Below are 72,089 nucleotides of genomic sequence, written 5' to 3'. Positions count from 1 at the left end.
GTGGTAGTCAGAGTAAATTGGAGTTAACTGAAACCAATCTACAAATTGTATTTATTTCAAAACAAACGCTAAAAAATTAACACAGTTAATAATCGTAAGGTACCCTATATTTTAAGTAGTATTCTAATTTTTTTTAATCGGTGAATTCCACAATATTATGGAGACCAATGTAGATTTATAAATTTTCCAATTTTCTATAGTCCCAATTCTAGTCTCATATATAGTGACAATTCTAGTCTAATCTATAGTGCCAATTCTAGTCTAATATATAGTAATTCTAGTCTAATCTATAGTACCAATTCTAGTATAATATATAGTCTCAATTCTAGTCTAATTTATAGTGACAATTCTAGTCTAATCTGTAGTGCCAATTCTAGTATAATATATAATAATTCTAGTCTAATCTATAGTACCAATTCTAGTCTAATCTATAGTGCCAATTCTAGTCTAATATATAGTAATTCTAGTCTAATCTATAGTCCCAATTCTAGTCTCATATATAGTGACAATTCTAGTCTAATCTATAGTGCCAATTCTAGTCTAATCTATAGTGCCAATTCTAGTCTAATATATAGTAATTCTAGTCTAATCTATAGTACCAATTCTAGTATAATATATAGTCCCAATTCTAGTCCAATTTATAGTGCCAATTCTAGTCTAATCTATAGTGCCAATTCTAGTCTAATCTATAGTACCAATTCTAATCTAATCTATAGTGCCGATTCTAGTCTAATATATAGTCCCAATTCTAGTCTAATCTATAGTGCCAATTCTAGTCTAATCTATAGTCCCAATTCTAGTCTAATTTATAGTGCCAATTCTAGTCTAATCTATAGTGCCCATTCTAGTATAATATATAGTCCCAATTCTAGTCTAATCTATAGTGCCAATTCTAGTCTAATCTATAGTCCCAATTCTAGTCTAATCTATAGTGCCAATTCTCGTCTAATATTTAGTCCCAATTCTAGTCTAATCTATAGTGCCTATTCTAGTCTAATCTTTAGTCCCTATTCTAGTCTAATATATAGTGCCAATTCTAGTGTTATATATATAGTCCCAATTCTAGTATAATGTATAGTCCCAATTCTAGTCCAATTTAAAGTCCAAGTTCAAGCCTATTTAAAAATCCTAGAAGATAAAAACACTGAGCGTTCTAATTGTTAAGTGACCCACCATTTAGATAGGGACATGCCAAATTCACAACGATACCCTTGAAACCTTAAGTTGATCAATCAAGGCTAATCTATTCATATTTGATCAGCCAAAGAGTACCGTTGAGAATAGGACATGCTATAAAAGGTGGGTCACTTCAAATTACGTTTACAGTCCCTTTAAATCTTAATCCTTGTGTCTAAATAACTTCTAAGTAAAGTAATTAGTCATATAAAAAGTTTCTTGAATTCAACACCGGTAGAATATAACTTGAAGATAATAGCTTACATAACAGTTTGTTGCTAATAATATTTAGAGATCAAACGATAACGGGATGCTTAAAAAATTTTTTTTAAAACAAAATCTTTGAAAAATGAAATAATGAAATAAAATAAAAAGGTTTAAAAAAAAGTGTCAAAGCCTAATGTAGTTCAACTACGTCTCCTGAACCAGACCAAGTGAAGTGTCTAAGCCTAATGTAGTTCAACTACGTCTCTTGAACCAGATCAAGTGAAGTTACTAAGCCTAATGTAGTTCAACTACGTCTCCTGAACCAGACCAAGTGAAGTGTCTAAGCCTAATGTAGTTCAACTACGTCTCTTGAACCAGACCAAGTAAAGTGTCTAAGCCTAATGTAGTTCAACTACGTCTCTTGAACCAGACCAAAAGTGTCTAAGCCTAATGTAGTTCAACTACGTCTCTTGAACCAGACCAAGTGAAGTGTCTAAGTCTAATGTAGTTCAACTACGTCTCGCTATTCATGACAATCAGTCCACTGGATTTTAAGTTTGGATACATTTTTGTAGTTCAACTACGTCTCGCTATTCATGACAATCAGTCCACTGGATTTTAAGTTTGGATACATTTTATTTAAAACCAGTGCTTAGGGACCAATTAATTTTATTGCGGATCCGGATCCTGGATCCGCACTGGAAAAAATTGGATCCGGATCCGGATCCAGGTCATTTCTTTAAGATTTACAGAATTTTTTTAACAAAAAATAATTTTCAATTATTTTGTTTTATTTTTTTTTCGCTTCATTTTATCCTAAAACTTGATGGACCATTCAGAAATGAGGAATTGTTTATAATCTCTCTTTTTTCCAAAAAATGCATTTGGGGTTTAGGAGTAAAAGTTTTTTTTGCAGTTTTAGGTTGTTACCCATTGGATCCGGATGTCCGCATATTTTTGCGGATCCGGATCTGGACCCAGGAAGCCAAAATCTTGCGGATCCAAGGGATCCGGATCCTAAGCACTGTTTAAAACACTTTTATCCTTTATTCACAGGAATAACTTGTATGGAAAACACTGATTGACTTTGATGTTATAAATTGAATAAAAGGATTTATAAATATTAAAAAAGGGGAGAATTTACAGAATAAACAATGGTCAATGGCTTCGCTATGACAAAGTAAAATTATTGCGAAAAAAACGTCAAAATTCACGAGAAAAAAAATAATACAATTTTGTTCGCTTCAAATTACTGAAAAATCAAAGTTAACTCTAGATCCTATTAAGGTTCATAAAACAACATGTTTTTCAAACACTAAATTTTAAGTTTCGCTCATAAATAATCTGGTTTAAGGGTGGTGGATGAGGGGTGGGGGGGGGTCACCAAGAAAAATAATTTTTTGAAAAATTGCGAGAAAAAATGAGAAAACAACAAAAAAGTAACCCGAACCTGTTCTTTTAAAACTCTGACAGCGTCGAGCAAAAAAGCTCGATGGTGAGCTGAAAGGACACCGATCGCATCGAGATCGGCCGGCCCTATCTTTTTTACTGTCTCGAGATCGTCATAGCCATTGTCGATGAATCCATGACTATATTGACCGAGCTGAAGAAATTCAAGCCATTCCACAACTATATTAGGGACATCGGATCCGTCCAAGGGGCTATTTAGGGACACAAGGGACTGTAGGGCCATAGCCATACTTTAAATCACTGGACTGCTATGAACCTCGTAATAAGCAAACCATCACTTTTAACTATATTTAATTACTCTGAAAATGTGTGCTCTCACTTTGGAAGTTGATGGTAAACTAATGAAAGATTGAGACTAGCTGGCGCGGTCCGCCCGGACACATTGGGTTCAGGCAGAGCGGGCCATGAATGGGTTCCGGACCGGTCCGACCAGCAGACGAACATGCGCGGGATCTTGGTGGACAACAGGTGAGAGTTGGGGAAATGGGTGGTTTTCAGGGAGGGGGGGGGGGAAGGAGGGTCTACCTATACAGTATACTTTCAGGGATTTAGATATTCACAAAAAATGTCATCAACTTATCTGTTGTCTGGACGTGAGAAACAAATGAAGAAAAACTTGAATAATAACTATTGTGAGAAAATGATCTTGAAAGATGGAGAAAAATGTTTTGTAAATCCATCAAACTACTACCTGGACCCACAATAGACCAACAAACAGGAGGGGGGAGTAGATAGATAGATAGATAGATAGTAGGATAGATGGATTGATAGATAGATAGAAAAAATAATTTAGGCTAATTCAGCATAGAAAGATAGATAGATAAATATGTAGATAGATTAATAGATAGATAGATAGATAGATAGATAGATAGATAGATAGATAGATAGATAGATAGATAGATAGATAGATAGATAGATAGATAGATAGATAGGTGGATAGATATAGACAAATATATAGATATATATTAGATATGTAACAAATGCCTTACTCCAATAGTTCTTTAAGTATGTATCAATCCAGATACAACTCTCTCCAACTCTATACTCTCTACCAGGAACTTATACGTCTGACCGTAATAAAACAGAGTTTATATCCAACTGAATATATTTTGTGTATACAGGTAAATATGAAACTGACCGTTAGTTCTGTTCCGAGATTAACGAAGCGTCGAACATAGGTGTATATACAAGACACATGAATTAGGGTTTTTACTATATCTATTACAGATATATAGATAATAGATAGAAAAATAACCCAAAATTATGGGATGGGGGCATGGTTAAGTTGACATTCTGAATATGCCCTTGGGCCTGGGCTATATGTTAGGGACCTGACATGGTCCAGAGGATTGTTTATGGTCGGTCTAAATTACAGCTATATTTTCCTTAATTTGTATAAGCAACCTTTGGGAAGTTAAGATTATTACAGGAAAAAAAGGAGACTATAGGGCTGTGCTTTATTTTACTAAGCAGATTCATTTAAATATATTTATGTAGCCCTCACAGGTTTTTGAAAAATCTTTGATAAAAATGTTGTTTTGCCTTCTGGAGTAAATAAGTGATATTTAAGAATTAGACCTTATTATCAGACAAATGAAAAAATCTATATAATCACAACAGGCCAATTAGGTTGTTGATAATTTCGGGGTATTTGATATCTTTTTGAGGCTGAAAGATTGACAAATAAAAAAGTCCAATTATAATTTTTTACTGGATAATTGGAAAAATCGATAAAATCACAACAGGCCAATTAGGTTGTTATTAATTTCGGGGTATTTGATATCTTTTAGAGGCTGAAAGATTGACAAAAAAGTCCAATTAAAGAACTTTTTACTGGATAATTCTAAAAATCAATAGAATCTGCAGAAATAACGATGATTGAATGCTTTATATCTTCTCTCTTATAAGAGTAGAAGTATTATTATAGGTGTTAGTATTAGTATTAGTATTAGTATTAGTATTATTATTAGTATTAGTATTAGTATTAGTATTATTATAAGTATTAGTATTAATTTTATTGAATTATTGTTATTCTTTTTGTTGTTTTAATTTAATTAACTTTCAAAATAAATATCTTAAAGTAAAAATCTTCCTTTGTCAAAAATGAGTTATGAACTGTCCAATTATCAGTTTCGTTTGGCTGAAATTCTACAATTACAGAAAATGATATTACTATATTATTATATATTATCTCATACATATATATATAAGAACCAAACCTGCAATGTAAAATGGTCTGATTCTCTATCCCATGGTTTTCAAGCAACAAATGGAGTAAGACAGGGAGCTCGGTTAGTTCTCCGATATTATTCTGATTTGATAAAACAGTTGAGATTATCTACGATTGGTTGTCAAATACAAGGTATATACCTTGGAATATGGGTTTATGCTGATGACATAATTCTTCTGTCCCCAAGTAGAAATGGGTTACAGGAAATGACAAATATATTTGAGAAATTTGCACTAAATCGTAAACTGAAGTTTAGTACAAACGTGAACATCAAATCCAAGACTAAATGTGTTATTTTCAATAAATCTAATATTGATAGTAATAATGTATGTCCGATTCACACTGTGGATATAGCAAATTCCTCGTAGCAATATGTTGTGAGATAGAGGACGACATTTAATTCATTCAATGTCGGAGATGCTATATCAATTAAACTACTGACAATCTGAACTAATGTTGAATTCCTTTTTTTTACGTCACCATATCGGTAATAAAAAAGCATTTAACATGCTTTTAATTTTTTCAGGTTATTCAAATTAGGTTAGTATTGATCATTAATTCAATCCTCATACACAGAAAAGTCTAACATTATCAAATTTAATCAAACAAAAAATTAATAATTTATTTTTAAACATTATAAATTAAAGCTGTTTAAATGAGTTACTGCCTTTATGCAAATGATGATAATTATTTTGAACTGATACGTCTTAAAAAAAAATCTAAATAATATTTGGCTTTCCAAAAATACAGGGTTGGTAAAAAAATAAGATAAGTGTTGTTTTACAACACTAAATTTTTTAGGAGAATTTATATTTCAGAAAAAAAATGAAATCAATGCTAACCTAACATTTTAAGCAATCAAAATTCAGTTTATAAGAATTATCATCATTTACCCCAAACAGTTTTTTTGACTGGTTTGAACATTCTTTGTCCTTAATGTTGTACATGGATTTCTCCATCCTCTTGGCCAGTTCCTGATGCATTGCCTCAACGTTTTGATCCTAGGCCATACTAAGACCAAATCCTGTCTTGCTTATATACTCTGGTATATGGTCAACCAGAATATGTACCTTGTTGAAAAAAACTGAGCTTAATGTTTGGATTCTCTTGTAGTTTGGTCCAAATCATCTTAAACTCAATGATTTTCTTCTGCCACCCAACTTTTGGATATTTTCCACAAACAAGTGCTCTTAACTCCTGAAGTACGCATTTGTTAGACTCATTTTTGGAAATTTATTCATATTATAGATTGGGGGAGGGGGGGGGGGTATTCTTTTCTTTTAGCTTTCATTTGAGACTTTGAATTTGCTGACTTACTCACATTTCAGAGAAAGATTTAATATAAACATGTTTTACCTTGATCTTTTCTAAAACTGAAACTAAATCCAGGTATTCAGGAGGTACAGTTTCATACAGAAGAGAGAGATTATTCAAAATCCGCCGAACAGTGTTTCAATCAAAACCATGGTCATTGTACGGATCCCTTACATAGCCCAATGACTTGAAAACTGTTGCCACTGAAGGAACCAAATCTGCAAGCTTTTAAAAAACTTGGTTTGGTGGACCTGAATCAATGATATGAAGACCAGGTGGTGCCACATGATCTAGAAGAAGGGCATCATCTTCAAGCTTTAAAATCGGACCAAACTCAACATTTTTGTAAAATTTCAGCTTTTTTTCTGTCAGAATCAGTTTCTTCTTTCCATTTGGTTTGATTTTCTTTCAGGGACTTTACTGACCTAGGGGATCCCTTTATCCATTTTCCAGTTTCTCTATCCTTATTACACTCTCCAAAAACACAAGGAAACTTGCAGGAATTGGTTTGAAGTCCAGAAAGAATGCTATTCATTTTACAATCATTTTTCAACTTGAGTTTTTTCAAAGAACATTGCCACATTTGAATAGTTTTCAGCACAACCTATCACAAATCCTTTTTTTGCCCCTGTAGACATGAAGGATTGTTTTGTTTCTTCATTTTTGTTCACACAATTCAGTGTCATGATCAATTTGCCTTTTCCATTGTCTATACCAACTACCATTTCACAGTCCTTCTTTTCAATACTTCTCAAATCACAAATAAAGTTTACTAATCCAGTAATATCTTCACAATAAACAAAACTAGTTTTAAACTTGTCACCATCTTTATTTATAAATTCAATTCCTTCGGTGTTAATATATTGGTCTAGACTTCTTTTCCTGTTCCTGAGCTTTTCCTTTATTTTTGGGGTTATTATGTTTCTTCCAAATTCTTTTCTCATTCTTTCCAAAATTGCTAAAATTTGCCGGTCAGTGAGATTTCCAGCCTTAACCATGTGAAGAACTTCACTCTCTGAAAACTGAACAGTCTGAGTTTGGGAAGCTTCCCTCTTTTTGTGTATGGTTTTTAAATGGTGCGAAAGAGTAAATGTCATATTGCAAAGAGAACAAACTACTTTTTCCGCATTTTCATTGTGTTTCACCTTGATGTGTTCATTCAAACTTCTGGAACTTGAATATTCTTTTTCACATTTCTGACACTTGAAAGTTTTAACAGCATGGCTTTTCTTGTGTTTTATCAGACTTGCATGGATAAATTCTTTGTTGCACGCAAACATCACACGGATATAATTTCTTTTTGGGGACGGTGACCTCATTGTTATTTTCAAAAATGCATAATGAGCACCAAACTTGAGCTTTTATTGGTGTTTCTTTTTAATGTAAAAGGAAGTGATCTTCTTGTTTTATATCTATTATCACACTGAGTGCAGTCAAACATTTGTTTGTTTTCATTGTGCTGGTCTTTATTGTGAGAATAAAGAGATTCAGGCATAGAGAATAGAATATATATTAGAGGGGAATTTACTAGAAAAAAGTGTAAAACGGTCATTTTGTTGTACTGTTTCCATACTGCAGGTGTACTTCACATATTTATGCCATATAACCTTTTGGGCCCTGGAATATCATTTTATAGAAAATCTCAAATTATTGTTAAAAGAAAACCAAAATGAAATAGGCTGGTTTCATAATTGACCAATGATCATTTCACTTAGACTCTATGCCTTTCACTTTACAAACGATGATTTTCCGTTATAACTTTTGCCGGAATGGCAAAAAAAGATTATTGGTTTGGTAAAATTTTGGAGGGGAAGAAAGGAGATAGGGGGGAATGATGTAGATGAAGTTGATATGTTTGAAGGTGGGGGTGGTAGCTATCTATCTATAACCATTCATCTAACTTTCTCTCTCTTCTCTGCTATCTGGTTGTTTAATGAGCACTATGATTTATTGTTTATAATCCACGATCACATAGGTAGAACAAACTCGCTTAAAGTAAGCCAATTGCGAGAGGCTTAGTGGGATTTCTTAGCAACACTACATGATGGTGTGTGTTCTTTTTACTGGTCTGGCTTGTACTACTTAAAATCCTGGTTCGATTTCTGGGTAAAAATAGCAAATGACAATTTACAAGATAAACAAACATAGATCTAAATTGAATGATGAATTGATAAATTGATACATCATTAAATTAATAATTCTTGTTTTGGGATATAACCACCCCTAAACCAAGCCAACCATTTAAAACCACGCAGGTAGAGAAAAGATAGAAATCCAAGCACTAGATACAACTGGTGTATATAAAGGTTTTCTAAAAAGGCATTCATGAAACAATAATACATCATTAAATCATAATATTTTGTTTGCTAGTTGTCATTTGTCATGTAAAAAAGTCGGCAATAATATAAAACGTTTCTTTCTGATTTTATAAGTAAATTCCCAAACTGTAAGGATCCCAAATGAATGTTAACCAATGTTGGGATTGGAAGGATTGGGATTAGAATGAGGACTAGGAAGTTGGAATAGGTTGGACAGGGATAAATTGGGATTAGATAAAATAGGTTGGGAATTGGGATGGACATCAACTAAAGAAGAAGTTGGGTTTGGGATTCAATGAATGTGAGGATGTGAAAGGGTTGGTATATCGGGAGTTGGAGTAATTGGGAAGATTGAGTAATGAATAGATGTTCTAGGGGGACCACAGTATTGGAAAGAGAATCAGCAAGATATAGAAGTTCAGAACAGAGATACAGATATAATAAAATACGTGTAAAAGAATATGGAGAATATGTAGTTTAGTGGATACAAATGTTAATAATGGGTGAAGACGACATTTTGGAAGGAATTAGTGGATTACTGTTAAGTTGGGATAAGAGAGAGAAAAGAGTATAAAAATCATCATTAGAATCATTCAATACTCTGAAACAAACTATAAATCAAATGATGTTTTTTATTTACCTAATTCATTTTAAAGTTTATTTAACAGTTTAAAAAATTCGAAATTGAAATGAATAGTTTAGGGAACATACTGTATTAATGTACTCTACTGCATATAATTTGTGAACATTTACATGATTTGTAAACTCTGAACTCCCTTTCAGGCGGAAAGGGACTGAAAAAATTAATACCGAGAAATTCTTTAAATTCCCCTCTAATATATATTCTATTCGCTATGGATTCAGGCGATGCAAACTTTTTCTTGCACAGACTGCATGTCGGGCCAGATTTTTCACCTAGAAAAAATGCATGAAATCACATAAACAAATTCTCTAGAATTTGGTACTGAAATTTCCCAACAAATTCTATGATAACAGGTTCTTTGAATTGCAGGGAATTGCTTTCTGGAAAATTATCAAAAAATGTTAAATCTTAACTCTTCTACAAAACGAACACAAAATTCTTTTTTAGATTTTAGGTTAAAAATTGATTATTTACCATTTTCACACACATCTTCATGTTTGTCTTGCTGAATAGGATATCGAAATTTCCTTTCACACCCTTCAAATTTGCACTTAAACATTTTTTTCTAAATGATAATAAGCCAAGTTGAAACTTGTATGCTATAGGCAAAAACACAAATTCAGTAAGTGAACAGCTGACTTAAGTAAAATTGAGAGTTAGTCCATTCGACCATTAGTTCAATTGATATAGCAACATGATAATAGCATCTCATGTTTCAGTAAATTAAATGATACTTGAACAAAGTCAAGATTTATCATTGGTGTAATAAAGTACATTTGTACTTGTAAATATTGACACTTTGCGTTCAAATGTACATTTTGTAAACATATTTGCTTCGAAAAATATTTTTCTGAGTTATATAACAAAAATCTAAACAACTCTTAAGAAGTTAATCTTAAATGTCGTCTTTTATCTTACAACATATGCTTCAACAGTAGGAATTCAACTATATTCTAAATGGTGTCCCATTACCATATGTAGATGAATTTAAACATCTTGGAAATCTATTTCAATTTGATAATTCTATGTCCAGAGATTGTAATTTGAAATGTGCAAAGTTTATATCATTAATTTACTCTTTGAATCAAGCATTTCATTTTTCTGAACCTACAATGGTTGTTAAGCTTTATAACATATATGCATCTAGTCTATATGGTTCCAAGTTATGGGATTTGTTTAGTGTTAACACTGTAAAATTGTATACTTCTTGGAATACTGCTATTTGTATTTTAATTAGTTTGCCACTACAAACTCATAGGTACAGGGTGTCCCACGAAACATGACAGTTGGTGAATAGTTTAGAATGTCTTCTTCCATAATTTGTTAAGTTGTTTGATACAACTTAGACAATACAAATATTATATGGGAGTCATGTTATGGTAAAATTGGCTTGAAAGTAAAATAAATTTCGGAAAAAGATATTTTTAACTTAATAAAACTGCAAAAAGCCTTTAATATCTAATAAAGTATATGGAAGACGATTTTCATAACTATTTACCAACTGTCATGTTTCGTGGGACACCCTGTATTTTATTGAACAAATTCATTTAAAAACTATGTTGTCCAGCCAATTTGTATCATTTTGCGAATCTATGTGTAAAAGTCCCAAGCTCAGCATCTGACTATTGTTTAATTTATGCAAAAATGACCAAAGAACAAAATTATGTAAGAATTTATCTAATATTGCAAATGAAACCTATGTAGATAAATGTCCTTGAACAGGTCTCTAGTTAAGTCAAACATGATTTACGCGAATCCGGCTAAAATGCATGAATAATCCCAATGTTAAAAGATTTAGAAGAATTTAATTATGATGAATAGCTGTAATTATTGACGATATATGTAAAAACTAACTAAGTTTTTTTTTATCTTATTGTTTTCGACTATATATTAATTCAATATTTTATATGTTATATATCTCATTCCTCGTTGATTTTAAATTGTACCATTATAATTGTGTACGAATAAATAGAATAAATTAAAGGTCTCTCCAAAACTAACCTTTAAAACATCATTAGATTTTGTAAATATTCTCTCTTTTTAGAAGAGATCAATTCGTCCAATTATTATAAGTGTTTACTGCAGCAGTTTTTTTTATATCTTACATCATTGCTCACACATCATTGGTCAATATTAACACCTCATGTTGGAATTGATCATTGTTTACACCTCATGTTGAAGTTGGTCATTGTTAACACCTCATGTTGGAGTTTGTCATGTTTACACCTCATGTTGAAGTTGGTCATTGTTAACACCTCATGTTGGAGTTGGTCATTGTTTAAACCTCATGTTGGAGTTGGTCATTGCTAAAAACTTACACCTCATGTTGGAGTTGGTCATTGTCAACACATCATATTTGAGTTTGTCAAATTGTTAACACCTCGTGTTGTTCATTTCACCTCATTCTGGAGTTGGTCACAATGTTAACACTTACTGTTGGGGTTGGTCACATTGTTAATACCTCATTTTGGAGTTTGTCAAATTGTTAACACTTACTGTTGGAGTTGGTCATTCTTAACACCTCATGTTGGAGTTGGTCACATTGTTAACACCTCATGTTGGAGTTGGTCACATTGTTAGTACCTCAAGATAAAGTTGGTGTTTATTTACATCTCATGACTTCTATTTCAACTTTTAATTGAGGCTTTATCCGTGAGCATCTTCTCTTTGTACAGTATAAAACAAAAACAAAAAAAGTTTGCGGATTTTGAAATATTTGTTCGCGCATTTAATTTTTTTTACAAAAATAAAGAATTTAAAACACTTTTTAACAGCTTATGTTAGGTTTAGTCATTGTTAATACATCATGTGGGAGTTGGGCATTGTTTACACCTTGTGTTAGAGTTGGTCATTGTTTACACCTCATTTTGGTGTTGGTCACATTGTTTAAACCTCATGTTGGAGTTGGTCACATTGTTTACGCCTCATGTTGGAGTTGTTCACATTTTTTACACCTCATGTTGGAGTTGGTCACATTGTTTACACCTCATGTTGGAGTTGGTCATTGTTTACACCTCATATTGGAGTTGGTCATTGTTTACACCTCATGCTGGAGTTGGTCATTGTTTACACCTCATGTTGGAGTTGGTCATTGTCAACACCTCATGTTGGAGTTGGTCACATTGTTTACACCTCATATTGGAGTTGGTCATTGTTTACACCTCATATTGGAGTTGGTCATTGTTTACACCTCATGTTGGAGTTGGTCATTGTTTAAACCTCATGTTGGAGTTGGTCATTGCTAAAAACTTGTGTTGGAGTTGGTCATTGTTAGCACCTCATATTGGAGTTGGTCATTGTTTATACCTCATGTTGGAGTTGGTCATTGTTAACACCTCATGTTGGAGTTAGTCATGTTTACATCATTGGAGTTGGTCATTGTTTACACCATATGTTAGAATTGTGTAAACAATTTATACCGATGGTTTCAGTCAGCAAAAAAAAATTTTTGGATTGTTTTTTTGATTTTTTAACTATCATTTGTTTTACTGAAAGAATAATTTTTCGTGTAAACTACAGAAAAAAACTGTTTTATTGATCAAACAATTTTTCTGAACCAACGATTTTACTGAATGAGCGTTTTTAGTGAGAGAATGAACAAGATAGATGGAAAATGAAGATAATATTGAAAACGAACAAATGGGTAGTTCTAAGTAGGGTTTCCATTCGCAAAACTTTTGCGCAATTTTTGCGGAACAAAACGCAAAATTGTTCTTTCTTTGTGCAACAATTTGCGCAATCATTCGCAAAAGTCATTTCGCGCAAAATTGCCCTATTCCGCTTTTGCGAAACTCAATTTTTGCGCAATTCCGCAATTTCGTAAAAATCAAACGTGTGTGTGTGTTTCTTAGTATAGTATATGAATAAAAATCAATAAAGCAATGCACTGAGTTTCTCAAATATTCAACGCGTCGGTTTTTCTTACAATATATTTATATACAAAAGATACAAACTTTAAATCGAACGATACTAATACAAACGAGATATTGTGAATCTAATCAGATCTATCAAACAGGAGACATTTTACATTTTCATTTTCATCGTCTCACTTATACAAATTAAATATTGTTAATCAAATAGGATTCGTCAGATAGGGGAATTCTTCAAGGGAACCTTAATTCAAGGGAGCTGAATCACAACTGTCTTTTTTCCCTCTATTTCGCTCCACCCTTAGTTCGCATTCTACCCCACGCCCTGTGAGCTGGCCGGCCAGCTCCCCAGCTCCCGGGCTTGGAGATAACGGATTTCTCCGCGTGGCTTGGGTTAAATATAGAGACCAAACATAAACAAGAAAACCCGTTAAATATCAGTAAAAGGTGGGGGGGGAGGCAAAATGGGGTTGAGTGCGAACGAAGGGTGAAAATAACTGACAAACAAAATGCTATTTACAGTCGCAGGAAAGATCAAAACATCATTTTCCTGCTACATTAGAACTCAATTCTGGAAAAATCTTGTTTTGGAATGTCTTCCTATTGGTCACTTTTACATAATTGACCAATGACAGTTAAGAAGAGTTCAAATCTCACCGGCGCACACCTTATATATTAGTGCTGAGGCCTGGCGGCGAAGCTGGGTGGATTCTTCAGGCTGGTTACTTTCTTGCATTATTTTAAATAAGATTAAAAAGATTTCTTGATTAAAAAAAATTTAAGAATCTAATTCATACTTGATTAGGCAAAGCTTTGAAGGGTCACTTGAAATTATTTAATAGGATTAAAATATTGCCATGTTTCACAATCTCTAATGTCTATTTTATTAATTTTGGTCCCTTAATTTAAACTTTTTGTAACTGGAAGTAACAAATTGAGTGTATAGTATAATCATTATCATACTCGTATGTTAATATTTTTTTCTGTATGGAATAAATCTTCAGTTGTTTAATTCTAAGCTTAGAATATCAATTTTTGACAATTTGCCTAAAAAGTTACATTTTGCGTAAAACATTTCCGGTTTTGCGCAAATAGCGCAAAAAAAAGTGCAAACCGCGCAAAACTCATTGCGTTTCATGCGCAAAAATAGCGCAAAAGTTCGCAAAAAAAATTTGCACAAAAATAGCGCAAGTTTTGCGCAAAAGATTTAGCCATTTCGTGGAAACCCTAGTTCTGAGTTCACAAATAATGAATCAACATAATGACAACTATCTGAGGACACCTAACTCAAGGGCTTTATCCAATTCTGAAGCAGTCTGAAAAGTGATGAGGCTTTATATACTTTTAGTCACAACACCATTACAGTTTGTTCCAATTTAACAGCGTATTTCCTTTCATCTAAACACTAAAATCTCAGCAATTTCTTTGCTTTATGAGATTATCAATTCTCAGAAAGATTTCTCCTGACTGATATTACCATGGATCCATAAACTCCAACTCTGATGTCAAAGAACCTCACAAAAAGCACAACGAAAATCTGCGCATGTTCCAACAACTGAAAACATTCGCTGTTATTGTACAATGCAAAATTTGCACCCTATAAGAAAATAAAAGGTAAAAGGTATCAAACAAATTTACATTTTAAAGCTATCGTTCTTTGTTCGGGTTTACATTTATCTCCTCTCAGGTTAAAAAAAATATTTTTTGACTTTAAATAGTTTTGTTTTCATGGTTGACTTTCAGTTGGCATTAGATGTTTTGTGTACATGCAGATTTTTCTGAATCCATGGTGATATTAGAGTGAGTCCCTCCAACCTTGCTCTGCCAGCTAGCCTCCCCACATCAAATAAAAAGCGAAGCAGTGTTCTCTTTGTGATAATCTGTTCTCCGACATTTGTACGGTTCAAACCTCAACAGAGCTATCGTATATTATTTATGAGAAGACTAGATGGTTGAATAGTCACTTATATATTTTGTTAATAGGGATACGAAATACAAATGGTCTCAGCCATTAAACAGATTTACTTACCAAAAATTAGATAGAAATTATGATGAAATGACCTTTTTCTTCCAAGAATGCCAACTATCAAGTTCATTTCATCCACTTTTTTATTCAAGATTCACAAGAAATTTCAGAAAGTAAAAATTACTACAAACCTCTGGGTTAGATTTTGTTATCTCTGGTTTTTTATTAAATTTAATCCTCATTTTCAATTCAAAATATCCCTGGACTACTGTGGGAAGTAGGTAAGATGAATTTGTGATTTTTTTAGTTTTTAGCCAAATGCCCACTGGGGTTTTTTTGCATCGTTATTATAGTTGCATGGAATCTGACGTTTTAATGTCAGAGAAATCATTTTAGACATCGAAAAAAATATTTCAAAAGATTACATGTTGAAGATTTCATTTTCTTGGAAATTCCATGCTGAATTCGAATTAGAAAACAATTTTGCCAATCCAAAATAATATGTTTATTGTATTTTAAAATGTATTTTAGAAAATATATTTTTCTGTGAAGTCAATATTTTGCAAAGAAAAACTGGTTTTAATGGGGATAAGATTTGATTAACTTATTAAGGAAGCGATTTTTTATTTTGATCAAAATATGACAAATTATGATTATGTCTTTTTTGTATCTCGAACCTTTAATGGATGGATATTTGTCCAAAAACCTGTTTTAGGCCTAAATATAGATAATTAAGGACAATATTTTTTCTCTGAAACTTATTCAGATTTGAATTTTATGTAAAAATTAGCTTAAAGCAATTAAGATTTTGAAAAATCTTTAAAAATCAACTTGAAGGGGGTCCGGTGGCAATGGGGTGGGGGGGGGTGTATGCACCTTTTGAGTAATGATTATACAGTTAACCCTAAACAGGCTGAAGGGGGAAGGGGAATTTGATGCCCCCCCTCCTCTAGTTTTTTTCCCTTGGCACTGCTATTTCGTTGTGTTCCCTTTAATTCCTATCCCCAGGAATGACGCCCAGTCCTAGGTGTACCAAGATGTTAGGTACTTGCCTCAAGTGGCAACTTCCTAAGGGTATTTTCCCAAATGGCAACTTCCCAAATGTGCAATTTCCCAAGCGGCAAATTCCAAAGTTTGCCCCAACCTGTTCTAGCCACGGCGCTTGGCTCCTTAGCCCATCCTAGCCGAAGCGCTTGGCCCCCATTGTAGCCTGTGGCGCCTCAAAGGCCTAACCTAACCTTTGGAAAGTTGGTTCTTGGGAAATTGCTCATTTGGGAAGTTGAAACTTGGGAAAAATCCTTTGGGAAAGTGCCTAACAAAGTGTACCAATATGGATTTTAATTTAGTGATAACTTTAGCATCATCTCACATAGATTTCACTGGAAGGGGTCATTCCTTCACCGCACCGTCCCAGTTTGCTTTACTGAATCTGTAAATGTACTTTAATTCTCTAGCTGGGTAAAAGTCGGTATCATGTGCCTTGTGCAACTATATGGTAATTGAAAATCTGATCAAGCTGATGAAATATGCATAAAGTCATAATTATTGAACTATAAATTAAAGCAATCTTACTGAAAACAATACTAATAGTAATGCTTTGCACAGTATTTACAGTTTATAGTTTTTATTTTAGATCAAAATGATTATTCACAGATGGAAATTTATTTTTTTTGTCCCTTAAAAGGTTCGTTAACCCATATAAAAATAAATATTGCTACCATATTTGGGATTGGGAACATTTTTCAAGGATCACAGGTAAAAGGTGTAAAGGATACCATTGTAAATATGAAATGGTCTTAAAGTCACTTGAAATTATACTTTTAGCGCCTGTAACACCTTGTTAGACAAAAACTGGTTTAGTTAATCCAATAAGAAATAATACCACATACTACAAATAAGTCCTTTAAACTCTTTGATTCGTTTGCAAGAACAGTTTTTTTCTGACTGATATTTTGTCAATTAAAAAGTGGTAAATTCAGGGGCATAGTGGGGGGGCCTGTACCCCTGTGCACCCCCTAGACATGCACCCCTTAGAGCCAAAGGTAGGCTCCAATATATAAACTACTAATATATTCGGATTTTTTTTTCTTTCTTTCAAATTGACAATGTCACAATTCAAGGGCGTATACAGAAATAAATGTAGGGGGGGGGCAAGATTTGTGCGAAGCGCAAAAAATTTTTTTTGCCCCCCCCTAGGAGCTCTTAGGGGGGGGCAAAATTCGAACTGTAAATTCATAACACTTGGCTTCTTGGATATCAGGCATAAGTATAAGATACTTAAAAGGCACACATACAGTCCAAATAATTACCTTCTAAGCATTGTTTCTAAAAAATCGACATTTTATTATACTTTTATAGGTATATTTAGTATTTAAACTAGAGATAGTAAAAGACATTTTTGAAAATAAAAACTTAACTTAAACTTAAATTCTATGAGATGAAAAGAAGTACAAAGGTCCAGAAAATAATTATGACTTGTAAAAGTTTCTGTTGTGAAAAAAAAGTAGGAGTACAATTGCTGCAATCTAAGAATGAATGATAACTCAAGGCTTATAATTAACAGTATTTGATTCATGATAATTAATTATCAGCAATTCACAGATACCAGTCACAACGGCAACTTTTAACAGACTCACATCACTACTAAACAAGACTAGCATATAATGTTAAGTGTGTGAGCTGTACAAATGTATGCAGACTGTGTGTTCTCTGAACCCAACTAAACTCTGTGTACTCTGTGAACTTAAAAGTTAAAATTAGGTTAGGTTGGTTAGGTTAACTTGGTTACAGCATGAGCACTGCACTGTAATTATATATATTTTAAAATTTTGATTTTTTATAATAATCATGAAAAGCATTTGTGTTTGTGTTCTTCACTCTTCAGTTAAGATTTGAAAAGTGTGAAAGGCTTGCAGAATTCTAGGGGGGGGCTACGCCCCCCCCCTTTACAAGTCTAGGGGGGGGCACTGCCCCCCATGCCCCCCCCCCTGTATACGCCCTTGTCACAATTTGTCCATTTTATGATACTTCCTCGAATCCTTTCTTGTACCTTAATCTTATTTACAATATTTTTTTTTTTTTTGCTGGGTTTCATTTAAAATCCATTTCATTCTCTCAGAGCAAGATATTTGAAGCAGAGTTTTACTAAGCTATAAATAATACTGTCCCCTATGACCCACTATGCTTCTGGGTAAATTACTTTTTCTGTTGTTGTGATACAAAATACATAAATTCCGTACATATGCTATGGTATAGCAACAAGTTTCTGCTGTACTTTTATTTTAGCAGAAACTGTAGAAGTACTGTGCCAGTGTACAATCTACATTAGTCCTGTTTTAATAATCCTATTTTAGTTCTCTCTAACAAAATGAACTCCTCAAATCAATCCAGTCAAGAAGACAATGATGTTTGCAGTCTTGAAAGGTAAAAAGATCACAGATAGGGTTGCTAATCAATTTTAAAAATGAGTGAAAAACAATCGCCTTTTGTTTAATGTTTTGATTTTTCAAAACAAACCATATCATAGTTTTTAGAAAAAATGTAGTCTTTCAAAGGAAAAAAACAAGATTAATTCAATCTTCATTTTGTATCCAGAAAAGGGTATACAATTCAACTAATGGAGTGTCCTTTATACATAATTATAATTTGCCAATCAGAAGCTGGGAAATTTTAAATTTTGATTGCCATTCAATGAGAGAACTCTCATTGGAGGGAAACTTAAAGCTAAGAAAAAGAGCAGATTATGCAGGAAATTAGGAGTGTCCACATTGGATATTCTGATTTAGCACATGCAATTGGGATTAAGGGTATCCAATTCTGAAGTTCATCTTTCATAAAAGTGAGCCATTCCCAATCACAGAGTATACAAAATAGTTTCCAATATTTTCTCATCAAGTTTGTTCCAAAATAACCTATGTGAACCTTTCCATTCATTAAACCCAAATGTTTGAAGAAATCTCCCCCTAAATGCAATGCAGTGCTTAGTGTGACATGCTGAAAAAAATTTAATTTCCAAAAGTTTTTAATAGTTTTACATTCTTAAAAGCATCTATAAAGGATCTGTAAGACCTTTACAGATCCACATTCATCTGGAAAAAATTGGAAACCCTAGTCTACAATAGTAATAATATTAAATAATTTACAAATTCTGTAATTCTGTCCTTTAGCTTTACCCCGGATCCTGTTATGGCATTGGCTTTCCTCATCCCTTCCCTCTTTTCAAACCTGTCAGCAGGTGTTATCAGACTCTACAGGAATTCTATTCCATTCGCCAAGATGAACATTATCTTTATCATCAACTACTACATAGTGGAGATGTTCAATTTGTATTTATCTCTAGCTGTAAGTTTTTACTATTAACTTTGAAAATTGTAAACAAGAAACTTAATGATTAATTGAAAATGCATGCTCAATCATTTTATGTTACTGAAATGAGATCGGTTTTTCAAAAGAAAGAAGTATGATATTGATTTTTTTGTAGGCTCTCAGTGGCATATGGGCATCAATCATCTGTAAACTACCACTGTTTCTTGGAACTATGGCGATGAAAAGTATATATTGGGTCGGATTAAACATAGTAGGACTGAATATAGTCCAGGCTGTCCTCAGGATGCTTATGGTTCTCAAGGTTATTTATTACAAAATTGTTTTGTCATAATTAAATAAAATCTTTCTCTTCCAGGTATGACAGTGTCTTAATTATCAAATGATCAAGATTTAGTTATATTTCAGTTTGACCGAATGATGGAACTAGAACCAGAGCAAACATCTAAACAACTGTTACTGGCAGTCCAACTTATCTACATACCCACAACTATCATCAGCACAGTAGAAGATCTCAAAACAGGTGTAAAATAGTGACATTTTGGATGTTACCTTGTTCTTCTTCTGGTAAAAATGTTTAGGACGTTAATTCTAATTTCATTCTTTGAAATCAAAATTCATTGTTTAGGGTTCATTTCTTCTTTTGTTGGATACCTTGTTGGATCAATACCATCCTCTGGCCATGATATTGCCTTGTACTTAAACGCTGTAAACATCATGATTGCACTAACTGGCACAGTATTTGCCTATAGCTTCAACACTCAGTATCTAAAGAGAAAGCATGCCCTGATAATTCGTCATGAGATTGCTCCTCCTGAAAAGAATCTGATCAGCCTAAAGAAACTGATTGTTGGAGCACTTGCATTTGCACTGCTTATTCTGGCTTTGATCAGAATTCAAACTCTAGTCCCTCCATGTAGCAGACAAACAACCCAGCCCTTGTTAGCATGCTACATTGTAGTAGGTGTTCAGCTCTTTTTTTCCAGGAATGAGATTGCATGGAACCACTTTAAGCAAGTTCTTAGAATTAAAAGAGATAATCTTGAATTTTCATCTTTTAATTTAAGACAAATGTTTGGAAGAGGGAACAAGGTCTCTATAGTTGCTTAAACTGACAGCAAGGATAATTTCAAAGGGCCCTTCATGCAAATATGAAAAAGTTCTATTTACAAGTTTACCAATATGTTTGATCTATAATGAAGAAGATTTCCATATTCTTGTTTCGTTTAACTATATTGTCACATTAATTATCAAATTAAGGTTTCATCATTTAAATTCAGTCATTGCAGCATTGCCAATGCCATCTTTTCATGGAGGGCCACTTGAAATTACAATTAAAGTCCCTATAAGGTGGAAGAAACTGATTATAATGAACAAATGTCATGGGATCTCAACTTTCAACCAATCTCTACTTATTATACTTCAAGAACTAAAAGACTATTATTGAGGACAAACTAGAAACTAGAAAGATTGACTAATCAACAATAATCTGTTCACATACTTGATATTGTAGACTTTCCACCTTTAAAATGCTTGTTTAAATACTAGTTTTTACTTCAACGTATGATTCATGTCCACTTGCTTTAAGCTTGACACCATTTCAATTTTGTAAATAATCAAAAATTATTTCTTTTTGAATATTTGTTCAAGTAATAAACTTTTTTTTTAAAAATTACCAGCAAATATGGAATAAACCAACAGCAATTCAACTAAAGGACCTGGAAATTTAATTTTAGACAAGATATGGATTTTGTAGTTAAAGTTGAAAAATCTGGGGACTTAAATGTGTTGTGATATAGTTTGTTAAATAAACTAAAATTACTGAAAAACTGCATAAAAGTTTATGTAAATTATCATCAAAAATATATGTAAAGTTATTTTGTTAGGAAACTGCATAAAAGTTTATGTAAATTAGCATCAAAAATATATGTAAAGTTATTTTGTTTCAATTCTAAAATAGAATAAACTAAAATTACTGGAAATTGCATAAAAGTGTATGTAAATTATCATCAAAAATAAATGTAAAGTTATTTTGTTTGAAAACGGCATTCAAGTTTATGTAAATTATCATCAAAAATATATGTTAAGTTATTTTGTTTGGAAACGGCATTAAAGTTTATGTAAATTATCATCAAAAATATATGTAAAGTTATTTTGTTTGGAAACTGCATATAAAAGTTTATGTAAATTATCATCAAAAATATATGTAAAGCTATTTTGTTTCCATTCTAAAATAAAATAAACTAAAATTACTGGAAATTGCATAAAAGTGTTTGTAAATTATCATCAAAAATATATGTAAAGCTATTTTGTTTGGAAACGGCATTAAAGTTTATGTAAATTATCAATAAAAATATATGTAAAGTTATTTTGTTTGGAAACTGCATAACAGTTTATGTAAATTATCATCAAAAATATATGTAAAGTTATTTTGTTTCAATTCTAAAATAGAATAAACTAAAATTACTGGAAATTGCATAAAAGTGTATGTAAATTATCATCAAAAATATATGTAAAGTTATTTTGTTTGGAAACGGCATTAAAGTTTATGTAAATTATCATAAAAAATATATGTGTAGTTATTTTGTTTGAAAACGGCATTAAAGTTTATGTAAATTATCATCAAAAATATATGTAAATTTATTTTGGTTGGAAACAGCATTAAAGTTTATGTAAATTATCATCAAAAATATATGTAAAGTTATTTTGTTTGGGAACGGCATTAAAGTTTATGTAAATTATCATCAAAAATTTATGTAAAGTTATTTTGTTTGGAAACGGCATTAAAGTGTATGTAAATTATTATCAAAAATATATGTAAAGTTATTTTGTTTCAATTCTAATGTCGTTCGAAGAGTAAGTTATAACTAATAATAGTTGTTCAACATTTAGGCGGAAGGTCCTTCCATTCAATCCCTGACAAGAATTTAATTTTTTATGTGAAGTTGAAAATTCTTAGGATCCATAAAATTGTGTTGTGACAAAGTTTGTAAAATAAACAAAAATTACTGGAAACTGCTTAAAGTTTATGTAAATTATCATCAAAAATATATGTAAAGTTGTTTTGTTTCAATTCTAAAATAAAATAAACTAAAATTACTGGAAACTGCATAAAAGTTTCTTTTACTTGATGTTTGGAATCCGCTGGAGTAATGGACTGATAAGGTACAGATTGAAAAAATGTTTTTCAAACCATAGAAGAGTTAGCAGATCTCGATTATCAGAGCGAATTTAACAATACTACAAAACAGATATGGGCAGAGATTTCAAATACAGGGATATACAGAATATCTCTTCCAATTAAGTTCGAAAAAATTTGTAGGTCTCCGAATTCACCAAACTCACGCATTCTATCTAACCAGTCTTCAATGGGTTCATCTTTATTAATCCAGATTATTCTCTCTGTTTCAAGTTCTTCTAGAAGGTTGAGGACTACAGCAGATCTAACAGATTTATGACAGTTATAAGGTGTACCTGGATCTAGTCGAAAAAGTTGATCAGCTAAACTGGGAAACATACAGTTTCCATCAGGAGTTATTGGTTGAGTTAATGAGAAAAAAATCCTGTTTTTGATAATCTCTGTTCAGCCTTTTTCCATCCTTCTTGAATTTGTAATAGTCCACCGGATTGCTGCCCAGACTTAGATAAATCAGATATAACAATCGGGACTATTACCCTTATTTGAACTATCCTTGTTTGGTGATACATCTATATTTAGATAAATTTACTTAGAATTGCAGCAGCAACCGAAGTTGCAGTTATTGCAACTGATAATTCTGACAAACTAGATCCACTATCTTCCATTAACCTTCGTTTTCTCAATATATCTCCTGTTTCAATATTTTCTCTTAATGTTTCGATTATTTGTGGGTTTTCAATATTACAAATACTTTGCCTATCTCCAGGAACAGGAATCTGCCTTTTGTGTTTTCGTTTCCAGGTTTCTTTTTGTGTGGATTTTTACCCCATCGATAATAATGGTTTTAGTTCCATCCTGCGCAATTTTAGAGAACTCATGTCCAGGAAGACTTGGTCAAGTTTTTACAATATAATGAAAGCTCTTAATATGGTTGCTGAATAATTACTGGAGTAAACAATGTGTATAAAGAAAAAGTGTATACTGCATGGTGACCGCCAACTTGTATATATAAGAATTTTTTTAATTTTTCAAATGTTATTTATTTATCTATTCACAAATATTTGTAAACAATATCTTCCATTTCATTTAATACATTTAAAAAATTTATGTCTTATCTTTAATCATAATCTTAATAGTTTTAATTTTAGAATAGTAGCGAATTTAGCCTTGGTTGCGTTTTTATAGGCTAGAGTTTTTATAGATACTCCGTTTCTCCTTGATCCTCTTGATTTCTCCTAGTTTCTTTCATGGTTTCTCATGATTTCTTTGCTGGTTTCTCATGGTTTCCTTCTGGTTTCTCCTAGTTTCTCTCCTGGTTTTTCCTGGGTTTTCCTGGTTTCTCCCAGTTTCTCTCGTGGTTTCTCCTGGTTTCTCCTGGTTTCTCCCAGTTTCTCTCCTGGTTTCTTGTAGTTTCTCCTGGTTTCTCCTGGTTTCTCCTGGTTTCTCCTGGTTTTTCTTGGTTCTTCTTGGTTTTCCTCTTGGTTTCCTCCTGGTTTCCTCCGGTTTCCACCTGGTTTCTTCATGGTGTCCTTTTTACAATGGTTTGCAACTGTTTACAACTGGATTTCTCCTAGGTTCTCTGCTCTTTTCTCCTGTTTTCTCCTGGGTTACTCCTGGTTTCACCTTTGTTTCACCTTGTTTCTCCTGGTTTCTCCTGGTTTCTCCTGGTTACTGCTGGTTACTCCTGGTTTTCCTGGTTTTCCTGGTTTCTCCTGTTTTCTCTTGGGTTCTCCTGGTTTCTCCTGTTTTCTCCTTGTTTCTCCTGGTTTATTCTGGTATCTCCTAGTTTCTCTTGAGTTCTCCTGGTTTTTCCTGTTTCTCTTGGTTTCTTCTTGTTTCTCTTATGGTTTCTCATGGTTTCTCTGCTGGTTTCTCTAATGGTTTCTCATGATTTACTCCCGTTTACAACTGGATTTCTCCTTGTTTCTCCTGTTTTCTTGTGGCATGCCCCCCCCCCCTTTATATAAATTGATGTATCTTTTTTTGTTTTGTTTGTAGGTTGGTCACTTGAATCCCAGAGTTTTACACATGTATTTTGAAAAGTAATAAACTGAACTGCCTGTGTTTTGGGAAAAAATAAAAATTTTAAAATTAGCTGTTTTTCATTGTTCGAATGTTATTAATTATATTTATGAATAAAACCCTCAAACTGGCTCATTTGGGCTGTTCCGAGCCTACCGTTTAGGCCGTGCTCCTGTGAACTACAACTCACAGGAGCCCAGCCCTTGTGCGCGCCTACGCACAGGAGCAGGCCCCCTGTGCGGTACAACTCACATACAGTCATGGTATGTGAGAAAAACCGAACAAAGTTATTCAGGGCCATCACCGTGTGTGCAAAGTAGCGCACACAGGTTGGATTGTGTGTGAGATCTACTAACAAGATGTGAGATACTTTTCACAGAATTTACTCTCCAACTAACATGAAGTTAAATAACAGTATGTGCGATAGATTGCAACGGTATGAACTATTTTCCTCTATGAGTTTCTAGCAGTGTAAAATATGATAATTTTACTCATTCTACATATTTGTCATATTTTCATCAAGATTATAAATTGAAATTAATCTATGAGAATGTTCCATATAAAATATTTTGATTAAATATTACAATTGATGCATAATGATAAACATCTTAGACAGGATTTAAGTTTTAAAAGCCGGTGATGATATAAAAAAGATCAATGTTCTAAAAAGTGATGACGGATTGTAGAGAGCATGAAGAATGGAAGAAGAAGAATCCAAACTGGAAGCCTTTTTCCTGTTATAATTGTGGCCAACCTGGACATATTTCTCCGAAATGCAAAGGAGAGAGACGGAGCAATGGAGGAAGAGGCAATAGAGATTATTGAGCGACCTGGACTTTGCGATTGAGTTGTATCATGTAAAGTATCTTGTAAGACATAACCTGATATTATTGAGCAACCTGGAGTTTGCGATTGAGTTGTATTATGTAAAGTATCTTGTAAGACAGAAACCTGAGATTATTGAGCGACCTGGAGTTTGCGATTGAGTTGTATCATGTAAAGTATCTTGTAAGATAGATACCTGAGATTATTGAGCAACCTTGAGTTTGTAATTGAGTTGAATCTTGAAACATAGATACCTGAGAATATGGAAGTATATGCCTGGATTGGTACCGTATTACAGAACTGAATAGATCTATGCCTCATGTATTAACGAGAGGGATTGAGTTGTATCATGTAAAAGAACACATGTGCATCTTGTTTCTTAAAAATCTGTTAATAAAAAGTGGGTGTGGCCATAGCGCTCCGCCCACTTTATCAGATTTGTATATAAATATCTATTTAAGATTTAAAATCTCAAAAAAAATTAAGCCTTTTGAAAAGAAACGAAGGCAATCAGAGCAATTCTAATATTTAAGAAATTTGAACAACCCTGAAGGATTTTTGAAAGAGGTGAATATTATAAGTTAAAGGGTATCATGGAGGAGTAATGGGTAGCAAAGTTTTTTCAAAAAAAATTTCTCTGATTTAGTTTAAGTTCACACGGGTTCTCACACATTTTCGATGGGCATTAAGATTCTAGCTCCCATTTTGAGCATTGCTTTGAGGTACAACTTTAAAATTTAGCAGGTAGGAAGGTAGGTACACACTCCAAGAATTAGAAACTAAATTGTCGAAGCTGTAAGTCAAAAACTTTTAAAGTTATTAGCGACAGAAGTTGAGGAGCTAGAATATACCAAAGCCTGTAGGAATTTGTTTATGTTAACCACAATAAAACTAAATGTCGTCTTAAACGGTAGATTCATCCTCAAAAAATAGGGTAATGTTCGTCCATGCGCAACAACCTCCCTACTGAACTTCTGACCTACTAACTTTCGGACCTACTGCAATATAGAACCTACTTCAGCTGTTTATTTTTGAAATAATTTGAGGGTTAGGTTAGGTTAAGACAATTTCTGAGCCGATCGCTGCAGCTAGACCAGGCTATGGGGCCTCGAGAACCTCGGCTATGATAGGCTACTGGGCTGGGCGCTGCGGCCACAAGTCCATCTAGCAGCTGTAAAACCACGTGCTAGTAGGTCGTGTGTGTAGTATAGCAGATTTGTTGTAGGTCAGAAGTGGAGTATAGCGGATTTGCGTAGATCGAAAGATACACCATCAAAGATAGACGTTCTTGGGACTACAGACTGAGACAGAGTGTCGAGTTTCAAATGATCCTCGATTTAAAAAGTGGCGTGTCCGATTCACATTGGTATCTTTTAAATCTTTATTTGAGAAACAATAAAGAAAATATGTGTTTTGTGTACAAACAATTCTTTGGTTTAATATAGTGATACCTATATCTTGGTTATATGATACCTACTATGTAGGAAACTGTAATCCGTAGGATTTTTGTCTGCTACAGGGTGTCCCACGAAACGTTTATTTTGTGAAAAAATCTTTTTCTCAAGTATATTTTACTTTTAAATGAACTTTACTACAGTGATAACCAGAAAACTCTGGAATAGGAAATCGACTTTTAGACTCAATGTATTTCATTAAATAGTCCAATGAACACGAGGCAGAGCATGTGTCCAATGTAAACAGACCCATTTCACTTAATAAGCTCCACCTTGAGTCTAAAAGTCGTCTTCCTATTCCTGAGTTTTGTTGGTCTTACTTTAGAACACTTAATAGGCAGTTGTTGACAGATAACAGCAACACACTAGATAAACTTGAACAATAGGCCCGTCGGAATTCTGGTGGGGGATATTTATTTTCCCCGGACAATTCTTTCCCGGTTGGCCGCAAATACACACAACAGAGTAACCCCCGTCTCAAGGAAATCGATAACAAAAGCTTAATTTCCTAAAAAATAACATAAATTACAGGTCATGGTTACTTGTACAATGTTATAATGAACATTAATAATAGAAAAAATCTTACGATTTATTTAGGTATGATAGAGGGGAAACTTATTGTTGATCAGTATTGAAATACGTTTTTAAACTTCTGAAAAAAATTACAGTTGAATATTTAACGAAATTCACAAATGCTTTATATGAAAATATTCTTGCTTATCTTTAATGATTTCACAATAAACGAAAATGTTTTAAGCTCCGTGGGACGGAGTACAAAGAGAATGCGGGCTGAAATTATTTGGTTTGGTTTTCTCCGAGAGGAGATTTAAGTTGAAGACGACATTACCCAGAGGTCTTAATGTTAATGGTTAACAGCAGTATATTTCAGAGACAGATTACTTCATAGACGAATTATCTTTCTATCAAAATGAATTTTTGAGTGCCGTTGTGACTTTTTAGCATCCAGAACAAGCTGTACAACATAAATTGGATCATTTTAGGCAAAACAGGACAGTACACCAAATGATTCAGGAAGATTATTGTGTCTTTACAATGTCTATGATTTTTTAATCTATAAAATGTCTTTCAATGATGGATTATACTTCCTCTGCATTCCTGTAGGACTGTCACGCAAATCTGCCCCCTTTAGTAAGAGTAAATTCAACCTATATAAAGCATAAAGTCTGACTGCGTCAACTTTGTTGTACCGGCTAGTTCTGTCCATAGAGCTAGGTACAGTAAATCTGGGACCAGAAAGGTTGACCCGGCTCGGAAATTCAAATGTTCTACGGCTGCCCGTGCGGTAAGATAAAAGCATTCTCTTCAAGATAATGTAGAAAATCATATTTAATTGACTTTTCCTCATTCAATATATGGGTTCTTAATGGAAAACATGAAAAGCCCCGGGTGCAGAAAATGACCAGTTCAAATCTGGGAATGAGTTCATTGCATCTTATTCCATCATAAATATAAAACATAAGTACACTGTAAAATTGTATATTTTTATATAAAATAGTACTTTTTATAACGTCTAATATATCTTTTTACAAACAAATACAAATGCTTTTTTAAAAAGAAAAAACTGTTGAGGATCATGCCCGAGTTACACCGGTACAACTTTTACTGGTTTTTAACTTGTAGTTTTGTTGTTGTGTTCAATTCTAACAATTTTCCTACATTGTCTCTGTGGCAGAAATCTGCATAATCACTATTATAAAAAATCCACAAATGATCAGTTTTCATAATCATAAACTTTAATATATAATTCAGACTGTTGAATTCCCAATTATTTTTCCATTTTTCATCACAGTAGGATTAATTAGAATAGTAAATTTAATTCAACTTTTTTATTTGATTTCAATGAAAGATTTCGAAATAAATTTAAAGGTTAAAGGTTAAGGTAAAATAAAAGGGGGGTATAGGCTGAAGCCTTAAAATTTTTGGGAGTTAATCGTGACAAAATATGTGATGGTATTAAAATCAAAGTTAAAATAGATCATATTCAACAAATACGAATCGGAAAATAACGATAACCCAGAGGCGCCTAGAAATTTTAAATACGCTCCTATAATAATTTGAATGTTATAAATCTAATTTTTAGGTTACCTTAAAAAGTATACATTGTACTTTTGTTGACAATTTTTTTAACTGCAAGGGTGTCTTTTATAGGGCTGGGCAAGTTCAAACTTTTTTAAGCTGTTTTGTTAACGGTTATTTCCAACCGTTTTAAAAATAACATCTCAGGTAGCCGTTAGTTTTAGAGGGTAAGAAGGAAACTTAGCGGTATTTTAAAAAGTTTCCGTTAGTTAACGATCTGAATTTTATTAAAAGCGTTAACGGAAAATTTTCAACAACCATTAATGGCTCTAGCTGTTAATGGTACCGTTATTACATAATTAATGGTTCATGAAACCGTTAATGGTTGTGAACACAGAAGACGACATTTTAAAACATCATAGCAGGTAAAAATGTGTTTTTACAAGTTTCACGCCATTTTCAGCAGATAAAAACAAAAAAGTCTTTTTCGTTTTGTTTATAACCGTTATTTTTTTCAAAAACAACTTATCCGTTTCGTTAACAATTTAGAAATTAATAGTTTTTGTCGTTAGTTAACAAGCTCTTCTGTTAATTTTCGAAGACCTCCATTTCGTTATAATGAAACTTTGCCCAGCACTAGAGTCTGCTCCCAATATTTCAAGGATTTTAGTAGGCAGAGACACCTAGCTACCAAAAAATTGTCATAATTGTATAATTGAATAATTGTTTAACGTATAATTTTAAAGGTAACCTAAAAATGTAAGATTGTAACATTCAAATGTTTAGAAGAGCATACCTAAGATTTCTAGGCACTGCTGGGGAATCGCAATTATCAGATGTGTTCCGTATTTACTGAATATGATCAGAGCTGAAAACTTTAGAATGGTGGATATTGAGATTAATACTTGATCCTCTCTTTTTCTTCATATCGAGACTAACCTAATCTTGAACTTGTATCCTGAAAAGTGTATAAAATTCAACCAATCGGAGTCGCGTATATGAAGCCGATAAATTTGAAATTTTGCGCGCCATTTAAGATTATATACAGAAACGGGAGTGACTCTCTAAATTAAAAAAACCGGTTTTTGATTTTTCTCTACTATATTCTAGAAATTCGGTTTAAGAAGAAAATCAAAAGTGTGTCCATTGGATACTCAGATTTAGTAATTGGAATTAAAGATATCTCATTCTAAAGTTATCAGATCTGTTTAAACTTTGATTCCAATACCATGTCACGTAAATATGACTTTTGGTATAACCTGAACACAGTTTTATATCGAGTAGACAGGGACATCATATAAAACTAATATTGGTCACGAACTCCTAAAATTAATTAGGATTTAGCCTATATACCCTTTCATTGTACTTTAACAGTCCCTTGACTTGTAAATAAAAAACAAAACATTTTTTTTACACAGCAAAAACATAAAAATTAGAGAACCTAATTTTCATTTTATCATTTTGTTTTACATCACATAATTCAATTTCTTTTAACAATTTCTATTTATTTAAAAAACAAAATTATTCTGTGCCTTGGCTTTCTTGCAATAACTTTCTATAGATAACATTTAGAGCAGTCAGAAGGGCTGGGGCCGGTCATTAACTTTTTTCCTATCCGTTATTACATTAGAGTTAATTGAAATTTATGTTACGGATTAGTGATTTATGTAACCATTTGTTTTTAACTTATTCTATTCGTCTATTGACATGAGCATCCTTTATTTTTCAAAACATTGTCAATGAAACATTGATCACCTCAAGCAGTTAATGGGATATCCAGTTCGTTAAAGGGATGTAAGGAAAATGTCAATTGACCCTCCATGAAAAGATGGCATTTGATGCTTGATTCAAAATTGAAACCTTGGTCCTTTTCCTGATCAATAATGTGGAAAAGCTTGAAACGTGTGTTTAGTTCCGGTATTTCCTTTATGCTTTTCTCAGGTAAAAATGCAAGTCACTTAGAACCAACTATTGAAATGATCAGTTTTCAAAATTAAAAATATTGATATCTAATTCATACTTAAGCTTACAGTCCCTTTAATCAGAAAAAAAGCTATCCATGCTGCGATAACGTCGCCCAGCGCTATAAATGCCATCTTTGATCTCTAAGATTGAAAACTCTAATGCTTGATTTTATTTCTGAGCGTGTGTTGAGTGTGTGATTGCTGAAGAAGAGCCAAGGCAAGGGTTAGTCAGACCAACACAGGTTGCCGCGGGATATTCTAAACAAAGGTCGTCATACTACTGCCACGTGGTCAAAACAGCTGAATTTCGTTTAGATATAAATCAATGGGATCTGTTTTATAAATTAAAAGGTTGTCTGCAGGCTTTCGAGAGGCCTCTCAAAATTATGTAAGTTCAAAGTTGTGGTTAAATTATTATTTGGAAACAAATCTTCTAATCAATTGTAAATGAATATTTATCTTTTTTTAAGTCAAAGGTTAAAGCCAAAATTAATTTTTTTCAAGAAAACTTCATTTTAGATCAAAAAGTCAAAATGTTTTAAAAGTGAAAATAGCTTAAGGGAAGTAACAAACTTTTAATCAATTTCCAAGAGATCTAATTATTAAATGAAATTGATCACCTGTAGATGTTTATCAGGTGTGTTGAATGTAATGGCGGTCATATCAAGTTTAAAAGCTGGAGAAACACTAGCACCACATGTACAGTCCAATCCTAGAACCCAACTGTACTGCCCTATCCTAAACATGTACCTAGTTTACAGTGTACAACTATAAGAATAGAAAAAAAATCAGGGGGCAGGGTTTGTTTACATTTTAACGTACACCAACCTGAATTTGCAGTACTGACAGTACAGTTTACAAGATAATGTATTCCTAATACACAAACCTGGATCTGCAGTACTGACAGTACAGTTTACCAGATAATGTATTCCTAATACACTAACCTGGATCTGCAGTGCTTACAGTACAGTTTACAAGATAATGTATTCCTAATACACAAACCTGGATTTGCAGTACTGACAGTACAGTTTACAAGATAATGTATTCCTAATACACTAACCTGGATTTGCAGTACTGACAGTACAGTTTACAAGATAATGTATTCCTAATACATTAACCTGACAGTACAGTTTACAAGATAATGTACTTCTATTAAACTCTAACCTGGAATTGCAATACTGACAGTACAGTTTACCAGATAATGTACTTCTAATACTTTCACACATCCAATCCAGGGGGGATACGTAAACAGACTTAGAGCAGTACTTTCCCCTTCATAGCAGAACAATCAGGAGGTTTAAAATTTTGAAAAGCGGGGGATGAAGGAGGGGTCATCTCAGTTAATAAATGGGGGAAGGTGTATCTAAAACAAAAAATATTAATAACGAATTGTTTTCCTTTTTTCTTTAGATAAAGGGTTATACCAGTGAGGGTTCTCCCCTGAAAGGTTCTCAATAAATCAATCAATTAACAAGTTAAGTAATATAATCAATAAAAAGGTTTATCAATAAATCAATTATTCAAATCAACTATCTAAGTAAAAAAAAACAATAAACAATAAACAAAAACGAGTTCTCAATTAATCAATTATTTAAATGATAATAAACATTAATTTGATAATAATAAAAATAACAATAATAATAATAATAATAATAATGATAATACTAATTATAATAATAATAATAATAATAATAATAATAATAACAATAATAATAATAATAATAATAATAATAATAATAATAATAATAATAATAATACCTGGTAAATGAGGTAATTGATGTAAACTTGTTGCAAGAGGTTTTCTAAATCATAAATAATGTTTTTGTTTTTGTAAAACCTATATCTTTGCAACCTTATGATGTAAACCTTTGATATTTCGAACTTGCATTATTTGATCTAACAGAATTCAAAGTTTGAAATATTCAAGGTCTACGACATTGGGTTGCAACGATATTGAATTTAGAAAATCAAAGTTTGTGGCTTTCAAAACCTGAACTTACATCACCCCTACAGAGTCATATGTTTTTTTATATGAAATATAGTGAGATCAATTTAAAATACCTAAATTTATTTATATACATTTTTACTCACTGATTTAGAGGCTGGGGGAGAATTAAACATTTAAGAATATGATGTTGATTTCGTTGATTTTGTAAAAAAAAATATTTTACAACCAGAGCTGGGAACTTTAGAAGGTGAATATCAGGATTAATGGTTAATCTTTTTGCTAATCTCGAGACTAACATAATCTCGAGATTAAATATTTAAATCAACAAATTGAATTCTAGGAACGCCAGATTTGTTCGCTTTCTTGACTGGAAGGGCCTTCATTCAATTTCTCACCCATTTATTTATTAATTCATTAAAATTGGTTAAAAAAGGAATCTCAAACGTATTATTAAAAATATTTCTTCACCGATTAATCTACAAAATGGCCGACGACAAATGCTTGATTTGTTCAAATCGCGGATTTCTCTCATGGGATAGAATTTGTTTTCAAGACTGTCATTGGTCAATACAATTTACGAACTATATTTCTGCACTCTCATTGGAGAAAACAATGAACGGATATCCAAAGAAAGAGAAAAAGAGTGGATTAAGGACTATAATTAAAAGTTTCTACAGTGGATATTCGGATCAAGTAGTTGGGATTAAAGGATCCATTCTAAAGTTCCCAGCTCAGAAAGAACTGAAAAAATGTTTTCAGAGAAGAAATGTTAAAGATGAAAAATCTGCAAAAACTGTAAAGCACCTGCACTGTTTGCAAGCATAAAGCACTGAGGGGTCATCTCGAATATCTTGTCACAAAAAAGTTGTTTTTCAAATTGCAAAAATAAACATGAAAACAATCAAATATGTTTAACAACTTTTAAAAATGCTGTTTTAACAACTGTTTTAACTATTGCCTTTTATTTACAATGATATATCTTTTACTACATGTATAAATTATCAAATTTGTCTCAATGCGACACTAAAAGCATAATTTTACATCTTAAAAATCCGCAAAATGAAAACAACTTTTTCCTGGATTTTCTAGAATAGGTAGGAGCACTTCTCGGGATAAGATCTTTACAATTCAAGAAAATATTAATTTACACATTTATTGAGAAATAACTATTATAAAATCTGATTAATTGATTAATAACAATTTTAAAATTTAATTCTAAAAAATCTAAATTAAATTAGTTTTGCACCCCTAACCATATCTTTATTTCAAAAAAAAAAATAAATAAAAAATGTTTCTTCATTCCTTTGCTTTTCTCATTTGTTCACTTACTATGTGCGTTCTATACATTTTATACCTAAAAATATAAAAATATGATGGTTCAGAGCAGAAAACTTGGTATTTCTGAATATCAAAATCAACGTTTGATCTCCTCTTTTTGTTAATCTTTCGTTTGAATCTAGGGAAGTATCTAAAATGTCGATTTTAGAAAACAAACAGCCAATCCAAAAAGAGGGGAAAAGAGCAGATTAACTTTTAGAGTAATTTGTTTTTTAACTTGGGATGGATTTCTAGGATATCCGATGAATTTATCTAAAATTCTTCAATAAAAAAGTTTTACGATGAGTTAAGGGATACCAAAACAGAAGTCTCAGATTGAAATGTTTGAATTTTGAATGTATAAGTCTAAAATTGATTCGAAATCATCTGAAAAATTTCAAACACAAATTAAAAATAGAAAAAGTAAAACTAACATCTAAAATTACCTAACACTGTTCGTATCTATTTTATATTTCAAGAATTCCCAGAGACGTAGTTGGGCCTTAAACCCAGGGTTAGGGTTCACCAGGCTTCTTTTAGACCTATGAAAACACAAGGGTCTGTAAGCATAATCTCAATTGTTGCATGTCGGATTCACAATATACACCACATTATTGAGCAAATAGCATTGTTTTTCTATTTTTAAAAGTGTTAAATTCTTACAATTTCCTTAATTGTGTCTGCAGTGTAAATGTTAATGTGTAAAGGGAGCAAATAATAATCTCTCAAATGTAAAAACAAAAATTTCATCGTTATGTTTTCAAATACTCTTACATATAGGAAATGTTTGAAAACATATTTCATGTTTACATTTTAAACCACAATTTTACTCTTCTAAATGAACCCAATCCCCCCCCCCAAAAAAAAAAATTTATTATATTTTTGGAAGAATTAAAAAAGAAAATTCCCGCAAAATTATTAAGAAATACTAATTATTATCATTTTTTTTAAACTTTCAGTTCTCTAATTAATTGAATTAGAAAATAAATAACAATGTACAAAAAGTTATTTTGTTTGTTCTGATCTTTTGCCACGATGTACTAAATGTAATTTTTGATAAATTATATATTCTGGAAGAATGTGATATTACATTCTATAAGTACAACAAAAAATGCATCGAATACAAGATCATGTATAAAAGGAGCAAGGGGGATTGGGTCAAATAGTAAATCTTATTTTTACCTAACAAATTCAAGTGCCTGGTCAAAACCAATCCTAAAATATGTATTTGTTTTAAATATTAAGCTTTTACCTGTACCTGTACCTGTACCTGTACCTGTACCTGTACCTGTACCTGTACCTGTGCCTGTACCTGTACATGAACTTGTACCTGTACCTGTACCTGTACTTGTACCTCTTCCTGTACCTGTACTCGTACCTGTACTTCTGCATGATGAATGCGCAAATTATGCTTGCTGATCTAGATTTTCCATAGAAGCAATGAACCAAAACATTTCCTGTCTGCATGCCCTCTTCAATAAACTAAAGTAGAAATAATACATTTCCTCCTTGCCTGTCCTCCTTAATCAACTAAGAATAGACAAAATGTTAAGCAATATATTTCCTGCCTACATGTCCTCCTTAATTAATTAAAACTAGACCCAATGAACCAATATATTTCCTGCCTACATGTCCTCCTTAATTAATTAAAACTAGACACAATGAACCAATATATTTCCTGTCTGCATGTCCTCTTTAATAAACTGAAACTAGACACAATGAACCAATATATTTCCTGCCTGCATGTCCTCCTTAATTAATTAAAACTAGACACAATGAACCAATATATTTCCTGTCTGCATGTCCTCTTTAATAAACTGAAACTAGACACAATGAACCAATATATTTCCTGCCTGCATGTCCTCTTTAATAAACTGAAACTAGACAAAATGAACCAATATAGTTCCTGTCAGCATGTCCTCTTTAATAAACTGAAACTAGACACAATAAACCAGACAGATCCAACCCTCTTCAATTTACTGAACGCAAAACTATACACCCATTGTTTTTGTTAAACTGATTGATAAATTAATTATCAAATTGTTTTGGTTTATACCTAATTTGAATACTATGGTAAAAACTAAATTATTGAGATAACAATTGAAAAGTATTGAAATCATCTGATGGTGGAGAAAAAGAAAACTCCCTGAAGGTTTTAAAACGGAAAACATCTATAAATAAAAAGATAAATAAATAAATAAATAAATCTAAGTAAAATCACCTTAATAGCTCGTGAAAAGTGAGAAAACAGATCTTCACTTGGGATATCTGTAACCTAGAGGGAAATAAATTGAATTTCAATTTCACCTTTTTACAACAATGAATTATTAAAAGGGCTGTAAACATAATTTCAATGGGATCCACAACAGTACCCTTGAAAGCTGAGACAGTCTAGGCTTTTCAGCCAAATTCCAACATTAGACGCCCCGCCCCGACTTTGATTTGTCTTTTTTTGGATGTTTTCTTTCTCATCTTTATTCATGTACACAACCAATTATAAAATTGTAATTATTCAGTGAGAACCAGAAAACTGCCGAAAAGGAAGACGACATTAGCAAAACTTCAGTGTACTTGATGTTACAAAGCAAATCATTTTACTGGTTAGTTATTATATCACTTATAAAGTGATATGGGTCTGTTTAATCTTTAGTCTAAAGGTCGTCTTCGTATTTCAGAATTTTCTGGTTCTCGCTGCATAATGTAAAGACTGCCGAGATACAGCATAAGCATTAAGCATGCTTTTTTCACAAAAGAAATTTAGAAATGGTTTGTTAATTTTTTTATGAATGATTATGAATGATTTATCAAAAATCATAACTTTAGCCTAAAAGTCGTCTTCCTATTTCAGTTTTCTGGTTTTGACTATACCTGTATATGTATATAGGATATTCTGGGTAGCAAGGAACTTATTTTTCTAGGCAGGGGGATAATAATAATAATAATAATAATAATAATAATAATAATAATAATAATAATAATAATAATAATAATAATAATAATAAGTGTATAAAATTCAACCAATCGGAGTCGCGTATATGAAGCCGATAAATTTGAAATTTTGCGCGCCATTTAAGATTATATACAGAAACGGGAGTTAATAATAATAATAATAATAATAATAATAATAATAATAATAATAATAATAATAATATAAATAATGCAATTATAGAATGTTATTAATAATAATCTTGAATAAGATAATTCAAATCTAAGACTAAACAAAAACATGTTCTCTATAAGTTTTTGCATCAATAATTGATAATTAATTAATAATAATTAATAATTCCAATTACGCAATAAGTGGCCGGAAGGCACCATAAATTTGATCAAATTTCAAAATTAACTTACGGTGACTATATGAGTAATATCATGGGATTGAAGAGTTAAAACATCCGTAGCGGCATCAATATTTCCTAAATTTCAAGTTGAATAGAGAAAACATCAGCATTACATAATCTTGAGCTCTCATTGGTCGAGAGCAGATTTGTTGTCGCTTTTGATTGTTAACGATATCCAATAGGAAGCAACTTAATCCTTTGGACAACAAAAGAACCGGATGTGTGGTATCTAGCGATTAATGCTCATAATGCAGAAGTTCCGACCTTTGTTCATATAATTACATTGAAAATTGACAATCAGAGCTGGTAACTTTAGAATGGTGGATATCGAGAGTAATGCTTAATCGTCTCTTTTTCTTGATCTCGAGACTAACTTAATCTTGTACTTGTATCCTGAAAAGTGTATAACATTCAACCGAATTTTGCGCGCCATTTAAGGTTAATATACAGAAACGGGAAGGAGTCTTAATTTTAAAAAACCGGTTTTTGATTTTTCTGTTCTATATCCAAAAAAAGAGTGGATTAAGCATGACAACAAAAGTGTCCACATTGGATATACGGATTAAGCAGTCGGGATTAATGGTATCCCATTCTAAAGATCCCAGCTCAGTGCAAATAAAAATCATAATCAAAATATTCAAAGTTGCATTTTCAACAAAGAACAAATACTTGGTATGGGATACTACAATCATATGTAGTTACTGTCTTTACTTCAAAATATTTTTAAAATTTAAAATATTTACTTTTTAAAACTGTTGAATTTTATTTTTGAATCGGATTATTTTATTAAAAAATAGAAGCATTGCTGACATTCACAATTGCTCATGAGTTTGAGATTTTAAACTTAAAATAACCGAGGCCAAATCTTTTGTCTTAAATCCCTGGGCCAGCTGCCTTCCTTGTTAACACCTAAACCTGAGCCACAGAATGATTACTTATCTATTTCAGATAAGATTCCATCAATGACAGACTCGATATCAAAATGGTCATTATCCATGATGTCTGCAGCGGTTTAGAGTTGTCAATTGTAATTGTTAATTTTCCGCATCTCTCATTGGCAAATTAAAGTTTTTAATTGGATATTTAAGGGAGTGTTCTCTAAAAACGAAATTACTAAAAAATTGTTAGAAACGACTCTTACCAAAGAATGAGCATAAATAATTGTCGATGCATTCGTATATAGTTGATATTTCATACTATTTTTTATTTTTTATTTTTACAATGCACTTAAAACGTCGATTATTTGGACGCCAGGTGTCTCTGCAGAGACTCTTGATACTCTGAATGATTCCACGTGGCCAATTAAATTTTTTTAATCGGATATTAAGTTTAGTCGGTGAACCCAGTAACAACGAAAGTTATGTTATCAGATTTTCCAAAAATTCAGTCAGCTCATTTATTCATCTTTTCAACTCTTTTAATCCAGAAAATTTCACACACAAACATTTTTAATGCTTATTTCTTTCATTTTTTCTTTCTTTCTTTCTGTCAGCATGGTGTCCACTGGCCCACCATGCAAAAATGGCATTGCCCGATTCACAATTTTACGCTTGAAACCTAAGTTTGATCAATAATATGGAGAATATTGACGGGCCGAGCCGGGTCAACCTTTCCGGTCCCAGTTTGTACTGTAGCCAAGGTACTAATGCAAGGAAAGTTAATTGCGGTCGTGTATACTCTGCGTCCATATTGAAACCAGTTCTCTCTGGGCGGACTTTGTAAACAAGAATAGATGCATCAGTCTTCGTTTAGTGTCCGAGGAGGTTAAAAGCATTTAATTTTAACAATTTTGAAAATTCACATAATAGTTTCCTATGACCAGAATATTTCATAGATTAATTTTTGTGTAAATGGAATTCATGTCAGGCTGTGCCATCCGTCTTGTGTTCACTTAAGTACAAAAAATGTGTATACCTCTGAAATAACTTGCATTATAACCTTGACTGTACCTAGCTCTATGGAAAAGACTAGGCGGTGCAACAAGGTTGACGCTGTCAGACCTTATGCTTCATATAGGGTGAATTTACTTTTACTAAAGGGGCAGAGGTGCGTGACGTTTTCCTAGGTTTAAAAGTGTTAATCTCTGATAATTCCTCCTGTAGAGAACCCACAAACCTTTCAAGGATACCGTTGTGAATCGGGCATTGCCATTTTTACACGGAGGGTAACTTGAAATTACGCTTAGAGTCTCTTTAGCTAAAGTGATAACAAGTGGAAGAAAAGCCGTTTCTTTTTGAAGTCTTGCAATTTGAAACTAGAGATTTTGCCTTTTGTAAAAAGTAACAATTCAAAATTTCAAAATCTTTAGCTATATGTTAAGATGATTTTATTCAGTTTATATTAGCTATGAAAATATGAAACTGATTGAAAATATAATATAAAATAAAATATAATTACCCAAATGTAAATGTTCTTCAATTAGATCTATTCTTGATCTGAAACAAATTGCATATATCAAGCAGTTTAAAATATAAAACTTAAAATGTTAAAATTTAAAAAATCATATAAGATGTATCAATGCGTAGGGCTGGGCACGTTCCAAATTTTTCTAGCCGTTTTGTTGACGGTTAGTTCCAACCGTTAAAAAAGAAAAATTTCAGTAAGCCGTTAATTTTAAAAGTAAAAGAACGTAACGTTTATTTCGTTAACGGCATTTTCCAGTTTTTAATTACCGTTAGTTAACGATCTCAATTTTATTAGCGGCGTTAACAGAAAATGTTTAGCAAATGTTAACGACTAATAGCTGTTAATGGTACCGTTATTACAAAAATTTCGTTAACGGTCAACGACACGGCCGTTAACAGTATATTACAGTATTAACGGCGTTAACGACAAAAAATGTTATTTTATGCCCCTGGCTAGTGCCGCCCCTGGCCGTAAACGGTTTATAAACACAGAAGATGACATCGTTTTTAGCTTTTTAGGTAATATTTCTAACCGTAAATTTTTTTTAAAAACGGCTAATCCTTTTCGTTAATGATTTAAACAGTTTTTGCCGTTCTTTAACCCCCTCTTCCGTTGATTTTCGAAAACCTCGATTCGTTAACGGAACTTTGCCCAGCCCTTGCGTATAAGATGTCGCGGGGAAAATGTTATAAACCTTGAAGCAAATAAAAGTGAGAAAAATTCTAAAATAATGTTTAAAAGATAAATTGGAAGACTTAAAAAGTAATTTTAAGCAATCTATATCTTTTCATAAAGAAGCTATTAATTATTATTATTGGTACAATTTATATGAAAATAAAGCAACATTTCAATTGAATAAAAAGTATAAAAAATATGTACTTACTTTGTAGGTTTAGCAGTCTCCAGTGTGCTCAGGATATCAGTTGAGTGACGCATATGTGCGTAAATGGTCCTAAACAATCATATGAGTGACGGATATGTGCGTAAATATTCCGAAGTATTAATATATGTGATGCATATATGTGCGTAAATGTTCCTAAAATATCAGATGAGTGACGCATATGTGCGTAAATGTTCATAAAATATTGAGTATGTGACGCAATTGGGTGTAAATATATTTCTGAAATATTGAATATGTGACGCAAATGAGCGTAAGTATTCCTAAAATATTGAGTATGTGACGCAAATGGGCGTAAACATATTTCTAAAATATTGAATATGTGACGCAAAGGAGAGTAAATATTCCTAAAATATTGAGTATTTCATGCAAATGTGTGTAAAAAAGTATATTGAATACTAGCTGAAGGGCCCGGCGTTGCCTGTGAAAGAAAAATTTAAATAAATAATAAGAAAATTTGTAAAAAAAAATAATTTAGATTTTTTTATACTCTATAACAACCCCCGGCCACCCTGAGTGTCCACAAAAAAATTCAGCCAAATCGGTCCAGCCGTTTGGCAGGCTATACGCAACATATATATATATATACGAATGTCTTGTTTTATTATATAGATATGACGCAAATGGGCGTATATTTCTAAAATATTGAATATGTGACGCAAATTGTGCGTAGATATTCCTTAAATATCTACAGATTGACGCAAAAGAGCAAAGATATTCCTGAAATAACAATATATTGGTGCATATAAGCGAATATATTCCTGAAATATCAATAGATTGATGCATATAAGCGAATATATTCCTAAAATATCAATAGATTGATGCATATAAGCGAATATCTTCCTAAACTATCAATAGATTGATGCATATAGACGAATATATTCCTGAAATATCAATAGATTGATGCATATGAGCGAATATATTCCTGAAATATCAATAGATTGATGCATATAAGCGAATATATTCCTGAAATATCAATAGATTGATGCATATAAGCGAATATATTCCTCGATTATCAAATGTCACGATCTGCAGCACAACAGCACGTATATGTGTTAATAAAAATGGATGAACGATTGCACACCGCAAAATCAACAAAAATGTGCACGCTCTCACACAAAAATCGATCTGAAATTGCTCCATATAAACTAAAGCTATAAACAATCACGCGTTAAGTTATTGCTATGTCAATGTAGATCATGCTCTAGTCTAGCTTTAATTCTAGTTCTAGCTCTAACTCCAGCTATGGTTTTATTTATAGTTTTGGTTCTAGTTCTAGTTCTAGTTCTAGGTCTAGTTCTAGCTCTAACTCCAGCTCTGGTTTGATTTATAATTTTGGCTAGTTCTAGGTCTAGGTCTAGTTCTAGCTCTAACTCCAGCTCTGGTTTTATTTATAGTTTTGGTTCTAGTTCTAGGTCTAGGTCTAGCTCTAGCTCTAACTCCAGCTCTGGTTTTATTTATAGTTTTGGTTCTAGTTCTAGGTCTAGGTCTAGCTCTAGCTCTAACTCCAGCTCTGGTTTGATTTATAATTTTGGCTAGTTCCAGGTCTAGGTCTAGTTTTAGCTCTAACTCCAGCTCTGGTTTTATTTATAGTTCTAGTTCTAGGTCTAGGTCTAGGTCTAGTTTAGCTTTAATTCTAGTTCTAGCTCTAACTCCAGCTCTGGTTTAATTTATAGTTCTAGTTCTAGGTCTAGGTCTAGGTCTAATTTAGCTTTAATTCTAGTTCTAGCTCTAACTCCAGCTCTGGTTTAATTTATAGTTCTAGTTATAAGTCTAGGTCTAGGTCTAGTTTAGCTTTAATTCTAGTTCTAACTCTAACTCCAGCTCTGGTTTAATTTATAGTTCTAGTTCTAGGTCTAGGTCTAGGTCTAGTTCTAGCTTTAATTCTAGTTCTAGCTCTAACTCCAGCTCTGGTTTTGTTTATAGTTTTGGTTCTAGTTATAGGTCTAGGTCTATGTCTAGCTCTAGCTTTAATTATAGTTCTAGCTCTAACTCCAGCTCTGGTTTAATTTATAGTTTTGGTTCTAGTTCTAGGTCTAGGTCTAGCTCTAGCTCTAACTCCAGCTCTGGTTTTATTTATAGTTTTGGCTCTAGTTCTAGGTCTAGGTATAGCTCTAGTTTTAATTCTAGTTCTAGTTCTAACCCCACCTCTGGTTTAATTTATAGTTTTGGTTCTAGTTCTAGGTCTAGGTCTAGCTCTAGCTTTAATTTCAGTAAGAGCTCTAGCTGTATCATAAATTATTTAGAATATGCATTGCAGACCCCTACTGTCAATTATTAAAGGACACATATACAATACATATGTATTCTATATACATATGTTTAGGCCCTAGGCCGGTCACAATGAGAGGCAAAAGATCAAATTCGATACAGTCGTGAAAATAGTTGTAAATTTTCGAATCTCTTTAAAACTCTTTGAAACTTTGAAACGGAACAGTTTACTCCACTACTCTGGAATAAAAAACTTGGCATAAAATAGATTATCAAGTACAATAGGTGGAAACAGAGAAATGGACCATATTATACACGACGTCACAAGTGTGAAATACAACAAGGAAAAAGAAATTTTTACACATGTGTTCCAAGATGAAATAAAAAAGTGTAAAATAAGAAAATAAAAACACATAAAAGTGCACTTATTTCACTGTAAGAAAAACACTTTATTCTTAAATTATCACTATTATTAATAATTTTGTCGGACACAAAAACTAAGTTGACACTTGTGACGTCAGAATACAGCTGTACTGAGAGTGTACAAATTGTACGTTGCCATCTATTGTACTAGAAGCTATTTGCTTGGCATTATAACTTTATTCTTGCATATTTATTTGAAAGATACAGGGAAATTACAACCACGGTATTTTGGTGGAATGTTAAGGTAAAACGTTTAGTAAAAATAAAAAATTTTAATTTTGATTTTGTTGTGAAAATTTTTTTTTTTTAATTTAGGTTTTTCTAATAAAAGGGTAGTTTAAAGTTTGGGGTTAAGATTTTTGAATGAATTTTTATTTTTGTTATCTAATATTCCCTGTTGAAGGTAACCTAAATCAGTATTAATACAGTGGTAGGAAATACAGCTCCTATAAAGCAAATATAATGTTCTAAATTCTCATAAAACTAGAAACTTAAATATCAAAACAGGTCTTTTATGTATAGAGATAGTTGACATTAAAAAGGACTGTGGCTCTCCATTTATTGAGTAGTATGTCCTATCCACATCTTCTCTTAGAAAATTGACTATTTTAAAAATGAATTTAAAGTTAAGATTGTTTTAGAAACAAATGTTCAACAGTTAGTTTTTGATACATGTGTGGGACTTGAGTGTTAAAAAAGATTAAAAAAAAATTCAGTTGTAAATTGAATATTTTTCTTTTCTATTCTTTATAAAGTGACTAGCGGATTTGTGTTGTAACGTTTTGAATCTCTAAGGAATGTCAAATTATTATCTAACAAAAGTTGCTGGAGCACCGGAGAGCCAACTTAACAACGTCATTCGTCAAATTTATCATTCATGAACGGTTGAAGAATTTGGGTAAAAAGCTATATATTTGTTTCGGTGCTTCAAAAAAATGTTTAGATTAAAATTTGACATTTCTCGTTAAAGGGACTGTAAGTGTAATATCAAGTGACCCTTCAAGCAAAGAGAGGACAGCCTGATTTACAACAGTACCCTGTAAACCTTTGTGTGTTTGTCGAGTACAGTGATATGTGCGTAAACTTTTCTGAATTCGTTTGTAATAGTAGTTGCGAATTCCACTGAGCCCGAAATTTAAAAGAGTATCGTTTCCTTTTTGGGGTCTGAACATTTGTGTAGATTTTGATTTAAGTGATTCGAAAAAAACTGGAGAATATAAAAAAACTGAAAAAATAATATTTCATTACAAAAAATCGATATTCACAAAACTGCCTGATCTCATCCATGAAGCCCGGGATTTTAAAACTGGTTTTTATAACAATACCCTGTCTGAAGTTTTGGGCTCTGTGCACTGCGATATGAGTTCAGAAGGCTAGGGTTTCCAGCGAAAAGGAAAAATCTTTTCGCAAACATTTTTTTGTCGCGACCATTTCGTTCGCTCACGAAAAATGCAAAAATCTTTGCTTTCTTCGCGAAATTTCGCTTCAATCTGTATGCGAAAATTTCGCAAAAACTGAAATTATGCAACAAAAAAACGAAAATTTCGCGAAAATACAGAATTTTTAAAAACAAACGCAAAGCTTTAGCAAAAATCAAAAAAGACTTAATTTTGATTGTACAAGACTCATTTTCAAAGAGGGATTAATCTACGAGCCCAATTAATGGATCAACACAAAATTTAAATATAGATTTCAGAATGACTAGGAGACATCAGACATTTCGCGAAATTATTTTTGCGAAATTTTGCATTTCGCATTTTCGCGAAATTTCGCATTTTATCGCGAAAATAAATAAAGCGAAAACGAAGCGAAATTTCCCGAAAATGCGACCGAAAATTTTCGCGAAACCTATCGTTTGCTGGAAACACTAGTTTAGACTGTTCACAGTGCACACCGGAATTTTTCAGAGCTGATCATACAAGCACCTGAATTTCTTTTGTGGAAAGAAAACCATTAATAGATTCTGAAGGCTGATACTATATCTCTGTTTATACTATTGTGTTTTTTTGTAACATATTTCTTTACCAGTTATAAAGATAAAGTAGCAAGGCCTGTTCCTGTGATTGCAGACAGTGAGTCTAAGACAAAAAAAAAGAGATGGAACCTTTTTTAACAAAATGTACTCATTCTTTCCTCCTCGGAAGGATATTGATTGATATCACTTTGTCAAAAAACAATAAACTTAACACGTCTCTCAATGGCCTAAAAAACTGAGTTCTTGTCACACACTCTGATTTTTTAATCCCTTTATCCGTTTAAACCGATGTCATAGACCTTTATATTTCAAACTATTAATCTTAGTTAGATCAAAGATTATTCACGTCTTCAGGTTGCAAAGATATAGTGATTAAAAAATCTAAGTTTGTGGCAAAAACTTAGTTCCTTTGTAAATATTTGTCAATGGGTAATAGGCACAATAGTTTTTTTTGTTAGGGTCTAAGAAATTTTACGGGTTCTAATTCAATTAACAAATTTATATAATTAAAACTTTTAAACCAAGAATTACAATTATACCTACAATTTTTTTGCATGGGTCTTTCAAATTCGAAATTCCAAGTGGCCCTCCAGAAAAAGATGGCAATTCCCGATTTACAACGGTAACCTTGATCTGATTTGTTTCTTAAGCTGTTTATTTTTATTTAAAAGTCAGAACACGGCGATATCTTTCATAATTTTTATCAGACTATAATTTTGACACCGGCATTGCCATCTTTCCATGGAGGGTCACTTGAAATTACGCCTTCAGTCCCTTTAATCATTTTTAAGTTTTGCAATGCTCATATCTACGCAATACTCAAATACATTTATGAGATTCTCTACAAACGCGCAATCCTTGACTTTTTTTTGGCAGTATTGTCTACCATTCAGATAATATAAACGAAACCTGATTATTTACAGAAATATCTTAAGTTCCCAGATCAATCAAGTTCATTTAGCTCTGGCAGCATTCAATAGTTCTAGTTCGGAGTACACAATATACTCTTAATCTTTCTATCTATTCAAGTAGATATATTCACATTCAGCAGATTACATCCTGACAGATAGATAGACACATAGATAGATAGACAGATAGACAGATAGACAGAGAAACAGATAGACAGAGAGACAGATAGACAGATAGACAGATAGACAGATAGACAGATAGACAGATAGACAGATAGACAGAAATATAGACAGATAGATAGATAGACAGAAATATAGATAGACAGATAGACAGGCAGACAGATAGACAGGCAGACAGATAGACAGGTAGACAGATAGACAGATAGACAGATAGACAGATAGACAGATAGACAGAGAAACAGATAGACAGAGAAACAGATAGACAGATAGGCAAATAGACAGTAGACAGATAGACAGATAGACAGAGAAACAGATAGACAGATAGACAGAAATATAGACAGATAGATAGATAGACAGAAATATAGATAGACAGATAGACAGGCAGACAGATAGACAGGTAGACAGATAGACAGATAGACAGATAGACAGATAGACAGAGAAACAGATAGACAGAGAAACAGATAGACAGATAGGCAAATAGACAGTAGACATATAGACAGATAGACAGATAGACAAACAGACAGATAGAAAGATAGACAGATAAACATATAGACAGATAGACAGATAGACAGATAGCCAGATAGACAGATAGACAGATAGACAGAGAAACAGACAGACAGAGATACAGATAGATAGTTAGACAGATAGACAGATTGACAGATTGACAGATTGACAGATAGACAGATACTGATAGACAAATAGACAGGTAGCTGATATACAGATATACAGATAGACAGATATACAGATAGACAGATAGACAGAGAAACAGATAGACAGAGAAACAGATAGATAGATAGACAGATAGACAGATAGACAGATAGACAGATTGACAGATTGACAGATTGACAGATTGACAGATTGACAGATTGACAGATACTGATAGACAGATAGACGGATAGCTGATAGACATATACTGATAGACAGATAGACAGATAGACAGAGAAACAGATAGACAGAGAAACAGATAGATATAGAAACAGATAGATAGATAGACATTTAGACAGATAGACAGATAGACAGATAGACAGATTGACAGATTGACAAATTGACAGATAGACAGATAGACAGATAGACAGATAGACAGAGAAACAGAGAAACAGATAGACAGAGAAACAGATAGACAGAGAAACAGAAAGATAGAGAAACAGATAGATAGATAGACAGATGGACAGATAGACAGATAGACAGATAGACAGATTGACAGATTGACAGATTGACAGATAGACTGATACTGATAGACAGATAGACAGATAGCTGATAGACAGATATACAGATAGACAGATAACAATATTAGATAAATTCATAAAAAGAAAGTAGGTTAGGAAGAACCTGCATAAGTTTATTTGAGACAGTCTTGGCAATGAGCCTGTTTTTTGCTGAGCCAATTGTATGATTCCAATTTAAAAATTGCAAACCCCCTCAATTTTAAAACCAACTTTGGAATACTGGGAAAAAGATCAATATTTATTTTGAATGGAAACTGTTTTGTAAATATAATTAATATTTTCCATGTATTGTATTATATGCCTCATTGAACCTCTATTATAGAACTCGCATTAAATCTATAAATATGCTTATTTTTGGCTTGTCTGTCTGTTTTCTTGTCTGGTCGTCAAAGCGGCTGAACCTAATTATTTTCTAAAACTCACATGGAAGGTATATGGTTGGTCGGAATTAAAATGTATTGACTACATCTATATGTATAAAGTTGTAATCTCTGTTTTTCTGTATGTTTTGGTGTTCGTCTGTATGACTGTTTGTTTGTCCGATCATAACTGAGGAACCCCTGAACTGATTTGCCTCAACTTTTGATTGGGGAAATCGGGAAGCTTTCAAAACGGTAATCTTCTTATACTTGGTTCAGAGGTTCTAAGTTGAGTAAAACGACTTTAAAAGCGAAAATTTAGTTTCTCGGTAAAATCGTTCAAGTGCAGGTAAACGGCGCGAGTAACTTTTAGTAACCTGGGCAGCGCTGGGTTCCCTAGCTAGTACATTATATATATATATATATATATCCCGGTAGCTGTGACTTTCGATCACTATTGGTCATTAAACAAACATTATAGCATTTTCTCGTTTTTAATATTTTGTCTAACGCTCTGTGTAAAATGAAAAAGTGCAATAAGACAATCTACCCCTGGTTTCTCCAGGGTGATATTTATATATACATATGTTTTTTTGTTTTTTTTGGAAATCTGCCGATAGAAACGGAAAATCTGCTAAGGAATCAAGCGTTTTGCCCCAAACTCTGATTTTCTAATCCCTTTATCTTTGCAACCTGAAGGTGAAAACTTATTTCCAACTTAAACTATATGATCTTACAAAATGTATAGTTTGACATAGCAAAGGTCTACAACATCGGGTTGCAAGGAAATATAATTCCTTTTAAAGCTAAATTTGGTCAAAGAAAAGAGGATTAATTAATAATAATAAATCGGTAAGTAAATATATTTGATTTTGATACAATACCACATTTGATGGAAATCAATTTATAACTATATTTTTATTTATCAAGAAAAAAATTTAAAAATTCTTTTAAATTGTTCTTTTACAAAAAAAACACAAAAAACATTCATGGAGAAAATATAAGAAAAAAAATACCAAGATGTATAAAAATTACAAAAAGCAAATGCAAATGAAGAAGTAAATATGTAAGAAATAGAAAATAAATATATTAATATTTTATATAAAGATTTATAAAGTATTTGAATAGAGAGAGGTACATTAAAGAACGAAAATATCTTTTCTTCTTTTTGTCCTGAAGTTAACCAAAGCTGAAAATGCAGCTTTCTCTATTTTAATCTTATTCTTGGTAAAAAGAAAAAGAAGTTTTCATTCATTCAATTCTTTATCAGAACTCATCTCTTTATGACAGAGATAGATAAGGTTTAATATTTTCATAAGACTATTAAAGGGACTGTAAGTGTAATTTCAAGTGACCCTTCATGAAAAGATTACGCTGCCCGATTCACAACGGTACCCTTAACAGCTTTGTATAATCAAGTATGAATTAGATATCAATGTTTAAAATTTTGAAAACTGATTATTTTCAATTGTGGGTTCTCTACAGGAAAACAAAAATATGAATTATCAGAATTAAATGCTTTTAAACTTTTAAGAAAAGACAATATTTTCCCCTAATATAAAGTAAAAAAAGTTGCAAGATAAATTATATCAAATCATAATTCAAGCAATTTGGTTTTCAGTAATTAAATAATTCGTTCAAAAATGATAAGACTTAAAAATCTCCAATTCCAAAGAAAGCTTATACTTCTACAATGTACTACTGTGCCCTAAATACTAATATAGGGTATCACAACTCACAATTAACATGTGAATAAACATGGGAATTAACATGTGAATTAACATGGGAATTAACATGGGAATTAAAATGGGAATTAAAATGGGAATTAACATGGGAATTAACATGGGAATTAACATGGGAATTAACATGGGAATTAAAATGGGAATTAACATGGGAATTAACATGGGAATTAACATGGGAATTATCATGGGAATTAACATAGGAATTAACATGGGAATTAACATGGGAATTATCATGGGACTTAACATGGGAAATAACATGGAATTAACATGGGAATTAACATGGCGAATTCAAGATCGTCGTGCAACATGATTTCTGATTTAGAACAGGGAAGTAGCTCATAGAATGTTTAGACTGCATATTTAGATTAGATTTCTTTGTTTAAGTTTTTTGTTTACTTTTATTTTTGAGGATTGTTTAGACGTACTGAGTCCGAATTTAATGAATTTCAGTCGCGTTTTAAATCCGCCAAAAACCGGTTTCAATTGAGCGCCGGTTCAAATCTTGAAACATTGAATACCATTTCAGATGGAACCAACTATATTTGAGCCGCGGCTTAAATTTAAGTCGCTGCTCCAATTCTTTAAATCCGGCCTCTGGTTGGTTCCATCCCAATCCCATTTGCTTAGATATAAGACTTTGTTTTCATAATAACCTTTGCAACCTGATGGATGATGGTGCAAACCTTTCTATTTGATCTATAATTAGGATGAATAATACAGAATGAGTACTTTTGTTTTTTTAAACGCGGGGCATTTACTTTTCAGACTGGGTCAACTTTAAAGTGTCGCAACGTCTTGGACTTTAATTTTACCTCAACAATTCAATTTTGCTTTTTTGGAGCCTTAGACATATCTATTCTAGAACTATAAAGTACTTGTTTTGGCTTCAGTTTTAAGAAAGTAATTAACAAAATTCTAATCGATTTTCCCTTGCCTAGTTAGAGCGTTAAATGATAAGATATTTATCGAACAAAAAACTGTAAATTTAAAAAATATTTATTTTCTTACTTGATACTAGGTTTATCATTTTGAGAATCCCATACCGAACCCGAGTAAGAACGTCTGAAAACAGAAAAAATTAGCCAATGCAGTTAATTATATCATATTATATTAGTTATATTAAACCCCGGGATCAAGCAGTTATTTCAATTTTTCGAAGTCTTTAAATAAATATCTTTAAATTTCCTCTGACACTCAATACAAATAAAATCCTTTTTACAAATAATGCTTAAGATAAAATATATACAAAACAGTGCGCAAATGCTCATTTTTAAAATTTACTACTTATCCCCACAATGTTGAAATGAAACGAACTCTGAAATGAAAAGTAAAGCTTATGCTGAAATGAACTCGGGAATGCATGACCGGTAATCAGAAAATTGATTTAGAAAAAATCAAATAATTTTAAGGAACATTTTTTTCTTTAAAAGATGTTCCAGGGCCAAAAAGGTTACAAGGCACAAATGTGTGAAGTACACCTGCAATGGACGCAGTAAAACAAAATGGCGATTTAAAACTTTTTTTCGACTTAATTTCACACTTTGCTTCATTATCTATTCTCGGTATATAATACAATGTATACCTGTGTCCCCAGAGTTTTGCCTGAGAAGTATGCCGCCATGCTTTTTCTGGAAGCAAAGATGACCTCAGCACAGGACTTTCCTCGACACAGCTGTTTTGGCGGGAAACACTCTCCTGACGACTATCTAGCCTGCTACTGTTCTGCCGACTAAACGAATTCTCATATCTACTTGACAGGCTGTTTTGACGACTGGTGGAGCTATCCTGGTTTTATAAATATTCAATATTTTTGCACAAAAAAAAAAAATTTAAAACACACCAATTTTTCAGATAAGAAAAAATCGTAACATAATTTTGATATTTTCCTGTCTGCTAATGGAACTGCTTTGACGAGAAACTTTCAGGGTATCACAATTTAGAGATCTAAAACAAAAGTAAAATTTTTTTTTTTAATTTAATCAAAAAAAAATTGGTTTTTAAGTATACTTAACTTTAGGTCTCACTTTCACAGTGGTACCAATGAGTTGTTGTTGATATAAAGATGTAGATAAAACTTCTTTAGAGGGAATGTTCCAAAGATTCCATAGAAATTGAATCCCTATATCTTTGTTTAGGGAAATATCTGAACTTGTGTGGTATAAATCAGGATATGAAAGTCCTAGGGCTGAGTTTCTTAATCCATACTTTTCTATACCCAGGTTCAAAGAATTATAATGTAAAGATAGTTATTTCAGAAGTGCAGGCATTTTTAGTACTGCGGTGTACTGTCCCTGGGCGGCAAAGTAAACACAAGACGGATGTCAAGCCTATTGGATCCATCTTTAACATAAAAAATAATGAAATATTCTTGGCATATGAAACTATTATGTGAATTATCAAAATTTTCAAAATTGAAAGCATTTGGAATCATGCCGCATTCAGGGTTTTTATGAGAACAAGACTCAACATTGAGCCTTATTCTCCACAAAACCAACCAAGGTCGGTTTTATTTTCATTGAGCCTAACTCCTTAAGTCGAGCCGAAGATCTTGCAGCTGTCAGTCACGTGACACAAGCACAAGCAGATCTGTTGGGTCGAAGATTGGGTCTTAAAGTCGAGTTTAAGGAATTATGGTTTGAGCCGAAGTTTTTAAATCGCGGGCTCTGGACTGGAAAAAGGATTAATATTATTTTAGCAAAAAGAGTTATTGATCGCACTTGTAACCATTTAATTGTAAAAACATACACGTAAAAGCTAGAAATTGAAATCGAAATAAACAAAACAAAAATGGATATTCACTGACTCAAGTTTAAAATAACTACATTTCTAAAAATGTCGGTCCTGCGCTTTCAAAGTTTGTGGGATGGAGTGTTTCTAGATACACGGTTACCCACACAAGATGAGAATGTAAAGACGACCTGAAACTCTTCAAATATATGACGATATTATGGTTAAATTAAATCGTCTGCCTGAAGTATAGTTTAAAAGTGACTTATTTAAAGAAAGAGCAAAGAGAGAGACAGAGTTTACTGTTACACGGGAATTATAACTAAAAGGAAACAGACAGTAAAAATTCCACAACATTTTACCTTTCCGGCAATTATTAGGTTTTCAAATAGTAAACTTAGTGCAATGAAATTGCCATTCTCATAAAACCAGTCTGCACTTGATACAAAAGATATATAAATATAAAAATAAGTATTTTAATGTAAACTGCTATAAACCTATTTTTCCCCAAAAATAAAGTCAATCTATCCTCTAATATTTTTTTTAACATTGCACTATTTAACGAGAAAATTGCAAAATAGAATTTTTATTTGTGAAAATCTGTATTGCTCAAGTAATGCCAGTTAATATTGATATTTTAATAATATTTTCTTATTCTTTAGACTCCCCCAAACAATTTGTCTCGGTGCCCACAATGCGTATAATGATGTATAAAATCTTCTTTGTAAAGTGTAAATCGGTTTAACAACTGAACACACAGTTCATTGATCTTTAATAAACTTATTAAATTTCTTAAAGGTATCGCGTCTTTCACTTAATGCGGCTGGATTTTTGCAAGAAAACCGCAATTTTTAATGCAATAAATTTATCATTCAAAAACGTAATAATTTCCGGAAGGGTCAAATGTTGTGGCATGGAAGACCGTACGGTTGTGGTTTATTGCTATGTGGCATGGAAGGGGAAAAGTTGTAACATATGGCCGCCATGCCTTCCCCCGCTCATCTGATAACAGAGGGTTTTTAAATAAGAAAGTTCACGTGAACGAAAAATACCACTGAACCTGTTAAAGTTGTTGTTGTAGTTGTTGTTGTGTGCTGAAAACCGGTTTCTTGATGTTTTAGCCCTGGAGGTGTCTAGGGTTGAACGCGACCTGGTTTCTATTGATGACCCCTGGCTGTCCAACCCGGTCACCTTAAAAGGAATGTTTACATTCTTCAAGAAAAAAACTACGCACCGACTTTTTAAATTAGAGACAAAACTCATAGATTTTATTAATCGCTAGAATGATCGATAGTTTGTACTGTGTCCAGACTTGTAAATTTCGAGGATTTTCGAAATTAGTCGAAAGTAAATGTTTCATTATTGTAAAGCCGAGTTTTAAAGTACATAGTTTCTTATTTAAATTTTTCTGGTAAAATATTCTTACTTGTGTTACTAAGGGAGTGAGTTGAAGTCTCATATCAATGTCGTCTTCTGAAAATATGAAACAACATGAAATAAAAAATATGAGATTAGTATAAGTGTGATAATGCAGTTTGAACTAACATCGAATTTGTATTGTTTACGAAGTTACAAGCTTATAAAAGGTTTTCAAACAGTGAATTAATTGGCGATTAATTAAACCACTAGAAAAGTATTCATTACTGTCTCTTATTTTGCTAATGATGAACATAATTAACACAATATTACCATGAAATTCTTAATGTCATATCTATTAATACAATGAAACAAAAGAGCAGCTCTCATCTATACTGTCTCTTTTACTCGTAAACTTGTAATTAAAAAAAAAATTTATTGAAAATTAAGACATGAATTTAAAAGTCGTATACATTGAATCCCTATATACGCCGACCTCTCTTGACCCACGTTAACTTATACAAGGTGTCCCAATAAACATGGGAATTCAGTGACGAATTGGATATCGTCTTTGTTATGAATTAGCAATGTAATACCTAATTTCAAAATCCATAATATTATTATGTCTGCTAGAATTTATTTTATTAAAAGGGTAAAAGACTGTAAAGATGTGTCTATAATGTCTCCACAAGATGAACAGTGAAGACGGACAAGTTTACTCTGTTTTTATACTGTAATTTTCTTGTTTTACTAAGTACAACCGTATGCAGTCAAAACATAAACAAACATAATCTGAACATTACAGACAAAACTCTTACAGATTATAGCTTTCTCAGTAGGTATCACTATACTAAACCAAAGAATTATTCAAAAATTAAGACGATATCGAATTAGTCACTGAATTCCCATGTTTATTGGGACACCCTGTATATTCCAAGATACAAAGAAATTGAATCAAACTTATTACGCTAATATATATATGAAATATGTGTCTAGAAATATTAACTTTTTACGGTAATTGATCAGAACTTCTAGTTTTATACTTTCTTTAGTTCAGCTTTATTCAGACCTCTATCTAAGTACTTATTTTCAAATATTTCTAATTTGTTTTTTACTACCCATAGACTCTATGAAAAAATAAACTTTACTGAAAAGGCCTAGAAATCTTTTTAGCAACAATGAAAGGGTGAAGTGCTTCGTGAAAGTTAAAACGTAGTTTATTCTGGCAACAAAGTTTCATCTAGGCAACAAAGAGATTATTACTGGTTATTTCTAGTTATTTGATGAAGCAAACTCAGAGTAGGCAATGAATAAGTTATTACTGGTTATTTCTAGTTATTTGATGAAGCAAACTTAAAGTTAGGCAATGAATAAGTTATTACTGGTTATTTCTAGTTATTTGATGAAGCAAACTCAAAGTTAGGCAATGAATAAGTTATTACTGGTTAGTTCTAGTTATTTGTTTTACATTTGAATTCTGGATACTTTTTAGCATGATATAGGATTATCTAAAAATGTCACACTTATATTATTTTATATTTAAAAATTCATAGTTAAAAATATATACTAGTTCTAGGACACTAAGCTGCATATACATCGAAAAAAAGAATGTAAAGAAAAGAAGAAATAGTAGAGGAGTAGGGTGGGGGGGGGGATTTAGTTTACCTAATAATCTATCTGCAGAGTGGGATCTTGTCCTCATCTCGTCTTGTCGTTTAAAAACTCCTCGACGTTTTCTAAAAAGTTAGGATTTATAATTTCACCGCTAAACCATGAAATATCATATTTTTTAACTTTACATCTATATATAAATTTAGCTTGTCTGTTTGTTAGTCTGTTTGTTTGTGTCCATCAATTTAAACGTCAAAACGGCTGAAATGATAGGGCCCAGTTGTTTTGTGGGACCTCACGTGACCCCAGGGAAGGTTTATGAATGATCAAAATTTTAAAAATTTGTGTTTAAAAGTTTTTTATTTTTGAAAAGTTTTAAAAATGCGCAAAAAATATTATGAAATCCGCAAACTTTTTTGTTTTTGTTTTATATTGTACAAAGAGAAGATGTTCAGAGATAAAGCCACAATTAAAAGTTGAAATAGAAGATGGGCGCGAAGCGCCTTAAAAGCCTAGTACCGTTATATTCAAAAATAAAGAGAAATCAGAAGAAATTATTAAATGTCGTATTCTTAACTTTCTGATAATGGAATGTTAAGCAGATATTTAGTTTTTTGATCAAATGATTATATGGAGCTCTTTAAAACTAAAACTGTTCCCACATATTTATAGCTATTTTTCCAATTAATGAGATTTACGTAAAATAGTATAAAAACTCATCAAAAAATTGTCAAGCTGACATTTCATAAATTCTTTCGATGCCTCAAAATCTTTGGGGTAAACTGAAGAAAAGTGTTTTTCTGTGTCGGAAACCGTGTTTTGGTCCTAAAACACTAAACACACTTTCAGAATTCCCAATGGACATACGCTTCGAAGTCGCAGATAATATCGACCATGATTTTATCAATTCTCTCTACTATACAAGCTCGTCATAATGTCTGCTGCTATGTTCCTTGTCTAAATTACGCACTTCATGCTCACATTCTCAACTCCATGCATTTTATTCATCTTTAATCAGATGCAAATGTTTAACGGGCACAAGAGGGAAATATCACTTTAAATTACGTCTCCATGAGTCCCTTTAAGATCTACATTGAAGATGTTTACGTCTCCAGTCCCTTTAAGATCTACATTGAAGATGTTTACGTCTCTGTCCCTTTAAGATCTACATTGAAGATGTTTACGTCTCTAGTCCCTTTAAGATCTACACTAAAGATGTTTACGTCTCCAGTCCCTTTAAGATATACATTAAAGATGTTTACGTCTCTAGTCCCTTTAAGATCTACATTGAAGATGTTTACGTCTCTAGTCCCTTTAAGATCTACATTAAAGATGTTTACGTCTCCAGTCCCTTTAAGATCTACATTAAAGATGTTTACGTCTCTAGTCCCTTTAAGATCTACATTAAAGATGTCGGCTTGAAACAGGTTGAAGAAAATTAGGATGTCTAGATGAATAAATTTAATTTAATTCTCAAGTTGGAAATTTAAACTTAAACTCTTGGAGTTCAAGAAACACTTTGGGGAGATAAAAATATTTCGATTTTGAAACAGAAAATATTGAAGTTTTAGACTTTTTATTATTTTGTTGTTGTGAGAGAATTAAAAAGGGTAAAAATCAGGTTTAGTTTGTAAACATGGTAGAAATGGTTAAATAAAAATATTTAAAATGGCGGACGACCAAGTTTGGTTTGGAAAAATGAAGTTGGTGGATTTCTAACCTAGGTTCCTGTATGAATATTATCTCAGTAGAGGCCCCCGAAATATCCTCTGGACTATGACACCGATATTCAACTAAAAAAAAACAATTTAATATGTTTTAAAAACTAGTACCACAGTAAGGGCTGGGTAAAGTTCCATTAACGAAACGGAGGTTTTCAAAATTAAACGAATATAAGTCCGTTAACAAACGGCAAAAACTTAGCCGTTTTTAAAACAAAACTAACGATTGAAAACGAAAACGAGATGGATTAACGCCGTAAATACTGTAATAGACTTCTAACAGCTGCACCGTTAACGATTTCATTACTGTTTACGAAATTTTTAACCTAAACATATTAATCATAGATCATGTTTATATGGAATGTTTGTTTAAATTACCAAAAAAATAAGATTAATATGTTTAGGTTATAACAGAAGCCATGACGTCTTTAAAATCTTAAATTAACACTACATTTCTCTATAATAAGCATTCAAAAGTAAAGATATTTTATTTTTTAAGAGGATAAAGGGGTGAGGCTAGGAAGCGCTAAGGATGAGCACGTGGTTGCAACTTTATTTTTGTGAGTAATTTGCAGTATGAAGACTATACAGGTGCGGCTTCCGCTTGCCATCCCCAAGGTTATAATGCAAGGAAAGCTAATTGCAGTTCCATATACTCTGCGTACATATTGAAACCAGTTTTCTCTGGGCGGAATTTGTAAACAATTATAGCATGCATCAGTGTTCGTTTAGTATCCGAGGAGGTTAAAAGCATTAAATCTTGATAATTTTGATAATTCACATAATAGTGTCCTGAGACCAGAATATTTCATTGGTTTTTTTTTACTTAAAAGATGGATCCCATGTGAGGCTTCGACATCCGACTGTGTTTACGTAACCGCCCAGAGACAGTACACTGCAGTACAAAAGATGCGTACACCTCTGAAATAACTTTCTTTGCATTATAACCTTGGCCATCCCCCTTGATAGGACCCTGATCCAAGTATCTATCCCGCATACAGTAAAGATCAAAACTGTATTTGGACACGTGGCTCTTATTGATATTATTTTTAACTCCTTTTGTCAAATATCAATGATTATCTTATTCTTGCAATTGCACAGTATTGAGATCAGCTGTTATAATTAATTTTCCCTAGGGATATCAAAGTAACATAATATCCCGCTCAAGGGAATACAAATCTTTAATATGTAGCAACATTCATGTGCTAGAAAAATATATTAACGTGAATATACAGGGTGTCCCACGAAACATGACAGTTGGTAAATGTCTGCTTCCATAATTTGTTCAGTTGTTTAATACCAAAAACAATATTAAAAATGTTAAATGGGAGCCATATTATAGTAAAATTCATTTAAAAGTAAAATGTATTTGAGCAAAAGATTTTTTAACGAAATAAACTGCAAAAAGTCTTAAATATCATAATACAGTATATAAAAGACAACATTCAAAACATGTCTTATTTTGTGTGACAACCTGTATTTCTCTTTAAAAGTTGCAATCGGAACAATTGTACGCAAGCTCTGCTGATAAAATGTTTTAAAAAACGTTGACCAGAGCGCTGCAGTGGAATGGTTGGTCAAAAAGGCTACAGGGTTACCAACAATTGAAAACACTTAAAATACGACCCAAAACTCTAAGAACATGACGATTTAAAACTTTATTTTTGGTTTCGGTATTCATTATGATTAACCACAGAAATAAGCCAGTTTTGACCAACACGGAACCCTGAATGCAAGAAAACGGACTAAAATAAATTCCGTATAATCGTCTCTGAAGTCTCATCCTTTGAAGGGAACCCTGTATATTTCGTTAAGAATTCAATTATAATTGAAAACTTTATAACTGCGCAATTACTGATTTCCTAAGCCAATTACAAACCCGTAGCCACATTTTATAGTTAAAAAATAAAAAAAACGCCAATCGTTTCACCGATTTCTGGTTTCTTCTGTACAGTAGTACAGTACCTGGACCTAGTAGGTGCGTCATATTGAAACTGTACGGTACAATTCACTGTATTCTGCAGTACAGTACATTCACTGCAAACTGTACACTATCCCAGCAAAATATTTCGATCAATCCAAGAAATTATTTGTTTATTCATTTAAATAGTCAACGAGAACAGAACTAAGGAAGGAGAGGGAGGGGAGAGGGGGGAGGGGAGACTGGGATGGGAGAGGGGAAGATGGGAGGGGGGGGGGATGGTTTGTTTACATTTTTCTTTGACGTATTAAGCCCGATCTATTTTTCTTGCCAAGATTGAGAATAAGGCTTTGGTCTGCTATAAACTTGTTAAATTACTATGAATAAGTGTCCTAATTTGTACAATATCAATCCCTCTCAACTAGTGTTTCCATTCGCAAAACTTTTGCGGAACGAAACGCAAAATTTTCCTTTCTTTGTGCGAAAAAACAACAATTTGCGCAATCATTCGCAAAAGTCATTTCGCGCAAAATTGCCCTATTCCGCTTTTGCAAAACTCAATTTTGCGCAATTCCGCAATTTCGTAAAAATCAAACGGTTGGTGACGGTGTGTGCTTCTTAGAATTCAATTCTGGAAAAATCTTGTTTTGGAATGTTTTCCTATTAAATTGGTCAATTTAAACTTTTTGTAACTGGAAGTAACCAATTAAGTGTAGTATAATCGTTATCATACTCGCATGTTAATATTTTTTTATGTATGGAATAAATCTTCAGTTGTTTATTTCTAAGCTTAGAATATCAATTTTTGACAATTTGCCTAAAAAGTTACATTTTGCGTAAAACTTGCGGTTTTGCGCAAGTTTTGCAAAACTAAAATTTCGTCTCATGCGCAACTTTCGCAAAAAATATTTCCGGTTTTGCGCAAATTGCGCAAAACTCATTGCGTTTCATTCGCAAAAATAGCGCAAAAAATCGCAAAAAAAAATTGCCAAAAGATTTAGCCATTTCGTGGAAACCCTACTCTCAACCTCCCTGGAAATATATTTTTTGATTCTTATCTTTCTGATCAATTATCCCCCCCTTAAAAAAAAATTCTTAAGTAATCCATTTAACATGAAAACAGTAATTGTTGAGTATACACATGCACTACACCAACCCATATTACACTTAATTATTTGATTTTTAAGCTTCTAGTAAAACAATTTGCTTTTAACGTTACTAAAATGTCGGTTTTCTTTTTCATCCTATTTTTTAAATATCCAATAAATAATATTATTGTACATTTTGTAAATTCTATTTGTTAAAACAAACACATATTTATTGCAAAAAAGAAATCCTAATTGCTTTCAACTATAAATGCATGTAAGAGAAGGATTACATTGTTCAGGTATGGATTAATTAAGATTAGTACTATAATAAAAAAGTATAACTAGCCGTTGTTTTCATATGTTGGCAATATACAAGGTTAAAAGGTGAAACATTACTGACTACTAAACACCCTTAAAACATGACGATAAGCAAGCTTAATAAAGGTTGTCTGCCTTCAGTTTAGTATTTTAGAGGTTTATCAAAAGCTAGATTTAGCAAAGAAAGAAGCTGGATAAGAAATAATCGTATTTGCATTTACCGCTGACTTGACTAGTGATTTTAAATTGGATGTTAAGATAGATGGATGCTGAGATAGATAGATGCTGAGAAAGATAGATGCTGAGATAGATAGATGCTGAGATATATAGATGCTGAGATAGATAGATGCTGAGATAGATAGATGCTTAGATAGATAGATGCTTAGATAGATAGATGCTGAGAGATAGATGCTGAGATAGATAGATGCTGAGATATATAGATGCTGAGATAGATAGATGCTGAGATAGATAGATGCTTAGATAGATAGATGCTGAGATAGAGAGATGCTGAGAGATAGATGCTGAGATAGATAGATGCTGAGATAGATAGTTGCTGAAAAAGATATATGCTGAGATAGATAGATGCTGAGATATATAGATGCTACCCAAGTTTCAATATATATTAGTTTTAAAAACACCAAGCGTGTCAGTGATGTAAAAACTTGTGTTTGGATCATATATTACTATTGAATGCTTTATATCAATATCCACTATGGGCACTTGTAATCAATAAATATTACCCTTGCCGAGATATCGCAGAAGAATTAAATTAATCCGCAGGTCTGAGTAAAACAGAGATAAATGCTTGATTCTGAGTTTCGCAACACGATCGTTCTAAATTCTGATCTATCAGAGTGTTCAACAGGTCTAACTATATTTAGTTAATGTTTGCAATGTCTTATTTGGTTGAAATGGATCGATATGAAAAAGATTACTAGGTGTCCGCCTAGAGGCCCCTGGATATCTTGGCGTTATATATGCATATATTATCTTGAAGAAGGACAATTTTTAGAAATATTCATCAACATTCTTTTAATTCTCTTCATATTGTCGTAAGGTGAGGGCAGTTTTATGACATAGAAATTGAAATTTGTATGACTAGGGACAGTGAACAGCCATTTGTACGATACCTTTCAAACTTCTGTTCAATCATGAGGATGAATGAAATATCCTTATTTGCTGGCTAAAAATTAATTATTCTCCAATGCAGTTTCTATATAAAAGTGACTGCAATACGGTACTAAAACTAGAATGATAGTTTTCAGATTTTATCACGTAAGATAAAAACGGAGATTTGTGTCTTACTGTTATACTCAGGAAGAGATTGAAATAGTTACGAATCGGAATAGTTAAATGGAAGTTTGCTCGGAGTTACGTCTCACTCTGGGCCTAGTAAATTTGAATTCGAACAGGACCTGCCCAGTTTGTACCGGACTGCCATATTCTGTACAGTACGTCGCCCTAACCAGACTAACATACGACAGTGGTCAATTTTCTTGGCATAGTCCCGTCGGAGGGCTAACCTGCAGCGACTTTTATTTCTGTTTATGTTTCATTTTTTGGTTAAGAACCTTTTTGTACCGAACAAGCGTGCTAGGCTAGGCTAGGCGCGCATGGGTATAAAAGGGTTCTCAACTCTTTTATGCATCAGTCTATCCTGTAATATTCATGCTACCAGATTATCAATAGAAGTTGTTTTAGAGGCATATCTTTCTTTTCGCCCAGTATATATATATTGATATGAGATAGTTTAAGACAGAGTTTTAGAGTTTTATTATTGTTAGAGAGATTTAAAGAGTTTATTATTTTAAAGTGGTATAAACCCCAGAAAACCAGTATATTTTGAGGGCTAAAGCTAAGGGTTTAGTCAAACCATGACAACTCCCATGGGGAGTTCAGACTTTTTACAGTACCCGGCCTAATCCTAGGCTTATTTGACCGACCCCACTGGCTTAGTCCACCGTGGTCTAACAGTCCCAAAGATTTTTGAATAACATATTTTTGGCAGCAGCAAACATCAATCAATAAATATCAATTAGTTTTCATGAATGATTAAGCAGGATTCTATCTTTAATATTCTGTATTCCTGGTATTTGCAGTATCCAGTGTATCCAGTATCTAGAGAGCGTATAAAGAGATTGAGTTCTTGCCCCAAACTCTGATTCTTTAATTCCGATTTCTTTGCAACTCAATGTCGCAGACCTTAGATATTTCAAAATATTAAATCTGTTTGATCTAATATTATAAGTTCAAATATCGAAGGTTTAAAAGATATGGAAATTAGAAAATTCAAGTTTATAATAAAAGTCAATTTTTTTACATAAATTTTTAGTTGTGAAATCCAACGAACATTTTTAATTCAACCTTACATTTAAAGAGTTATCAACCGAATTCACAACGGTACCCTTTTATCAAGATAGATATAAATATAAACATTAAACCCATCCTTTCCGTAAGGGTTTGGGTCGTTGAAAAGGTGTAATCCTTTAGGGGAAACCCAGTTTTGAAAAGTAGAAATTTGCAATTTCTAAACTTGTCAAATTCTATAAATTTTTAATGCCCTTGAATACGCTTGACCAACAATTTTGACAAATGTTCACAACTCATCAATTTTAAAGCAGAAATTTATTATTTGATTTAAAAATGTTCCAAAATTTTAATTTGTAGATTTTTATAAAAGTCAAATACATACACTTAAAACGAAAGCTTTTGAAGTAGTCAATGACTAAAATTTAAATTTTTAAATGTATTTTAAATCTAGTTTTGTAAAACTGACAATTTTCTGTTTAAAAAAAAGTTTCTATGAAACTGTGGTAGAAAAAAAGGAAAAATATGTTGTTTGAAAGCGGAGAAATATTTTCCTGTGTGTTTATATTGAGGATGTTTAGAGACCGTAACCTTGTTCTCACTAAGCAACCTCGAATCTACTGAAGTCCTGAGTACCACCAGCCTCTATACGACCTAGTACAGTCTCGTAAAATAACCATCGGACAGGACCAATACAGTCTCGTAAAATAACCACCGGACAGGACCAATACAGTCTCGTAAAATAACCACCGGACAGGACCAATACAGTCTCGGAAAATAACCATAGGACAGGACCAAACCCAGACTGGGATGATATTGTGAACTCATTAAAAGTTTATTTCTAAAATGAATTCAACAAAATTTAACTTTCTAATCTTTATATCTTTGCAACTTAATGTCGACTTGATTTGTTTGAAATACGGTATTCTGTTTAATCAAAAAATGTAAGTTTGAAATATCAAAGGCTTAGACCATCATGTTGCAAAGCTATTAGGATTTAAAAATTCGAGTTTGTGTTAAAGAATGTGGTACGTAATATTTTTGTTAAAAAGTCCAACTTCAGTATTTAAATCCAAGTATCATTTGAAAGAGAGCAGGCGGGAGGGTCTATCAGAGGTTTGAGCTGAAAAAAATACCAGAAAAACGCTTTTAATTAACATTTAAAATGCCTTTATAGGTTATCCGCAAAGAATAAAACCACTAGAAGGTACTTTCTTGAAATTAGTCTCTAAAAGCACGGGCATCAAAGATAATATATATATAGATATGCAGGCAGGTATAAATTTTGAGGTCTTGAGAAAAGGTGCAAACAGCACCATCTCTGTCGTACGCATGGCATTTTATCCTCTAGATTGTTGTTAATTTATCACTTTGTTTATGCGTGATAACACTAAATGCGTACTATAGTATCAACAATGTATACTGCATATTGTACTTAATGAAACAAATTAATCAATGCAAATAAAACTGGGGTAGGAATTTGACTAGACAAAGTTTAAATGTGCAAGTTGTACTGAATGGCATACGTAAATTAACGCAATTTAAATAAAAATTATGACTAAAAAGTACATCGAATCTAGGACAAAGTCCTCCCAAAAAAATGTTGCAATTTATTTGCCTTGTTTACTAGAATTCATGTATAAAAACAGTTATTTTAATAATTCTTTAAACCATCAACCCCAACATCTTAATTGCATATATTGTGGTACCAATTAAAAAATCTAATTTTATTTAAATATCTCATAAAACCGTTTGATTAAATAGATATCACTTATTTAACAAATATAAAATAATTTCCAAAGGTTTGTCAATATTTCTGTTTGCCTACTATATCTTTACTAAGTACAACTGATCATAACATAAACAAAACGCGTACTGTATGTTTGTGTTACCTTGAAATTTAATTTTATTGGTCAAACAGGTCCAGATAGCAACACTTGAACTATACAGGATGCAATACGCGTACTGTATGTTTATATAACACAAATGCGTATTTCCTACAGATGGCAGCAAGGGGAGAAAGGAATATAGAAAGTAATCAATTTGCTATAGATGTCTCTCCTTGCACCTTTTCTCAGAGGTTCAAAAATTAGTTGTCTGCTACAAGCAATTTAGGAAGGAGGTTTCTACCTGCCTGCATATCTATATATATATTATCTTCGACGGGCATCCGTAGTACACTCATATTTCCGAGCCGGGTCAAACTTTCCGGTCCCAGGTTGTACTGTATCGCCCAGACATTGGGTAAATAAAGCAGGCACTCAATAGTACTAGCCGGTGCAACAAGGTTGACGCGGTCAGACGTTAGGTTGAATTTACTTTTACTAAAGGGTCAGAGGAGCGTACATTGTTTATTAAATGATTTGTACAGAAAATAAGACTTGTAAAGCTTCGTGGAGCCTGCAGGAATGTCAGAAATAAGAATAAGTAAATTCTATAAAGTCGTCTCTGAAGTCTTATTCTATATGGGTATAATCCATGTATATATTCAGCAGGTTAGTTGGTTTGTTAAGTTTTTTTTTGAAAACACTGACCCCAAGCGAGGTTTATGAAGGTCAACATTTAAAGATTTTACCTTTAAAAAAGAAAATTGTCACAAATTTTGTAAATCCACTTTATAAAAAATAGAAGAATTGCCAAAACATATCGTTGTTATTGTTAGAAAATCACGCATAAAAATGGTTTCATGTTCTCAATATATACGTTTTGTTTGGGTGTCTGTTTGTTTTTATCTAATTAACGTCAAAACGGCTGAACCAATCAAGCCCAAATTTTGTGTCGGACATTACGTGAACCAATGGAAGGTTTATGGATGATAAAAATTTTAAAAAATTTTCCTCCAATAAAATTTAATTTCTAATAAATTTTCTAAATCCTCTAAATTTTTTTATGAAATCCGCGAACTTTTTTGTTTTTATATTACAAAGTGTACAAAGAGAAAATGCTTACAATTGAAATAGAAGATGGGCGCGAAGCGACCTAAAAGCCTTGTACTGATAAATATACAAAATATACAAAATGGAAGCGAAGTAGCGCAAAAAAATCTTTTATGATATATAATCTTGTTTGAAAAAAGAGAGTATATTTTAGAAGGATGAATATTCAGAAAGATGAATAATTCTTTTCTTGTTCATATCTCAGAATACTAGTTTCAGGATTATATACATTATCTGTATCCAATAAACGTCGAAACAGCCGAACCGATCGGACAAAATTTTTATAGGACCTCACATTGCCCGAGGAAAGATTTATCAGACTGGCTCTTTTATTTGACAATAAATTTTTTAAAGAATTTGAAATATTATAGAGATAAAAATTCCATCAGACCTCTGAAGAAAGCACAAAATTCATAAAAAAATGGTTCGCTTTATTACAATATTTTTTCACCTGAAACATGAACTAATCAAAAAAGTTTATTGCGTTTTGTAAAACAACGTTAATCCCGGTTTTTAATCACACTTTAATAAACTTTTTATATAGTTTATTAAAAGGTAGGATTTCTATAAAAACTTTGAAAAAAGAAAAAACACTTAAGTGATATTAAATAAAACGGCTAAAATATTATTCTATTAAAATAAAGCCTGAGCACTAAGCACTGCTTAGTTAAGTGCCTCCCCCCCCCTTCATCCCCTATTCTGCTATCCTCTCCTTGTTAAGAACATCTATCCTTGAAAAGATATTTTCAATGCTAAATAATCATTAACATAAACAAAATCTATATTATAGAAACAAACATTGTTAATAACGTTACATAATTTCCAAAATGATACATAAACTTTAAACATAGAAATCATGCTAGGAAAGAGCGAGATCTGTAATACTCGCCTAGCTGACTACTCAAGAACAAGATATCTAATACTCACTTAGCTGACTATTTGAGAATGAGATTTATAATAAAAATTTAGGTGACTGTTCAAAAGTACTCAAAAAATAATGTAATTTTACTATGTTTATTTTGCGATAAAATTTGACGTAAAAGATCTACCATGAAAGTACACTTAACCTCTATTTTTTATCCAAACTTACCAAATGCTAGGGTTTACAATCTTTTTGGATCAGTTTTGTAATGGAAATGTGTCACAAAAAGAGAATGTAATGAATACTAGTTGGGATCCATTTTAATTGCAATAATTGCTATGTAATTTTTTTTAGCATGTTCCGTCTTAAAATAGAATTTTTGCATAATTTAAAAAATCTAACTTTAACGAAATACAGTTTTAAATGTTGGAGACTTCACAGGGTTCCAATTTCTTCCTGATCGATTTGGCTTTATTAGGGCATTATGAAAACTCTCCTAATGCTGTTTATAATTAAAAACCATTAAAACTTTTGAAAATTAAAGGCGGAATCTTTCCAATATGGACTCAATATTTAAAATAAAATCCGTTATAAAATTACTGAACCAAATTGATCCGGGAAAAATTAGAAACCTTACAGAGGCATTCTTTATCAATTGCTCTATATAGATGATAATTTATAATGAAAATGTCTTAGAAGCATTTTCTTGTTTTATTCTCCAAACCCTAGATATATTATATTGTATATCAATTAATTATTTATAGGTCTAATCTTTCTGAAATGGAGACAAGAATTGGAGAAATATTGGAAACATGTAATAAGTATGATAGGATTCAGAATTAAGCGCTTTTTACTGAAAAAAATACTATTAGATAAAAAAAAGGGGGAAATCAAAAAATTTAAATTTTAATCATGTTTTCAAATTTTTTTATTTTTTTACATTCTCTGTTTTTGTTACTTTTAAGCTACTTGTATGGGATGAATAGCATTAAATGATGTTAGGTACTTTCCCAAAGGATTTTTCTGAAGTGTCAATTTCCCAAGGGTATTTTCCCAAGTGGCAACTTCCCAAATGTGCAATTTCCCAAGCGGCAACTTCCAAAGTCTATCTCTGCCCCAGCCTGTTCTAGCCATGGCGCTTGGGGTACCAGTATACAAACGTAAGACGCACAAACATTGGACAGTACAAACGTCAGACAGTTCAAATGTCGGACCAGTACAAACGTCGGACTAGTACAAACGTCAGACTGGTACAAACGTCGGACCAGGACAAACGTCGGATGGGTACATTTATAAGAAAAAACGTGGGACTTGGCAGATTTTGAATGGACCATTGTCCATTCTACAAGATCATACAGTTTAATCCCTATATCTTTTCAACCCGCTGTTGTAGACATTAGATATTTCAAACCATGAATTCCACAAGATCATACAGTTTAATCCCTATATCTTTGCAACCTGACTTATTGCTATATTTCCAGAGCTTTCTTTAACTACTTGTTTTTCTATTTTACGGACTCTTTTCTTCAAAAGATCACTGTCATGTGTATGCTCTCCCAGGAAACTGATAATCTTGTCATTCTCAAGAATTGTTTTTCCTTTGAATGCATTGGTAATAGGCTTTGTTGGGTTTCTTCTTTGTAACCCTATATTCAAACTGACTTGAATCAAGTAGGTGCCGTCCCCCCTGCTTGACGAACTTGACCTCAATATAGTTAGCAGTCTCCTCGTCCATGTATCCAGACTTTGTGAGATTATGAATTTTTAACAAACAAAGTTGAGAAATTTTTTGAGAGAAAATTGCGAATTTACAAGAATGTTAATCTGAAAATTCAAATATATTTTTTCCTCCTTAGTCCGACGTTTTTCCTTATAAATGTACCCGTTCGACGTTTGTACTGGTCCGACGTTTGTACCAGTCTGACGTTTGTACTTGTCCAATGTTTGTACTGGTCTGACGTTTGTACTGGTCCGACGTTTGTACTAGTCCGACGTTTGTACTGTCCGACGTTTGTAAGTCTTATGTTTCTACCGTCCGACGTTTGTACTGGTACCACAGTTCCCCCTAGCCCATCCTAGCCACAGCGCTTAGCCCCCATTGCAGCCTGTGGCGCTTCAAAGGTCCTAACCTGACATTTGGGAAGTTGCCGTTTGGAAAATTGCACATTTAGAAAGATGCCACTTGGGAAAATGTCACTTGGGAAGTAGCCCTTGAAGACCGTGCTTAACTTTCAGATCACCAGAGTTAAAGATTTTCTGTTGGTCATTATTATGTTTATCAATATAAATCCAGGGATGAGATGGTTAAAGTCTCCGGAGTAAGAAGTTTATCAACATCGTTTTCGGTTTTGAAGTGAAAACAAAAATATTGTTTTGAAACAGAAAAAGGAAAGAATGATATATACTTTGGAGAAAAAAACTCAGCGGGAGCGGTTGAACGAGCGGTTGAGATCTAGCATAGACTCTACGCAGTTCAGAATAAAGAATTAATAAGAAATTTACAATTTGTTCAACCGCTAAATCGCACTTTTTCGTTCACATTTTCAACAAATGAAATATAATTTTTCCTTAATAACGTTTTTGCTTTCAACCGCTGGTTTTCAGATTTTCAGCAACTTTTTTGATTTCAACCGCTGGTTTAAAGATTTTTCAGCAACTTTTTTGCTTACAACCGCCGGTTTTAACATTTTCTAGCAACTTTTTTGCTTTCAACAGCTGGTTTAAAGATTTTCAGCAAATTTTTAACTTTCAACCGTTGATTTTAAGATTTTTCAGCAACTTTTTTGCTTTCAACCGCTGGTTTTCAGATTTTTCTGAACTTGTTTACTTTCAACCGCTGGTTTCAAGATTCGTCAGCAACTTTTTGCTTACAACCGTTTTCAAATTTATCAGCAACTCTTTTTGCTTTCAACCGCTGGTTCAAAGATTGTTCAGCAACTTTTTTGCTTACAACCGCCGGTTTTCAGATTTTTCAGCAACTTTTTTGCTTTCAACCACTGGTTTAAAGACATTTCAGCAACTGTTTTACTTACAACCGTTTTCAGATATTTCAGTAACTTTTTTGCTTTCAACCGCTGGTTTAAAGATTTTTCAGCAACTTACTAATTTTTGACCGCTGATTTTAAGATTTTCAGCAACTTTTTTGCTTTTAACCGCTGGTTTTCAGATTTTTCAGAACTTTTTTACTTTCAACTGCTGGTTTCAAGATTTTTCAGCAACTTTTTTTTATGAAAAACTGTTTTCCAGTGGTTAAAGCAACCCAGCGATTGAAAGAAAAAAAGTTTCTGAAAAATCTTAAAGCCATCGGTTGAAAGCAAAAAAGTTGTTAAAAAATTTTAAAACCAGTTGTTAAAAGAAAACATTATTTATGAAAAACTGTTTTCCAGTGGCTAAAGCAACCCAGCGGTTGAAAGCAAAAATGTTGCTGAAAAATCTTAAACCCAGCGGTTAAAAGCAAAAAAATTGTTGAAAAATCTTAAAAACAAGCGGTTTAAAGAAAAAAGGTGTTGAAAAATCTTAGAACTGGTTTTTAAAAGAAAAAGTTTTTCATTAAAAACTGTTTTCCAGTGTATAAAAGCATCCCAGAGGTTTAAAGCAAAAAAAGTTGCTGAAAAATCTTAAACCCAGTGATTGAAAGCAAAAAAGTTGTTAAAAAATCTTAAAACCAGTTGTTAAAAGAAAAAAACATTTATGAAAAACTGTTTTCCAATGGTTATAGCAACCCAGCGGTTGAAAGCAAAAAAGTTGCTGAAAAATCTTAAACCCAGCAGTTGAAAGCAAAAAAGTTGTTAAAAATCTTAAAACTAGTTGTTAAAAGAAAAAATTTTTTATGAAAAACTGTTTTCCTGTGTTTAAAGCAAACCAGAGCGGTTAGAGCAAAAAGTTGCTGAAAAATCTTAAACCCAGCGGTTGAAAGCAAAAAGTTGTTAAAAAATCTAAAAACCAGTTGTTAAAAGAAAACATTTTTCATGGAAAACTGTTTTCCAGTGGTTAAAGTAACCCAGTGGTTGAAAGCAAAAAAGTTGCTGAAAAATCTTAAATCCAGCGGTTGAAAGCAAAAAAGTTGCTGAAAAATCTAAAAACCAGCGGTTTAAAGAAAAAAGGTGCTGAAAAATCTTAGAACTGGTTTTTAAAAGAAAACGTTTTTCATTAAAAACTGTTTTCCCGTGTATAAAAGCATCCCAGAGGTTTAAAAGAAGAAAGATGCTGAAAAGTCTTAAACCCAGCGGTTAAAAGCAAAAAAGTTGTTAAAAAATCTTAAAACCAGTTGTTAAAAGAAAAAAAATTATGAAAAACTGTTTTCCAGTGGTTAAAACAGGCCAGCGGTTAAAAGCAAAAAAGTTGCTGAAAAATCTTAAACCCAGCGGTTGAAAGCAAAAGTTGTTAAAAAAAATCTTAAAACCAGTTGTTAAAAGAAAATCTTTTTATAAAAAACTGTTTTCTAGTGGTTAAAGCAACCCAGTGGTTGAAAGCAAAAAAGTTGCTGAAAAATCTTAAACCCAGCGGTTGAAAGCAAAAAAGTTGCTGAAAAATCTTAAACCAAGCGGTTGAAAGCAAAAAAGTTGCTGAAAAATCTTAAACCCAGCGGTTGAAAGCAAAAAAGTTGCTGAAAAATTTTAAAACCAGTGGTGGAAAGAAAATGAATTTATTGATTGAACAAATTTTAAATTTGAGAAAAAAAAGCGCTTTTTTATTCTGAACTGTGTAGAGTCTAGGCTAGATCTCAACCGCTCATTTAACCGCTCCCGCTGAGTTATTTTCTCCAAAGTATATATCATTCAAAAGGAAAAAGTACTGTTCCGTTATGAAACCAAAAAGGATTGCTCTCCATTTTAAAACAAAAAATTATCATATTTCAAAACGGCAACTTTTAAAACAACTGTTTAGAAATTTTCCAAAACGACCCGTTTATTAACGACCGTTTTGAAGTTTTCCAAAAGCACACAGTTAAAAACAGCTTTTCAAATCGATCGTTTTGTAATTTTTCTAAAACGACAACTGCTCAGATTAATTGTTTTGAAACTTTCCAAAAATTTTAAAACAAGTTTTGAAAAAATAATAATTGTCCATCCACCATTTGTGTAATGCTAGATTTTTCCCAGTTCATACAGTTCCGTTTCAAGCATTATAAATCTCGATCATCCCTGTGTACTTTATCCTGCCCCAAAGCCCTGGAATGACAGTTTAGTGTTTCTAGAATTTAAAAAGAAGAATACATGCTTTCTTTCATGGGTAAACTTAGTGATCTGAGATTCAAGAATGTAGAAACATATATATTTTACTATTTATAGCTTAGTTTTAGCTATACAATATCTACACGGTTACCCACAGAGGATGATACTGTAAAGGACAAC

The 72,089-nt window shown here is 32.4% G+C and overlaps 3 protein-coding genes across 4 annotated transcripts in view; 1 reads left to right on the top strand and 2 right to left on the bottom strand.

Moving 5' to 3' along the window:
* The window catches only part of LOC111699514 (uncharacterized), a gene marked incomplete in the record, with an annotated part of 28,378 nt that extends 25,134 nt beyond the window's left edge, over positions 1-3,244 (bottom strand). The window contains 1 exon segment of the mRNA XM_023470201.1: positions 2,834-3,244. Coding sequence (XP_023325969.1) covers positions 2,834-3,082 — 249 coding nt within the window.
* A 27,228-nt stretch (positions 3,245-30,472) lies between these two features.
* Positions 30,473-63,586, bottom strand: LOC111699515 (dual specificity protein phosphatase MPK-4). The gene is made up of 25 exons (XM_023470202.1): positions 63,492-63,586; positions 59,269-59,354; positions 57,303-57,375; positions 55,637-55,707; positions 54,042-54,088; positions 53,676-53,806; positions 51,775-51,832; positions 51,471-51,673; positions 50,897-50,950; positions 40,850-40,918; positions 39,958-39,995; positions 37,571-37,635; positions 37,091-37,153; positions 36,444-36,497; positions 35,601-35,704; positions 35,405-35,437; positions 34,669-34,764; positions 34,208-34,259; positions 33,982-34,024; positions 33,710-33,755; positions 32,716-32,759; positions 32,355-32,397; positions 32,122-32,229; positions 31,578-31,695; positions 30,473-31,215 (listed from the first exon to the last, which is right to left on the bottom strand). The coding sequence occupies exons 2-25, from the start codon at positions 59,288-59,290 to the stop codon at positions 31,186-31,188; spliced, it is 1,665 nt and encodes a 554-aa protein (XP_023325970.1). The 5' UTR covers positions 59,291-59,354; positions 63,492-63,586; the 3' UTR covers positions 30,473-31,185.
* An 8,349-nt stretch (positions 63,587-71,935) lies between these two features.
* The window catches only part of LOC111699517 (uncharacterized), an 11,439-nt gene continuing 11,285 nt past the window's right edge, over positions 71,936-72,089 (top strand). Inside the window, exon 1 of one of the 2 annotated variants that reach the window (XM_023470208.1) lies at positions 71,936-71,996. The gene's annotated coding sequence lies outside the window, so the exon portion shown is untranslated. The remainder of the gene's footprint in view (positions 71,997-72,089) is intronic. The other variant, XM_023470209.1, reaches the window with a different exon arrangement.

The sequence above is a fragment of the Eurytemora carolleeae genome, unplaced genomic scaffold, assembly GCF_000591075.1.
Source record: "Eurytemora carolleeae unplaced genomic scaffold, Eaff_2.0 scaffold365, whole genome shotgun sequence".
In the NCBI taxonomy this organism is placed as follows: domain Eukaryota; kingdom Metazoa; phylum Arthropoda; class Copepoda; order Calanoida; family Temoridae; genus Eurytemora; species Eurytemora carolleeae.
The sequence above is the reverse complement of the archived record's forward strand: the minus strand, read 5'-3'. Positions and strand labels throughout refer to the sequence as shown.

Coding starts and splice junctions, on each gene's coding strand:
- LOC111699515 (XM_023470202.1), bottom strand. CDS start 59,290: ATGACGCACCTACTAGGTCCAG. Junction 57,376..59,268: donor GACGCACCTACTAGGTCCAG/GTACTGTACTAC, acceptor GTTTTTTTTTAG/TTGAATATCGGTGTCATAGT. Junction 35,705..36,443: donor ACTTTTCACGAGCTATTAAG/GTGATTTTACTT, acceptor TTTCTACTTTAG/TTTATTGAAGAGGGCATGCA.